The sequence below is a fragment of the Adiantum capillus-veneris genome, chromosome 17 (genome assembly GCF_014529385.1).
Source record: "Adiantum capillus-veneris isolate H3 chromosome 17, ASM1452938v2, whole genome shotgun sequence".
NCBI lineage: Eukaryota > Viridiplantae > Streptophyta > Polypodiopsida > Polypodiales > Pteridaceae > Adiantum > Adiantum capillus-veneris.
In genome coordinates, this window is record NC_140947.1 from 37,235,178 (window position 1) to 37,307,266 (window position 72,089).

The 72,089-nt window shown below is 43.1% G+C and overlaps 1 protein-coding gene across 1 annotated transcript; it reads right to left on the bottom strand.

Moving 5' to 3' along the window:
- Positions 1-13,369: 13,369 nt before the first annotated feature.
- Positions 13,370-43,322, bottom strand: LOC147437077 (Fumarylacetoacetate (FAA) hydrolase family). The gene is made up of 7 exons (XM_086486514.1): positions 43,148-43,322; positions 35,462-35,627; positions 32,173-32,225; positions 32,007-32,069; positions 31,883-31,933; positions 31,615-31,732; positions 13,370-13,814 (listed from the first exon to the last, which is right to left on the bottom strand). Exons 1-7 carry the CDS (start codon positions 43,256-43,258, stop codon positions 13,702-13,704), a joined length of 675 nt encoding a protein of 224 aa, XP_086342640.1. The 5' UTR covers positions 43,259-43,322; the 3' UTR covers positions 13,370-13,701.
- Between the last annotated feature and the right edge of the window lie 28,767 nt (positions 43,323-72,089).

Sequence of the window (72,089 nt, forward strand, 5' to 3'; positions counted from 1 at the left end):
TACAAGATAACAAGCACCATGGGAAGAATTAGGAGTGAGCACAAGGGTAGAGATCCTTGTCTTTATTGGCATGTGTTGATCCTTGTAAGTCACAAGGGCGAACAACACTGTTATCCAAAGAATGGCACATGTTGATTCTTATCATGACAAGGGTGGATAACATGGTCTATGAACTCATGGAGTTCAGTTTAGCCAACGTGTGAAGCAAGGTTTATGAGGGTCCCCTCTCACTCATCATACAGTGTTATCAACATCCTCCACACACAAGTACTTTTATTACTTGAGAGATGTCTAAATTATTGACATCACTATATGGAATATATTTAACATGTGGACAATATAAATTCTCTTGGACTATGACAATGGCATCATTATTGTAATATGTGTCACAACAAGTCCTCAAATGATGGTTAGTTCCATTCAAACAAAGACCACTTAAAGCACAGAGTATTGGGAACAATTTCAGTGGCCTAAATTGTTGAGCACTAAGTAAGGCTTGTTAGTTTGACCACCCTCTTTGAAAGGGGAAGGAATTCAAGCTGAACGCAATGCCAAAGTATGGCTTGAAGATATGGCAATTCATGCTTACTTTTATTTAAAACACCTTCACATATAGTTGTTTCATGTGAACATTAGGTTGCATATGTGCATACCTATAAGAAAAAAAGCAAGGGCTATTTTATGTTCATGACAAAGTTTCATTACTTGAACCTAAGTCCATCATATTATGGTTCAATGTTTTAGAAAAGCTATTTTTCAGTTATTGCTTAGTTTAAAATCTAATATTACTTTTGACGGGTACACTACCTACTCAGGACACTACGATGATTAAATTAGCAGGCCTATTCATGTAAGATGTTTCCAGGTTTCAAGGCATAACTTGTGACACGTACATGGACATTCAAAAACGAATATTCAAACCAAAAGGGTCTATTCCAAGCTCGAGAAATTCTACAAGCATACATGCTTGAGGAAATGTGAAATGTGAAAATTTTGAGTGAGTGAGGTGGCAAGATAAGCATGCTACCACTTGATAGGTAGATATAGTTAGTAAAGTCAAGGTATTTGTAAACTCTTTGAACCTTAGGACCATGTCATGCAATATAGGACATCCTAGTATGTGTATTGAATCATGTATTGAATCATGTGATGCATTTGTTAAATAATATGATAGATTATTTTGACCAATACAATGATGCTAGAGTGCTAAAACCATTGCAAGTGGATGGTATAGGCATGCAACTGTGACCTAAAAGTAAAACCCTTCTTTGTAGAATGTCATTCACAAAAAACTAAACTTAATGTAAAGTGAATATTAACAGATTGTTTATGCACAACACATAAGTAGGTATTATTTTGCCAAAAGATCCTCTATTTTCATGCTTTTGTGAGCATTGTCACGATCAAGAAAGAGGATCTTGACTTCCTTTTGTCACAATCCCAATGCAGAGAGATGCTCATAACATCAATCCAAATAAGTATGACTATAGTGAAGGAGGTATGCAAACTAAAATGTGTATACAAACATAGTATGTTGTCGCGATCTTGCGAGCAGGTCCTTTTGGAGGGTATCTGCTCAGATATCGGGCAAAAGGTAAAGCAAAACGAGAGTGTCCCTGAGAAAATGGCGGGGACATATGTGCGTGGCACGAGCTGAGTGAGACGACGTGATTTTTTTTTGCATAGAGGGCGGTGCAGGGTCTTTTTTTTTTATTGTGTGTGGCTGCAGTTCAGTTGGCGACACGGACGCGAACTGCGCAGGAGGGACAGTCTCTCTCTCCCTCTCTCTCTCTCTCTCATTTGGAGGGTGGTGCAGGCGGGGTGGCCTTGCGTTCGCGAGCCAGGCGGGGAGGGACACTCTCTCTCTCTCTCTCTCTCTCTCTCTCTCTCTCTGGTGTAGTCTCGCTGGTTGCGCGCAGGCAGGAGCTATTGGTGCGCTACCGGCTCACGCGGTAGACGTGGGGAGATGACGGAGCATCTCGCCCCAATGCATGCCTGTTTGTCTTTTTGCCCGGGATGCAGGTCGCGGCAGGGATGGTCGAGGCGGGCAGACAATAGCAAGAGGAAAGCGGGGGGCGGGCGCCGGGGGGGGGGGGGGGGGGGGGGGGGGGGGAATGGGGCAGAGAGTGAGGTCGCGATGTTGCAGAGGGTGAGGTTGCTGGCAGGAATCGGCGTCAATGACTTTTTATTTAACCTGGAAGATTCCCTTAAGGAATCGAATCAAGAAAATTAATGTGTTTAGTGACATTCGACCCAGTATGTCACCAATATGTAAGCCATGAGACTCTTAAAGTAAAAAGTTGCTTAGACAATGAGACTAGTTAGCGCAAACATGGTCTAATGCCATCTTGCAGCTTAGGGTTGAGGTGAAGGTGACACAACCATGGCTAAAAATACAAAAATTAATTTTAAAGAAGATGAAGACTAGTCAAGGAGGCAAGATTCGGAGGTTATGCTCACATTGAAGTGGAGCATTGGTTAGTGTGTGTGCACCAAAGGGGGAGGATATTTTGATCAATCATCCTGCTTCTCTTGCTCATTTGAAAGGATGCTAATGTCACTAACAGAAGTCTAAAGCTTTAGAAAGCTATTGATGTTGTTCAAATGAGATATTTAAGCATTAATACACAATCTTTGTCATATCAATGAATCATTACCTTCTCTTCGTTGGATTTCATGTTCTTCATAGCTTTAATTGGTCCTTACATAAAACATTAGGTTTACACACACTACTTCATATGCTGAGAATCAAATGTTTATAACACATTCCCAATAGTATGCTCATTGAACACACATGCTGGTACACGTCAGCAATGTAAGAGAACCTTACACTCCAACAAATATCAGGCTACTTCTCTCCAAAATCTCAAATTGAGTCCCCTCCTCTCTAACCACTCTATACTTTCACCAAATCTCAACGAACAACTTTTCAATGTTGACAAGTACAGTCCTCTATAGCAACTCTTACTTAAGACCATTTCTCATAAGTTTTCATAAGTTCATTTACAATCTACTTCATATACAAGAAGCCCACTTCGCTCTAAAGACATGAGATAAAAAAGATAACAAAAATGAATAATTATGTGAAAATAATTGAAGTAATCTATGTGTTGCTTTCATATGGTGAAAAATACACTGCAATTGAATGGGGGTGGAGTGTTTAAGAGAGACATTAACTAAGGGGCCACACTCTTCTTCTCATCATATGGTTTTAGTGTCTAAGGGGAGGCGTATGTAGGCCCTTGTGACTATTCACCTTTACATGAATGATGTTCCTTAGGTAATTTCATTTAACTGGGTCCGCAAGAAAAGGGTGGAATGGTAGCATCAAAGCTCTAGCAAAAAGAATGCAGCACTGCTAGTGTTGAAATTTCAGGACTTTTCATAATCAATGCAAGCCTTTCGCCCGTTGTAATTTTTCCCTTTTTACTTCGTTAGCATAGTGGAGATTTTCACATCTCTCCCCTCCCATTCACCCACGTGGCAGCTATTTCCAGCGCTAAAAAAAAAGCTGCGCCGTCAAAAGCTAACGATCAAAAGCTAACGAAGTATAAATAAAAATAGCTACATCGACTACACTCTCCACAGTGCGCAGGGTATTGAATAGAAATTTGCCACCACGATTGACGACGCGCAGGATTGACGACGTGCAGGTTGCTTCAGAGTTCTAGCAGCCAGGCTCACATTCTCTCTCAGCTTCAGGTTCTCTCTCTCTCTCTCTCTCTCTCTCTCTCTCTCTCTCTCTCTCTCTCTCTCTCTCTCCTCTCCCTTATCCACAGTTTTTTCCTTGTTTTCAATCGGTTCAAAAGGCCTAAGGTTCTCTCTCTCTCTCTCTCTCTCTCTCTCTCTCTCTCTCTCTCTCTCTCTCTCTCTCTCTCTCTCTCTCTCTCTATACTTGCCTTCCAACTTTGTGTTGGCTGCGCAAATCATCTTTCATGCGTGCTGCAGAGAAAATAGCAGCAGCAAACGTGCAAGTAGAGGCATATTGGCCTGCGCACTTTGCTAAGTTATTGGAAAAGCGCACTGTCGAAGACCTGATCACCAATGTTGGCTCTGGTGGAGGTGGTGCTCATGTTGCTGTTGCGGGTGCAGCCGTGTCTGTTCCACCTGTTGAAGAGAAAAAGGAGGAACCCAAGGAAGAAAGCGATGACGATATGGGTTTCAGTTAATTTGTTTGATTAGTATGATTGCTTTTGTGCCCGATAGCCCAATTTTGTAGGGATGATAGTATGGTGCTTGTCAAAATTTAAGATGCCGCTGAACCTTGTAATTGCCTTGCTATTAGTCAAAAACCATGATCGCTTCTTACCGACAAAAAAAGAGAGGCATGTACCTACGTGTGCATCTTGCAGGCATGTGCCTCTATGCAAGATGTTGATAAGGGCACAAAAAATTATTCAGAGGCTGTTGAAAAGATATGTCGTACTTAGCATTGCCTTTGTTGACACGTATGCCAAACGAGCCTGCTAAAACCTAGACATCTACTTGAAGAAGTTTTGGGTTACTTCGCCTTCGGTGACTTATCCCATTAAGAGACACTGATAGAGTAGGCCCAACGATTTTGCTATGGATGACTTAAAATTCTATGCTCTATGATAGTACAAAGTGTGCACCATGTCTGTGTCCTAAAAAGATTGCTTAGAATACCCATCACATGCTAACAAGAAAGGCAGATGGGTCTGACAAGATGGAGAAGCATCACTTCAGATGCAAGGATCACAAGGAGGAGAAAAAACCTTTAGCCTGGTTCTTTCCTACACTTTTGGGGCTATGTGTATGAGTTTAAGTCTGGCAGCGAAATTGACTGCCTACAAGTCTGTTGTAAAATCTCTTGAGCAATTTTGCATTGGATACATCTAATTCATCACGAGACGTCGTCGTTTTTGACAAGTTTGGATATGGGTGGATGCTTGTGATTCTTTGTGCATACAATAATGTATATGTATGCAAGTTCCAAAGTATGTATGTGTGTTGCTTTTCTGAGATTTAATGTTGGTCTCTGTTGCTCAAATGTGGAAAGTTAAGCCACACCACTTCACTTATGCTCGTGGGTGACTCTGATCAGCTCCCAGTGTGCTGCTATGTATTTGCGAATTCGATTTTCTCAGCAGCTATGGGTAATTTGTTTATCTGAGGCAATCATCATATACCAAATGCAAGATGTTTGCTGATCTCGTTGCCACGTACATGGAAAATACCTCTATTGATACAATGCAGTCAGAGGGGAATCGCCTCTTTTTTGAGTGCACGTGGCTCTGCAGATATGGTGCTTGAATGTTAGAACCTGAGAATTTCCCCTCAGTGAGACTCAGCATGTCCACTGTACTCGTCGCTCATGATGTGATTATGATGCAAATATGGAGTGATGGCAAAAGAGTTGAAAATCTTGCAGGAAGCAGATCTTCCAAATCTTGTGCTCTCCAGACATTGTCGATGGCGATGCATACAGATGATCCTGATGTTTGTAGAGTTTCCAGCCTTTCTTTCAATTTTCCTTTCCCCGCCAGCACACTTTGGAAGTATATGGCTTGACCTCCTAATTGCCACAACAGGGATGATTGTGTCTCTCTGATCCCCATACTATCAGGGCTTTCATTCACAAATTCCACATGTGCCACATGATTGAATGCACATTGCGATTGTTGCATCTCTTCTGAAATGTGAGCCAAGAGCGTCACTTTGCCGAGCCCACCTTGGCCCACTATACCCACTAGACAGAGTCGTGGTGCCCTAAAACTCAATGCTCCAAGGTTTGTGGCAATGATGCAGGGTGTGGTAGTAGCGTTGGGGCAATACGATCTACTGCATGTTGTCAGTAAGAGTAGTTGGAGGACCTTGAGGGCCATGGAGAACAAGCAAATCCCTCTTATCAACTCTAATTGTTTGGTTGGTGATTCCTCATTTCACAATGCTGCCAATTGTCCTGTAGATCTTCATTACTTGCTAGTGCATCTTGCATGGATAACTAATTTGATGTTTTGAGACCATGTCCACCTTCTGCAACGTCTAGGAGGGGAGAGTTATTATGCACGGGTAGGGGGTGTCCATGCTGAGGATAAAGGGGTCTCACTAGCAATTATAGCAGCTATGTGTGTATGTCCACCTTCAACTACCTTACTCGTCTCATTTCTGTAGGCGCAACTACTTATGGCCTAACTCTACCGTGTTTCATTGCAGACAGATCAAGAGAAACTTGGACGCAACTCCTCTACATTTGCAACGGCGACATATTCCAACGTGCGATGAGTACAAAGTGCCACATTTTAATCTTGAACGCTGAGGACACAGTAAAAAAGAACACACCGAAAATTGCATGATGCCGTGGGAATGGCACATTCCCTAGTATTATAAAAATTGGGGAGGACTATGCAAACTCCCCCGTGCAGGGACACCGGCACGTTTTCTTTTTTTTTCTATAACATAAGAGATAAAGAACATATACAAATAATGAGATTACTCTCAGAACCTTAAACATTGTGCTATTACTTTTCTAACGCTTCGTACTTATTCTTTGCAAGGGACATTCAAGAAATCAGCTACCGCTTGCCTCTTCTCAGTCCGAAACCCCACAACAGCGCAATCCAGCACCAGGTACATAGTTGTTTCAAACGCTTGAACTATTCGTTGCTTAGCCGTGACTAGTAACTAAATATCACAAGGTTCTGATCGCATTGAACCATTAAGATTGAGTCCGACCGAAAGCGTAAGATACACCTCAGCAGATCGAAAGCGAGACATCGCACTTCAATCAAGAAGAAGGCTAGATTTCTACCATGCTCACAATCATGGATTGATATCGTCAATTTAGTACATTGATGGAGTTCAGAAATAGCAACGACATTCAGACCTTTAAGCATATGCTTTGTTTGTGGTGTAGTTTTCATCCAAAGAAGTGCCTCCAAGCTCCATATGAGACGTCGTTGAGTTTGCTAGCAGTCTACTGGTATCCAGCTTAGAAGCTACACAAATAGAAACACAATGGGTGCAGTGCTCCGCTTGTGAGAACTCAACTGCACGTCGCAGATATTGTGTGCCGTTACTTCCAGACTACACAAGAAGAATATTGAACGGAAATCAGCTTCACATACAGCTACTGAGCGTCATTGACATATCTATCAACGCCATCTCAACAGTGACAACAATTGCACGTGGTACACTAGACAGACGTTCAATATTAGATAACCCTCTGCTGTCATGGAGTAAAGAGCATAGAACAACCTTCACAGAGCAAGACCTAGCTACATCACAAGTGGCAGACATACTTGCATTCAATCTTGAGAACAACTTCGTACTACAGAAGTACATGTCGATGGCTGAACGACCGAATAAGAAGCTTGGCCTCTGCATACTAAGTCAAGATAGTGTGAGCAAGATCATTCAGCACCAACAAGACAACGCACCGTTTGCACTGATGGCGCAGCTTGACACGAGTTTGATGTTTGGTATCATCGAAAACATTGTTGAACAAGCCAGGATAAGAGCATTCACTGCTAGCGATACTTACAAATTCGCTTCTCTGCAGCTCCGTGGCCATCAACAATTGCTTGAGAGAACAGTTACTTCAAGCCCAACGGCATGCCTGCCGCATCAAGCTCCGTGAACGACATCACAATAGAGACGGCAGCGTTTCCATTCCTGTTTCCTTTCGGGAAAGGCCAATATGATGGTACAATCAACTTCAGTATATATGTAAAGATACGTGCATCGACTTTGTTCTCCGTTTACACCCTGTACAAGCCATACCTGCTCATAATGTACCAAGTAAAGCAGGCTCTTATGTTGGCTAACAATACACACACGCGCTTGTTGCAAAGGGACATTGACAACTACAAGAAGGCCAATCGTACAGCAACTGACGAGGACACTGTGAGACATGTGCTTCGGTACATCACCCCTTCCAGCATGCCAGGCTCTTGCTCGTGGCATCGCAAGAACCTAAAGGACTTGATAGCAATGGTGGACGAATGGGGAATGCCTGATTTCTTCTTGACTTTCACTGCCGATGAGGTCACAGACACAAGATGGCCTGAGATTGACACGATCGAGCTAATTGCACGTCATTTGAACGCCTCCTTCACTTGGACAGACTGCTCGGTCGAATGCGCCCTCACCTTCCACACTAAATTCCAAATGCTTATGTCCTAATATATACTTGTGAAAGGTGTGTTGGGCCGTGTGCAACACCACTTGGTTAGATATGAGCTCCAAAATAGAGGATCATTGCATGCTCATGTCATACTGTGGATGCATGAAGAAGACAAAGAGCAACTATCTGCTGAGATAACTGCATACATCCCGCAAGAAACCAGCACTGTGGTTTTGCCAGAAGTGAGCCGCCTCCGACAACTCGTGCTCAGGAAACAACTTCACAAGTGTTGTACAAGTTGTTACCACGGTCAAAGAGATGGAGTATGTAAACACGGTTTTCCATTTCATGCGCAGCCAAATCCAAACCCAGTCTTCAACGAACAAAATCACAGATGGCAATACTTCAGGCCCCGGCATGAAGACAGAAATGTCGTACCATACCACCCTACACTGCTTCTGCTATGGGGTGCACATATGAATATACAGCAGGTCACCAATTCATCATTGTCCTATTACCTCCTGAAGTATGCACTCAAAACTGAACCAATGGGCCATCTCAACATCCGCTCAGAAGATGCAGAGCGCTTAGGCCTAGGTGGCCTTGACACTGTGAAATTGAAGCTGATCTTAACATCTTTACTGTCGAAGCCTATCTCAGCAACAGAAGTGGCATTAAATTGTTTGCAAATCCCAATAATTTCAAAGAGTGACACCGTCCAATACGTCGACTCATCACCCCCGGCACTACGACAACGAATCATTTCTCACAACAATGATGTCGTGCTGCACCCTGTCAATCTGTACTGCATACGACCACAAAGTCTAGAGAATCTTACGTTCTACGACTTCCACAAGAATTACACAGTGACGAAGGGAAAAAAAGGAAAAAAAAGTATTTCAGAGCAAACACCTACGGCCAATCGCTGGAGCGGCAACAGCGACTGGTCCGTTTCACAGACTTCCACCCAGGGCATCATCCGGAGGCTTTCTTTTACAACGTGCTGCTAAAGAGGATCACCTTCAGAAACGAATCCCAACTGCTCTCACCGGAGAACACGTCCAGGTCATACTATCTTGAGTGCAAACTTAGAAATTTGATACTGACAGATGAGGACCTTGAGATGTACATCACAGAGTATACACAACGAAATATGCTCACGACAGATCAAACACACCAATTTTAGAATATGATACTACAGAAGACATCCTCAACAAAGGCTACCTCCTTTCAATCTCTAGATGTGCAAACAGACTACGAGCAACAGGACACGACTTCTCGTATCTCTACCCTTCTAAACGAGCTTCAAAATGTCCAGAACGCGTCACTGACATCTGAACAAGCAGAGATCTACAAGAAGCTCACAGCAGCAAAGGGTGGTCTGCATGTGATCACAGGCACTCCTGGAAGTGGCAAAAGCTTCCTCATAAGATATATCACAAGCCAACTTATAATGCAAGGGAAAACTGTCACACTCGCTGCTTCGACTGGTGCAGCGGCCACGAGGTTAAGCAACATCGCAACAACTGTCCATTACCAATTCAAGATACCGGTGCACACACAACAGTATCCCCTGTCAATCTCCGAAACTGATGATAGATACGTCAGTATCAAAGAAGCAGACACGATTATCAGAGACGAGATTTCTATGTTGACAAAGCAAACTTTTGATCTCATAGTACGACAAATTGTGAATGTCACCAACGGCACACTGCTAGACCCATTCAAAGATAAAAAGCTCTTCTTGTTTGGTGATTTGGCACAGTTGCCGCCGGTATGCAGGCATCAAAGTGATCATTGCTACTCATGCCACATCACAAGCTCCACTTATTGGTCCACTGCTACTACGTACATTATGTCTTGCTCAGTGCGCCATGCAAAAGATATCTCTTTCATAGAGTTCCTCAATACAATAAGAGTCAGGCTCCCCACAAAGAAAGAGATCCACGATGCGCTCGGTGACCACATCATAACGCAGGATCAAATAGAGCAACACATGGATAGGAATATGACAATCATTTGCACACACAAGAGTGACGCTCGATATTATAATAACCTTCTCTTCGAACGCTTCCATCGGCATAGTCACATCATCCAAATCGGCCTCAAGACAAACGCACACAACGTCCCTGAGCTCCAAGCATGGCTTGAAGATCCCGACTTCCACGCAATTGACAGAATAGCAGAAGGAGCAAAGGCGCTGATAACAAAGAACATAGACTTAACAATTGGAGCAGCCAATGGATCACTATGTCGCATAGACGAAATCCTCAAAGATGAAGAAGGAGGCGTCAAAGCAATCAAAGTCACACTCGACACATCCAAACAGGAACTTACGCTTCGACGGTCCAAGCATAGCAGACGGACATTCAATGGGCACTGGTACCATAAATCCACATTCCCACTAGCTCTCGCCTACGCTATGACTGGACACAAGTCCCAAGGCGCAACAATTAACTCCAACGTCTTGCTCATTGTAAAAGAAGTTTTTGCCCCTGGCCTTCTATACGTGATGCTATCACGCGTCACTGAGCGAACCCGGCTACACTTACTAGAGCTACCTATGCCAGAGATGTTCACACCATCTAGATTTTTGAACTTCTAGCCGAGAATGTTTCCTACACCCTCTTCAGTATCAATTCCTGTTTCTATGAAACAGATGAAATCGCCTTGTAACTGCCTTCTATATAAAGGAGGAAGTTTTGTTTAACTGCTTGTCTTCTCTTCTGTGGACTTCTCATGTTCAATATGTTGCACTGCTGAGACACCTTCCCTATCACCCCTGCTCACTCTGATCCACCTTCTGTAAATTTACTGCTCTTCCCTTTTTCACTTCATTCATTTGTGTTTAAACGTTTGTTAGATCTTATGCTTCAGAAATACTGCAAGATGTCATCAAAATAAATTTTTTTAGCATGGAAACTGAATCAAACAATGGATCACAACACGGTACATTTTGCACGCTTCTTTGATCTTGCATCTGCCTGTGTATACACATGCAAATCAATCACTCGTTTTGTTGTACAGCTCTTCAAGCAATACACGAACAACGCAAAGGAAACGCAACCAGCGACACAAACTAAGAGATTTTACCTCACGACTAAGCAAATGATATTGGCAAACTCAGCAGGCGAGAAACCCCATGCGTATATTGAGGGGTTCCATACTTTTCAAGAACGTCTCAACTTCATGAATAAGTGTGACGCAAGATATAAAGCTCTAGACCAAACGATGGCGACACCAAACACAGAAAGGATGACAACAGGTACTATTAGAAAAGGAAAATATAATGCCTTCTATCTGTCGTGCTAACAAGCTTGCTCCTACATCCTGCAGGTCTCATGAAGCAAATACTTGAAGAGCTTGATATCCAGTACGAGGATGATGAGAGTATGTTGCGTAATGTTGAAGCACAACAACTCCTCGACACAAAAACTGAAGGAATTACATTGTACGCGATGGAGCAGCTGCGGTTTGGTTACAACATTGACTTGGCTGAACTTTCAAAAGCTACTCCTCACATACAATCTTCCGTTCATAATTCCTCAACTTTTTGGCATACTATTTTCATCAAATCGTTTCAGTCACTTACACTCACTTGGCGTAAGAAGATTTGTGCAAAACAAATAATACGTGCGCTCTCTCTCTCTCTCTCTCTCTCTCTCTCTCTCCTTTCATTTCGACAATCTTCTTTACGGATCTATACTCTTGTTCAGTGCTTGCTCTCTCTAATTGCAATCGCCTTGAAGACTTGTACCTGTATACAGGCTGACGAAGCACTCTAGTTTGCCTTTCTTTGGATGTGGATGATTAGAAGGGAAAAAGGTACTCCATGAGGACTGCACATATCCTCTACAAGAGCAAGGGTCGATTACAATGTATGTACATTGTATATAATGGTATGTCAGTTTGGTTGCGGACGAATAAAAGGGAAAAAAAATACTCCATGAGGAGTGTACATATCCTCTACAAGAGCAAGGTTCAATTACAGCGTATGTACAACGTATGCAATGGTATGTCATTCAGTTGCAACAACGAGGGGTTGAGATCATGACCCCCCCCCCCCCCCCCCCAACCCCAAAAAAAAAAGCTATAACCAATTGAACAAACGCGGATGGCATTCACCCTTACTTCGACAAATACAAGGCTTCACAATTTCTAACTACACCTCGAGCCTTGTCACACGTGATGGGGAAGGCAAGTTTAGAGAGAGAGGTGGCAAGCAAGATATTGTCATGCTTTAGCCTGCTTTTGTTTGAATGAACATTTTTTAGGTAAGGTGGGTGCACTCATTTCTATCATTTGGCATGAGAATGACATCTAGAAGCGGGGTGACAATACCTCATGAGGGGAAAAGTGAGCTTGAACCCAACTAAATCCACTCACGATCGAAGTTTGATATCCACCCTTCAAATTTTCAACAACATAATCAAGGAATGACCATCAAGGTGGTAATCAAAATGGTAGAAAGCCACAATTTACAAGCCATGTAAGCTTTTCCAAGTGAATGAAGATCTCAATTTGGATTTTAAAATATTCAAAACTACTCTTGATCTAGCGATCTAGCATCAAGAATGATGGGGTAGTGCTTCTTTAGAGAATCTTTCTAAGGGCAAGTTGCCATCCCAACTTTCTTGGGACCCCCACGAGTGTTGTCCAAAATAGACCTTTGAGCACGCCCCAAATTGATAGGCACACTTTAGCCACTCCATCAATGGCCAACAACTTGAGCTACATGAGGCTATACCCCATTCCTTTCTCTTCACTTCAATGGCATATCTAGAAGTCATAGAACCCTTAAGATGATGCAAATTAAGTAAATACTCACTATTTCCCCAACAACTTGAGCTACATGAGGCTATACCCCATCCCTTTCTCTTCACTTCATACTCCATCAATGGTGGATCGCATGTACGTTGTGCAAAGGTCATAATGCACTTGCTCTCAAGCTGACATGGTATGCAAAGCCACCCTCCTCCTATGTCCAATTCAAGCTAGTATCATGGATGTCACCCATCTCTGGGATCCACTCATCTATTGCAGCTACTAATGAAGCTTGGAGTCAATGAGATAATCAACAACCTTTTTCGACGTAGTAGAAGAGCACCGTCATTTGTTTATGTGGCAGTAGTCTCCTACTTCCGTCTTCTTGTGTTTCACACAAAGAAGAATCTCTTGGCATTACTAGTGCTTCATCTTGTGCTCCTTTTGCGTGCCACCAATTTATTGAAATTTGGTTTGAAAGCCAACTTATTTGCGCAAGAGCAAGAGGGAGACTTTCACTTTAGAAGAAGAAGATAATTTCCATGGAGGAATAAATAGGCTGTTGTCCTGTCTTCTTGAGCATTAAGATTATTGCAACAGAAAGTAAGAAAATCGAGAATGGCAGGCAGATTGGTGACAAACAAAAGGTGTGACAAAAGGGTAGTCTAGACGCACATGAAACTTACAACGAAAGTGGGGTAATGCAAGAGAGTGGTTCAATTTTGATATTAGAAAGGGAAGGAATCCCAGGATCATGATATGAGGAAGACCTTAGCCTTGTTTTTAATTGATGTTCCTTGAAGATGACCACGCCAATCAGCATATTTTGCGTGGATCCAGATTCTGTAAGCTCAAGCCTTTGTCTTCTGTCGATTTACTACAGGAAAGGTCATGTCAATCAAGCCTGTAATCCCAGCTGTAATTTTCTGCCCAGCTGTTACAGGACCAACGCCTGACGGAGTTCCTGCAAAAATGGGTTGTGGACAATGTTATGCGACAAGTGCTAGTTTACTGGCCGAAAAATGACACAAGCCGCACATTATCATAAAACAACAAAACAGACCCAAAGAAGGAAGAACAAGACCAAAGCACTATTGCATGGCTCAAAGGAGCATATTGACAATAATAGACCTCAAAATTTTACTAATGGCACTGAAGGAACGTGCTTGAATGATTGACGACTCCTCAAAACAGTCTGTTTCATACACTAGCATAAAGACCAAGAATAACCATAAGTGAGGCCACAGTAACAGGTTCTTTCACAAGTCTGCAGTAGCTTAAATATACGTAGAGGATATGTGCCTCTGTAGAGCCCTCTCTTGCTCCTAGAAAAGAGTTCGAGATATCACTAGTCTAGATACTCCAATATCATGCCACATCAGAAACTTGTGACATTCCCCCCACTTGAAAGAATTGTACCCACCCCCTCGATTACGCCTACGAAACAGCCAAAGGACAGAAACTTTCTTCTATAGACACTGACTCAATGTACCCATGCACTAGACTGCACACATCAGTACTTGTACAAAGACATCAGTCTCACTGATCAATCACATTTCTGTCGAGGGTCTCAGATACAAATCATGATCATTGTAACATATTTAGCAATCACATCCAGACCGCACTGATCTTTTCTTCAAGGATGTCTCCGTCTACTAAATCTCGTTACTATCAGATTCATATCCTTTCTTTTCACAATTCAAGCAAACCATGCCCTTGACCATCCCCACAAGAAAGTACATTCACACAGTATGCATCCCCACAAGAGAGTACATTCACACAATATGCAATTCGCAAAATCACACACTGCTTCAATCATTCAGTCTAGCCATCTCACTCGTTCAGAACTCTTGATGCAACTAGATTTCTGTGGGGCCATCTCATCCTTCCAGAACTCTTGATGCACTCACAATAGTAGTATCTAATCATCTCATCCAAGTAGAAATCTTGATGCATTAGAATCCCATTCACTTCTCATTCACTTAGCCATCACATCCAAATCTCGCCGGTCTCTAACATGTCTAGATGCAAGAAGTTCAAATCATTCATCAGCCAAAATACTGCAGATATTTCATATGTCCAAACACATTCATAACAATAAGAGCAAGTTCAATCTAAGAAATTTCCAATTCAATGTACCTATTTTCATAAAGTCATTCCGCAAAATACTATTAGCTTGTCAATATCCCTAAAATCTAGGCAATCTCTGACAAAGGAATGGAATGGCTCCCCTCGTGTGCAATCACCACTGCACCATATTCAACCTGCTTATTCATCAGTAACTTTAGGAATGCGCACTGCTAATAATCCAAAAGCCTCAAGGTACAACTCAAAACTGAAGAGAATCTGCGAGGTTCTCTTCACCCATCCACTTTGCATCGTGACCAAGAAAATCCTACCCTTGACCAAATTGACAGTGAACCTACCTTACCTTTCTATTTTTCTATTGTGCCTTGTGACCTATTGATAGCCCCACTACCAATCCTGTCCGCTGGCACCTCAATCTAAATCTTCCAAATTCTCTTATAACTATCAGCTAATTCCCTTTCTTCTTCGGGACTCTCTGAATTATTAGTTGATTCCCTTGCTTCTTCGGAACTCTCTGATAAACTATCAGCTAGTTCCCTTGGTTCTTTCTTGTCCTTGGAAGACTCTTGTCCCGTTGAGGTGGACATTGGCTTGTCGATAGGATAGGTCAGTAAGCCGGTATGCATACCAAAACGTTGCTTGGCATGTCCCATAAGTCTCTAAATGGAGTCAGACTTCTTTTGTAGACGAAAGCGCCGTATTTCTTTAGGTAGACCTCAACAAAAGCGCTCAATCTAATCCTTCAAAGTGATCCTCCGAAACGAGGATACTGGCAAAAAGGTATCACAAAACCTCTAGCAATGGTCATCGAAAGTGTCTTCCTTCTTCATTCTCGGATAATGCCAAGCGATGATGACATGTTCTTCATATTCTTCCGTCAACCATGCAAAGTTGAAAATTCTTTTGAATTTTATCCACTTCTTAGATGCTTCTCTATGCAACAACAAAGTAGACCACCATGTCTATGTGTTTCCTAAGATATCACCTTTGTACCTTGGAGCGTTCCAAGAAACGACCTCCCAAAAAGGCGATGTCAAACTGCTTTATGAATTCAAGGGCTCAATGGGTGTCCTTGTAGCCTGAAAACATGTCAAACTTGATTGCTTGACCCCCATCCTTGAACTCTTTCCTCTTCTTGTTCTTGTTCTCATTGTCAGAACTAGTCGAACTATCGGAACTTTCTAAAGATGAAGGAAAATCTAGCTCATCCTTGAAACAAACACGCTTCTTGGATCTGCTTACCACCTCGAAAATCAATTTCCAGCCCAAATAACCCAAAAAATCCACTAATTTCCTCTCCTTTTGAGGGTGCTTTAGGCTTTTCATCAAATGGTTTGTCTTCTTTTCAAGAGCTTTGTCAAACTCTTTTTGTGAGTACAATTTCTGCTTTTCTACACTCAGCTTTGCTTTCTGGTTCATTGCCGACTTGAGAGGAGAATGGACGGCATCTTCCCATCCTAAATGAACCTCGTCAAGCGGGTACTCCTTCATGTGATTCACATAATTTGGGTCCTTGGAGTACTTGATCGATCTTTTCATGCACGTGTCAACTTGCAGTTAAAGTTTGTACTCCGTTCTGTCAAGATTCCCCGTCGGAAATTTGCCAAAATCTCCTGAGAGAGAGAGAGAGAGAGTCGACTCGAAACGGCAGAATTTCGTCCCAAGATGCACTCGTCCCAAAGGCCGGTGCCCCTTCAGGTTTTCTTTGTTATTGCTCCACAAAGATACAACTACCCGAGAGTTCAGTTTTCTCTGAGACTCTGCGTCTAGATGCTCTCCAAAGAGAGGCCCTCTTGGCACCTATAAACGTACAAGGGATGCCCAAAAGCAGCGCCCCAAAAGCTTCTGAACCAAAAACACTTGGTACCAAAAGAAACTGCTCCCGAAATCTCACGCAAAAAGCTGTCAAAACCAGCCAATGCAATTTGCGGAAATCCGTAGTCTACCACTTCAGCATGTCAGTGCAATTTACGAAAATCACCAAAAGCTTTTACGCTTTTGACTTTTTAGAGTTTAGGCAGCTACATTTGAAAGGATACATCGTTGATCTTTTGAAAAATTTTGAAGGGCCTATTGTATATCATACTTAGCTTTGGAAAAAGCTTTTCCTTACCCTTTATTTTCTAAGGCGTGCTTTCTCAAACCTAAAAGCACCCAATCACCCTCCTTCAACTGCCAGCTGTAGAAGTGCTTGTCTGATGCTTTCTTGTGCTATTCTTGAGACTTTTACAAAGCCTTCTTAGCCTTAGCACAAGCAATCTCCAGATCCTATACAAAGTGATCTGCTTGGCTCACTCAATTTTATTGAGTTTTGTCCAGGTTCACATTTTTTTAGAAGTGACTGGCCACCCACTTAAAATAATAATAAAGCTTCTTCAAAAAAAGTCAGCAGGTCAGCGAGTGCTAGCTCACTTGATAGAGCAAGAGACTCTTGTGTCTAAGGTCTTGGGTTTAAACCCCCTTGACAGCTCATGTGACATGTAGCCCTTAGGGGCTGTTCCCATAGTCCATATGATGGGATGGCCAACCTTATCCAGCTGGGATGCTCCACCTCAAGGAGTCGGGTGTGTGAGTTGTAATTTCAAGTTCCTACTCTCAAAAAAAAAAAAAAAAGCCAGCATTGATTCTACACGGCTGAAAATAAAGCCCAGCGATCTCTCTCTCTGCGCATAAAAAGAGCCGCCAACCCTCTGCCACTTCAAGCGCTACCCCTTTCCCCTATTTCAGCCGACTCCGCACCAGCTATTCCTGCCATGTGCGGGAGCCTATAAAAGCAACCCGCTCTCTCTCTCAATTTCACAGAAGGACCAGTGCTAGCAGCAAGAAGTACGCCGTCAAGAATTTGCAAGTGATCGAGAGAGGCCGGTACTTGGAATTCGCTTTCGTGTACTCGGAGCTTGTTATTATTCATGTGCGCTCCCATTTGTGACATGTGGTGCATCAATTAGGTGGCCATGGTGATGTCTATGTGTGGCTCTTGCCCGACGGTACGCGGCCCTTGCCTTGCCTAACTGTGTTTCATGGATAATATTTGGAAGGGATAAGGGCCTCCCCTGTGGGGCCTCTGGTGTGTTGTTAAAAAATAAATTAATCTTTCGATTTGTTGTTGTTTGACTCCGCCGTTTTGTGTCGCGACTTGTCACAAACTGGTGAGTGACGTGCCACAACACACACTGCCGAACAGAAAATGCTGACGTGGCCATGACACCCGCATGCTGACGTGGCTGGCTGCTGACACGTGGCAGTACTGTACGAACACCGGCGGATTTTCCGGCAGATTCTCTACACAAAAAGCTGGCAGCTTTTGGGCTACACAAAGCTGGAGATTTTACGCTGAAGCTTTTTGGGGCAGTTGCTTTAATTCCCTAAGGGAGCTTGTGAGAGAAAATCTTTTAACTTGCTTTATTTTACAAAAGCATAGGAGAAAAAGAGAGAAGAGCCTTTGCTTTATTTTTCAAAGCTTTTAATGCTTTTGATTTTCAGCTTTTGGGTTCTGCTTTTGGCATCCCTTGTACTTTTAAATACGTGGGCAGGGCCTCATAACTCAGAGCATATGGACGCAGAGTCTGAGTGTGAGCGTCTGCCCTCACTCTTGGTCGTTGAACACAAATTAATAGAAAAAGACATACCGAAAAGGGCGCCAGTCTTTGGGGCCAATATCTCTAGGCACGGAACTCCGCCGGGCCAGTGTCGAATCGATTGTGCACTGTTCACTATTAGAAGTAATTATTTGGGGTGTCGTGGTAGATTCTCGACTTGGAGTGTCCAAGTCTGTTACAGTAATATCAGAGCACGGCCGATCTCTCTTCTACGGGAAATCCGATCCTTTTTTTTTCCGCGACACCTATGGCTTCAAGGAAAGATCAGTCGACTCCCTCTGTATCCGGAGATAAGGAAGTGATCACAATGAAGATTCAGGCAAGGAGTACAGCCCGCCTCGGCCTACTCCGGCGGAGCATCAAGCAATGGAGCGTCAACGATTGATCGGCGACACAACAAAGATGATGCTCAATTTTGCGAAGGATCCAAAATTTGCAAAATATATGAGCGAGACCTCTTTCAATGAGGTGCACACGCAATGGCAGAAGACCACAAAACCACCCCCCAAACCCGCTCTCAAGAAACCTTCTACTCCCAGGAAGTACACAGAGAGAGAATTGTTAGGGAATAAAGGCCTAAGTGCCTTGTACTTATAACTTATAAGTTAAAAAGACTTATAAGTGAGGGGGCCCAAGTGTGAATGGCCCCCTAGTCACTTACTCATATACTCAAATATGAAGCCCCAAAATGCATAGCGTGGCTTTTTTCCCAGTTTTCAACGAGCTCTCTCTCTCTCACGTTCTTCTCTGCGTGTGCTTCTACAGCGCCTCTCTCCTCTTCTCCTTCACTCTCATTGCATAGGACAGTAAGTGGGCTCTCTCTCCTGCTCCCCCACACATGGTATCAGAGCTTTAGGGTTTCCAAGAGAGCCATCTTCGCAACACAGATCAGAATTCTGTTTTTGCTCGCTGCGGGAAGGATATTCAACCGTTTTCGATCAACTCTGTCGCGAAGGGATCCTCTCACCGTGTAGAATCGACCTCCGGTGACAGTTTCCCCAAAATTAGGGTTTCAAAAACTGGCGAACAGCAGCCTATTTCTGCTGAAATTGACCAATTTCGGGGTCAATTTGATGCAATTTCATTAGGGCAAGTCTCACAGGTCAATCTTACAGGTGTTTCCACCAACGAGGTTCTGAAAATTCAGCAAAACAGGTGTTTACAGGTCTGATTTTTGCCCTAAAACAGGGAATTTCAGCAAGCAAATGATGTATACACCTTGTGGAAACCTTTGGTAAGGGTTTGGCAGTGAATGTGCGCTGTTTTGGGGTGATTTCGCGTGAAATTTGCTCGCTGTTTTTCTGTAACAGCAAGCTGTTTTTTGCCCGATTGCGCACATTTGGGCGTGTTTAGGTCGGCAAAACAGGGTTTCAGTGTTTGCAATCACTCAGAATGGCTTCTAGCAGTGAAAGTGGCAATTTGTTGCACATTCGCAAGCTTGAAGGTGCCCATAACTTTGCTATATGGAAGAAGCAATGTTATAATGTGATGCTGCAGAAGAAACAGGCGAAACCTATTAAGTTACAGGGTGTGAAACCGGTTGATATGGAGGTTGAAGAATGGGAAGAAGTGGACGAGTTGGCTCGCTCCACGATCATGCTTTCGGTGTCTGACAATTTACTCTTCAATGTAGAGAATGAGCAGACAGCATGGGGCATGTGGAAGCGTTTAGACGAGTTGTATGCACAGCAGAGTGCTGCCAGTAAAGTGTATTGGCTCAAGAAGCTTATGGATCTCCGCATGAAGGAGGGCACGCACATGTCGGTGCACCTCAATGAATTCAATTCTATTTTCAGCCAACTAACAGAGCTGAAATTCACTATTGATGAGGAGTTCAAAGCTACTTTTCTGCTATGCACATTGCCCGAGAGTTGGGATGTATTCCGGACAGCTCTTAGTAACTCAAGTGCGTCACTTAAGTATGCAGATGTAGAGAGTTCTCTCCTGATGGAAGAGATGAACAGGAAGAACACCACAGGTGGGTCTTCTAATGCATTGCACTTGAGAGGCAGGTCTCAACAGAGGGAGAAATCTGACAGTAAGGACAGGGCACGCAGCAAATCTCGTAGGAAAGATGTTGTGTGTCATCATTGTGGAAAGAAAGGACATTATAAACGGGAATGCTATGAGTGGAAGAAAGAGAAGAACAAGGGTGCTGAAACTGATGCAAAGGACAAGGGAAATGCCAAGAAGAGCACTGTGTTGATTGAGGAAATCAATGTTGCTAGTAGTTGTGACAGTGACAGCAGCACTGATGTACTCAATGCCTCTTCTGTGGATGCACATACCCTTGCTATGGGTTCTGATGTGGACATGCATACTTGGATTCTTGATTCAGGTGCCTCCTTTCATGTAACACCTCATAGGGATTGGTTTACACAGTACTCAGGTGAGGTGCAGGGCACTGTTTATTTGGGAGACAACTATGCATGTGACATTGCAGGTATTGGCAGTGTCCAGTTTTCCTTTGCTGATGGTATGACTTTTGTTTTGCACAAAGTGCGTCATGTGCCACAACTCAAGAAGAGTTTGATTAGTACAAGGCAGCTAGATGATGCAGGCTATCACACCACTTTTGGTGATAGCAAGTGGAAAATTTGTAAAGGGGCCCGGATTGTAGCCAAGGGTTGTAAATCGGACACTTTGTATCCTTTGCATGTATCTAGTGTGCGTGACCATGTTGTCGCCGTAACCGAGCAGCCAAGTGTTTCTTTGTGGCATGGCCGGTTGGGACACATGAGTAAAAGAGGAATGCAAACTCTGTCTCGTTGTGGTTATTTGCCGTGTTTGAGGTATGCTGATTTTTCTCATTGTGAGCACTGTATTTATGGTAAGCACAGTCAAACACCGCACAAAAGGTCTATTTCTTTGAAGTCTGACAGGTTAGACTTAGTGCATTCCGATGTATGTGAAATGCCACAGTTGTCCTTAGGGGGAAAGAAATATTTTGTCTCGTTTATCAATGATGCTACACGTAAGGTGTGGGTGTATCCAATACGTGCTAAAAGCGATGTTTTGGATACTTTCAAGAAGTTTCTTGCGTTTGTTGAGAATCAAACTGACAAGAAGCTTAGGTCTTTGCGCTCAGACAATGGGGGGGAGTATGTATCAAAAGCATTTATTGACTTTTGTGCTACTAAAGGTATTAAAAGAGAGCTCACGGCTCCTTTTAATCCCTCTCAGAATGGAGTTGCAGAGAGGTTGAACCGGACTATCCAAGAGAAAGTTCGGAGTATGTTGTCACATGCTGCATTACCTCATGGTTTTTGGGCAGAAGCTGTACAAACAGCTATTCACTTGATTAATCGCTCACCTAGCAAGGCTTTGGGTGGAAAGGTGCCTGAGGAGGTGTGGTCTGGCAAGCCACCCTCATATGCACATTTAAGAGTGTTTGGTTGTGAGGCCTATGTTCACATCCGGAGTGAACTGCGCACCAAACTAGAACCAAAGTCTCATAAATGCATTTTCCTAGGATATGGTGAGGATGGTGAAATGGGGTATAGATTATGGGATCCCGCATTACGGAAAATCATACGCAGCAATGATATCATCTTCAATGAGAATTGCATGCACAAACAGCCCACAAAGGTCGAGGAAGTGCGCCGGGTTGTTTTTCGTGAAGATGTTACATATGGACAGCCAAGAAGGCCCAATGTTCAGCAGCCTTTACATGCTGAAAATGGTGCTGAAAATCAGCCATTAGCTGCTGAAAATCAGCCCCAACAAGTTGCCATTGATGCACCACAGGTAGGGGAACAGGTTGATGCTCCTAGACCGCCCGTTGTTGCGATGCAACCGGCTGAACAGCCTGCTGTTTTTGATGGTTTACAGGCTGAAAATCCACCTGTTATGGATCATTGGGTGCGTAGGTCTACTCGGGTGACAAGGCCCCCCGATAGATATGAACCGTCTTTGGACTATGTCATGCTTACTGATTGTGGTGAGCCGTCTTGCTATAAAGAGGCTATGCAACAGGAAGACAGTAAGAAATGGTTCAAAGCAATGGTTTCGGAAATGCAATCTTTGGAGAAAAACCATACATGGGACTTGGTTGATTTGCCTAAAGGGCATAAGGCTCTGCCATGTAAATGGGTTTACAAGACCAAGGTCACATCTGATGCTTCTTCTAAGTACAAGGCACGTTTGGTTGCTAAAGGGTACAAGCAAAAGCATGGTGTTGATTTTGATGAGATTTTTTCTCCTGTTGTAAAGCTTGCCACATTACGTTTTGTTTTAGGCCTGGTTGCTTCTGAAGATATGGAGTTAAAGCAAATGGATGTCAAAACAGCGTTTTTGCATGGCGATTTGCTTGAGATGATCTATATGATGCAGCCAGAAGGTTTTGTGTCAAAGGGGCAAGAGAAGAAAGTATGTAGACTCTTGAAGAGCTTGTATGGTTTGAAACAGTCTAGGGACAAGAGAAGAAAGTATGTAGACTCTTGAAGAGCTTGTATGGTTTGAAACAGTCTCCCCGTGCATGGTATCACAAGTTTGATACATTCATGAGGTCTCAAGGATACAAAAGAAGTAATTCTGATCACTGTTTGTATATCAAAACGGCAAGTGATGGATCTCTTCTATTGCTGATTTTGTATGTTGATGACATGCTTATTGCGGGTAACAATGTCACGGAGTTGGATGCACTACAGCAAAGCTTAAAGAATCGCTTTGACATGAAGGATCTTGGTAATGCTAATCATATTTTGGGCATGCGTATCTCTCGAGATAGGATCAACAGGCGTCTGTATCTATCTCAACGAGATTATGTCAATAAGGTGCTACATCGTTTTCATATGGATGGGGGAAAGGCACTTGGTACTCCGCTGCCTCCATATGTAAAACTGACTGCACATGACTGCCCAAACACAGATGATATGCGGGCTGAAATGGCCAAGATTCCTTATGCATCAACCGTTGGCAGTTTGATGTATGCTATGGTTGCTACACGTCCGGACATTGCATTTGCGGTGGGAGTGGTAAGCAGGTACATGAGCAATCCTGGCAAAAAGCATTGGGAAGCAGTGAAGTGTATCTTGAGATACTTGAAAGGCACTAAAGACTTGTGCATTTGTTTTGGGAAGAGTGAGACATCTGTGCATGGCTTTACAGATGCAGATTTTGCTGGACATCCAGATTGCAGGAAGTCTACCTCTGGATATGTGTTTACATTCACAGGTTTCTTGGATTTCTAGACTGCAAAAATGTGTTGCTTTGTCTACCACTGAGGCTGAGTATGTGGCTGCCACTGAGGCATGCAAAGAAGCTTTGTGGCTCATGCGTTTGGTAGAAGAGCTTGGCATTAAGTCACCGGTTCCTGTGCTACACTGTGATAGTCAGAGTGCTATTATGCTTGCAAGGAATCCTGTTTTTCATGCCAAGACAAAGCACATAGAGGTGAAGTATCATTTTATCAGGAGTGTGCTTGATGACAAGAGCATTACACTTGTCAAGGTGCACACAGATGACAACCCTGCAGATCTTTTGACCAAGAGTCTTCCAGCAGAGCGGTTTGCATATTGCCGACAGATGATGGGTGTTGGATGAGTAAGTGCATGATCAGCTGTTGTATCATAGTTAGCTGATTCTTTGATCTCCCAAGGTACATTGCCTTTAGGTGGGAGGTTGTTAGGGAATAAAGGCCTAAGTGCCTTGTACTTATAACTTATAAGTTAAAAAGACTTATAAGTGAGGGGGCCCAAGTGTGAATGGGCCCCCTAGTCACTTACTCATATACTCAAATATGAAGCCCAAAATGCATAGCGTGGCTTTTTTCCCAGTTTTCAACGAGCTCTCTCTCTCTCTCACGTTCTTCTCTGCGTGTGCTTCTACAGCGCCTCTCTCCTCTTCTCCTTCACTCTCATTGCATAGGACAGCAAGTGGGCTCTCTCTCCTGCTCCCCCACAAGAATTAGAAGAGGTGGTTGATGCACGAATTGCTCAGCTTTTTGACGCACAGAACAAAGTTAAAAAGTACGACAAAAAGCAGAAACTGACTTCCCGGGTTATTTGGGTTGTCAATCTACTTTTGAAAAGGCAAAGAAACAGAAGAAGCGTGTTCAATTTGAAGGAGTACCCAGTTCTTCTTCTTCTTCTTCTGACAGTTCTTCTAGCTCATCTGACTCGAGCGAAGAAGACACAAAAGGCAAAAAGCGAAGCAAAAAGCAACGCTTTGGAAAGGGCAAGAAAAAGGCAAAGAAGCCTAAATCTCGCCCTGTGAGTGACAGTTCTACAGAGGACTTGTCTTCAGACAGTTCAGACTCTGATGACAGCAACTTTTATTCAAAGAAGAAGAATTTTTATAAAGCCAACCAGTATGACTTTCTGGAAGACAAAAGCAAGAAAGTCCAAGAGTGTAAGGAAGGTGGACAGTCAATTAAATTTGACATGTTTTCTAGTTATAGAGATGCTTCGAAGGCTTTGTCTTTTGTACAGCAGTTTGACATCGCTTTCGCGGGAGGGCGTTACTTAGAGGACTCTAAGATTTGGAGAGCTGCCTCTTACTTTAAGGGGAATGCTCGAACTTGGTGGTCCACGCTTCTATTAAACAAGACTGCGCCAAGAGGCTTTTTATTTCTTCTTGGCTGACTCGAGAGTATGAACGCTATATACGAACTGCTTGGAACCATCTTCAGATGACCAAGAAAATACAGTGGACGCTTATTGCAAGAGATTCTCGAGCTCTTTTCTACCCGCCTCTTCATTTAAGAAGATCTCGTTCAAGGAACAGATTGAGCGGTTTACCTTGGGTCTACCTACAAAGATCCGAGATCATTGCTTGGAACAAAAGTCAGCTTCCATTCAGGAGTTGATGAGTCATGCGAAACGGGGTTTTGCCATTCACTCTGGCAGTTTGACCTACCCCACCGATGAGATCATGACACAAAGAGCCGAACAGACTTCGACAAATGAAAGTACAAAGAGGAAGAGCAATCCAGAAAAGAAAGATGCACGACCCAAACTCACTCATCAGGAGAGAGCTCGCTACATCAGGGAAGGGAAGTGCTTTGGATGCGGGGAAACTGGACATCTCTCCGCGAAGTGCCCTAAAAAGGCACAGAACGACAAGGACGACGAAAGGCCTCAGAGTTCGAGAGCAGCTGAGGAACGTGGACGGAAAGGCAAGATGAAAACAGGACTGGTTCCAGATTGCGTGGGTACCGATCCCAGCACGACGAACGAGAGTACAGAACTTAGCCGAACTTGGGGCAAAGTGAAAGACCAAGAAGCCCTGATCTTCTTTGATGGAGGAGCCAAGGCCAACTTCATTTCACCAGAATTGGCGGCACGGCTCTAGATCACTCCCGATCGGATGGGACCACTTGCGGAGGCAGTTCTAGCGGCACCTGACAGGGACATAGCCATTACACCTGTCATTGGCAAACTTCGGTTGCATTGTCAGGGGTATTTGGGGCATGAGGACTTTTACATAATGCCTTTGGATGGTTGTGATGTCCTCTTGGGAATTCCCTGGTACCACAAGAACAACACCGTGGTCGACTATCGGACGAGGAAAGCGACATCGACCACAGAGAAGGACAGAACCATTGTACTTGATATTAAACTTAAGGGCGAGTCTGTCCCTATTGTATCAGCTTCGGCCATTTCAAAGTTAATGAAATCCAGTCTGTTTGTTTACTCGACCTTTTAGAAAGAGTTGAGTGATGAGGATAGGACAAATATGTTTGAACTTGATAAAGAACGCCAAGATTTTCTCCAGGCTCATGCCGATTGCTTCTCAAAGGGCCTACCAGGCGAGTTACCACCCGCTCGTCCTGAAGATCATACTATTGATCTGATACATGGAAGCACGCCACCGAACCAGCCACCTTACCGTGTGAGCCGAGCCCAGAACGAAGAGATTATGAACCAAGTGAAAGACCTCTTGGAAAAGGGTCTTGTCAAGCCTAGTACTTCACTGTATTGCTCTCTAGTGTTGTTGGTTTTGAAGAAAGACGGATCTTGGAGAATGTGCATCGATTATAGAGCTCTCAACAAAATCACCATCAAAAATAGATTTCCAATTCCTAGAATCGATGATATACTTGACCGACTTCAGGGATCCTCGTGCTTTAGCAGGATCGACTTGAAAAGTGGATACCATCATATCCGAATCACGCTGGGAGATGTCTACAAGACAGCTTTTCGGACGACTTTTGGGTTATTTGAGTTTTTGGTGATGCCTTTTGGCCTAACCAATGCTCCGGTGACATTTAACCGGATGATGGACAGGGATTTTCGAGAGTACAAGCTATTTCTTGGCACTTTCTTTGACGATATCATTGTTTTCTCCAAGGATGAGGCAGAACATAGAGATCATCTGCTTCAAGTTTTTCAAGCATTACGAGATTACAAGTTAGTGATTAATGCGAAGAAAAGTGGATTTTTTTCCTACCAGAGATACACTTTTTGGGACACATTGTCACAGCAGCAAGAGTGCAGATGGATCCGGCCAAGATAGAGACTATCTGTGATTGGCCCGATTTGAAGAATGTCCATGAAGTTGGAAGCTTCTTGGGATTGTGTTCGTACTACAAGCGGTTCATTCGAAAGTTTGCAGAGGTTGCTTCCTCTTTGCATATCTTGACATAGAAAGGAGTCCCTTTCTCGTGGGGACCCACAAAGGTGACTGCCTTTCAGACATTGAAAGAGAAATTGACTACGGGACCAATTTTAACTTTGTCGGACTTGCAAAAGTCATTTGAAGTATATTGTGATGCTTGTGGTCGTAGTCTCATTGCTTAAGAGATCCGATTAATCTCAAGGCCGGAATTGACAGCACAAAGAGCTTTTGGCAGTTATCCATGCTCTTACTCAGAGGCGGCACTACCTACTCGGAGCGGATTTTACTGTCTTTACAGACCATCAGAGTTTCAGAAGCAGCTATCGGAAAAGCAGATGCGGTGGGCGAACATCTTGTCACAGTTTCACTTTCAGATTGTCCATGTTCAGGGACAGAAGAATTTGGTGGCAGATGCTTTGTCTCGAAAGCCGTTGGTTCTGGCTATTTCCACGATACATCATAGGAGCTTCGAGGATATGGTCGACCAGCATGCCACAGATACTGGTTTTGCAGATATCTTTACATGGATATGGGATGGGGAGACAGTAGCGGGATATTCCATTCGAGATGGCTACTTGATGAGGAAAACCATGTTGTGCGTTACACAGCCGTTGAGGGAAAAGGTTATTACCGAATGCCATTGTCCACCTTTTACGGGTCACCGCGGCATTGCTACCACCATGAAAGGGGTAGAGAGATACTTCTTTTGGCCGAGACTCAAGAAGGATGTGGACGAGTTTGTGCACAGTTGCTTGGTATGCCAGAAGGTCAAGTTTGACAGGCATAAAGCACAAGGATTGTTACAGCCTTTGCACATACCCACCCGCCCCTGGGAAAGTATTGCAATGGATTTCATTTTTGATCTCCCGAGAACACAGAGTGGTCACAATGGTATCTGGACTATTATTGACAGATTTAGCAAGCAGGCTCATTTCATTCCAGTGAAGAAAACAATCAAGCCGGATCACTTAGCGAGACTGTTTGTGGCCCAGATTTTCAGATTACATGGCATGCCTGAGACGATTGTCTCCAACAGGGACCCCAGATTTACAAGTTTGTTTTGGAAGGAAATTTGGGAGAACATTGGCACGCGGTTGCAGTTCTCGTCATCTTTCCACCCGCACACTGACAAGCAATCTGAGATTGCCAATTCAATGGTTTTAGATTTATTGAAGTCTTATATCTCGGATCTCAATGGGAAAAGTATCTACCTTTGGTGGAATTTGCCTACAATAACACGATACACTCTTCGACGGGAAGGCGCCATTTGAGATTATTGAAGGTGCTACGAAGGTTCCACCCTTCCTAAGCACCAAAGATAAGATTTTTGAAGCCGATGAGTACACGCGCAACTTGGACATGGCTTTTGCCAAGGTCCGCGAGGCTTTGCAAAAATCTCAGGAAAGATAAAAAAAGGCAGCAAATCGTCATCATCACGATTTGAAATTGAAGGAGGATGATTGGGTGCTCTTACATTTTGAGAAGGCAAGCCTGAGAAAGAAGAAGGGAAAGGAGAGGCTTTTTCCGAAGCTTAGTATGCGATACTACGGACCTTTCCAGATCTCCGAAAAGATCAACGATGTCTCCTTCCGATTGAAACTGCCTGACACTTGGAATATTCACAATGCATTTCATGTGAGTCGCTTGAAACCTTTTAAAGGTGATATGCCCGAAGATGGGGAGCCCGATGAGCAACCCAAAGTGGAGGAAAACGAGGAGATCCTTGTTCCTGAATAGATTTTGGCACATAAGGACAAAAAGATTAAGGGTAAAGTAAGAAGGCGGTTCTTGGTTAAATTCAAGAACTATCCTGCATTGGATGCGAAGTGGATGGAGCAGGAGGACCTAGCAGGTACTCCTCAGATTGTGAAACTTTACCTTGAAGCTTTTGGTTTAGCATAGTCTATTCCAAATGGAACCCTGAATTCAGCTTGGTCGGAGATCTGGTGCAGTGGGTTGCACAAGAGGGGAGTTACTCCGCTCCTTTGTCAACACATGCCTTGATTTTTGAAAACTAGAGTCACTAATGTCTCTTTGAGCTTCAGGGATACTGAGAGCTAACAGTATTTTGTTGCATGACTTTATGAAATGGAATTCCGAAATATGAAACTGAGTTGTTATTGACTTGTTTTTAAGTGCAGGAACTGATACACGAAATGACTGCAGCATTTTGGTCTGAATGATCTCGAATAGACATGGTTGCATTTAGGAGTTAGTCAATCGGGTATCTATGAGGTCCTGAGTGGATCTAGATGCGATTGCTAACTGCATTGCCGATAAATCATGGTCTAAGATCCGAATGAATGTTGAATGTGATTTGTCCTGTGATGTCGTGTGATGTGACTGTTGATTGGTACATGTGCTAGATGTGTGTTCCTAGTACGTCGGTACTAACAGTCAGTGTCTACTAAGGCAGTTTATGGCCTCTGTCACAAACTGGTGATTTGCCGTGCCACAACACACACTGCCGGACAAAAAATGCTGGCGTGGCCATGACACCCGCATGCTGACGTGGCTGGCTGCTGACACGTGGCAGTACTGTACGAACACCGGCGGATTTTCTGGCAGATTCTCTACGCAAAAAGCTGGCAGCTTTTGGGCTACGCAAAGCTGGAGATTTTACGCTGAAGCTTTTTGGGGGAGTTGCTTTAATTCCCTAAGGGAGCTTGTGAGAGAAAATCTTTTAACTTGCTTTATTTTACAAAAGCATAGGAGCAAAAGAGAGAAGAGCCTTTGCTTTATTTTTCAAAGCTTTTAATGCTTTTGATTTTCAGCTTTTGGGTTCTGCTTTTGGCATCCCTTGTACTTTTATATACATGGGCAGGGCCTCATAACTCAGAGCATATGGACGCAGAGTCTGAGTGTGGGCACCTGCCCGCACTCTTGTACTTTGAACACAGATTAATAGAAAAAGACATACCGAAAGGGGCACCAGTCTTTGGGGCCAATATCTCTAGGCACGGAACTCCGCCGGGCCAGTGTCGAATCGATTGTGCACTGTTCACTATTAGAAGTAATTATTTGGGGTGTCGTGGTAGATTCTCGACTTGGAGTGTCCAAGTCTGTTACACGACTACTTTGAGTTTTGAAGTGTTGAAGTTTTCCAGTCCTGTTCGTGTGTTGTTGTGACATTACCGTCCTGTCTCAGTACCAAGCCGGTTTTAGTGGTATCATCGCTTCTGTCGATACTTCTTCTATGGAGGATCCGGTCCGACTTTTTGTAACACGCACCATGGATTCTGACAGAGAATCAGATGAAGAACGGGGGCATGCCCCCCCTAAAGTTTTGCGAGCAAACGACTCTAATTGCAATAGAGATTTCCGCTTCCAGATGCAATGGCCCCAAAGTCTAGCACCCCTTTCAATACTTCTTTTTATATTAGCAATCACAGAGTACAATTGTCGAGGAGTCATTCTGCAACTGTGCAACCATGCATTGATCTGCCAGAGTCGACCCCCAAGGCTCATATTTAAAGGCTCTTAGCTCAAAAGCAGCTACTTACAAAATCTGGCGCAAGGCGCAAAAGCAACTAAGTAAAAACTAGTGCCCAAAAGCTTTCACACTGCCACGTGGCACGCCCGTAATTTGCGCCTCGTTTTATGGGCTGCCATGTCAACACCGTACAGGCACTACCACGTCATCACTTTTATATCTCTGACTCTCTCTGTTCTGCCTCAAACCAGGGGGGGGTTTGCCACATGATCACTTTTGTGACAAAGCGTGCATTTTTAAAGGCTTTTCTTGGACCTTTCCAAAGTAAGAAAACAAGGTCTCATTATAAAGTTTCCCAGTCACGGGGAGACTTTCCCTCGTTGGGGCTCAAACCACCTCACACTCTACCCACTATACTGCATATAAGGCATATATGCCCCATTACATTACCTCTGGGATTCATGGAATCTCCTGGCATGTAAACGCTATCAATGGCTTTGTAGAGTCGATAATAAACCAATAAATCAAGCTCACCCTTCCTTAATGAGGGCTGAATATCATGAAGAGCTCTCATGTCATGTTTCCAGTAACCGTATCCAAACACTTTGACGGTAAGTTCTAACCAATTAATAAGACAAACCACAACAAAGAGTGGCTCGAGCAAAAAAAAAGAATTGCTTAAAACGCCCCCAAGTTAAGTTCACCTTTTATTGCTCTTTGACATGAAAAAGCAGTGCTCTCACACTAGAAAACCTTATAGCGATGGAGGCCTAAGGCTTTGCACAGCATGCACATCATTGGGCCTTGCATGAAGGGTTGTTTATAAACCTTTGAATCACTGTTCCATCCCCCTTTGTTAGCAATAAAGCAGACTCTTGAAATTAACGTGTCAGTCATCAGCTTCAGAAGTTAATTTACTTAGCCATTTCATGTCACACCATATTACACAAACTACTAAGGACACAAAGGGAAAGGACCAAGGAGCAGAAAGACAAAGCACTTGACAAGAGATTCTTTCAACTTTGAGAAACAAAGCTGTAATTGCCATATAAGCATCATGTTTGAAGAAACCTCCTGTGGCATACCTGTTAAAATGACATCTCCTTCAAACAAGGTCATCACAGAGCTTATGTGACTGATCAAGAAAGGGATACTAAATATCATGTCCTTTGAAGAACCTTTTTGTCTCAGTTCTCCATCAACCTGAAACCAATCGATGTCAATCTTAAAAACCTGAATAAATGTAGTTTTAATCCAACGTACATCTTGTCTAGTCAGTTTGATCTTGAAAAAGTCTAATATGGAACAACCATTGAGGCAGCATTGGTGATCCCTATATATAATCAAATCTACCTTTAGCCATAATTCAAGATCACCAAGTGCAGGCATTTGCTTTTTTGGTATCTGCAAAAAAACAATGCTATGAGCATAAAACAGAAAGACCTAAAGCCCTAATTGATAAGGGTGTAAAGCATACAAAGTCGCTGATAGGGGTGAACGTGTCATATCCTTTTGAGACCGTCCATGGTAAACCTGCAGCCTTAAATAAGGAAAAACCCAACTGATTCAAATGAGCATTGAAGATGGCAAAAAGAAAGAAACGGCCTGGCTGTTTACTAGCATGAAAACTGAAGGAATTCTACCTTTGCAGCACTTTGAAGGTCTCGTGCGGTCACATCAATTGCTAGTGCGTAACCTGGTTAGATGCAGGAATTGAGCACATAAGAACAATAATCTGGTGGTTATGAGGCTCCTGCAGTAGTCCAGGTATTACACCAGAATCAAGTAAGCATTTCCTTTGGTGGGCATACCCCTGACTGAACTCGTAATTTAAAAAAAAAATTGCAAGCAGTATATTAAGCATCTAGACCCAGTGTACAAAAGTTTTGATCATCACAATGGAAAAAGGTGGGAGTTATCCTTAACATCTCCTACTGAAAATTTACATATGCTGATTTGTGATTTGTGTCGAGAGAAGAGAGATCTCTGTTTATTTTAAAATCTGGTCTAATTTCTTTTGACAACAAACACATCCAGTGTACTACAACACACGTCCAATACAGACATGCAAGAGCTCAGACGTACAAAAAAGAATGAGAGATTAGATCGTTCTCTTGTGAGAACAAGAAGAAGACTGAGATCTGATACTATTTTAATCACCCACTAGACGGATGACTCACCAAACACACAAGATCACAACAACCAAAAAAACTTGAGAGCCCCAAGACGATCACACTGCACTTTGTAGACGATGTGAGAGCGACAGAGCTCTGCTCTAGAGAGTGTTGGCCCTCAAGTCAAGCGCCCCTAGCGGTATTTCTTTATTTATTGATCAATGATTTTACAACAGTCCGGCCAAACACTCTTAGATTCTGTCTTACAATGACTCTATGGCCTTTTATTTATAGGCACTTATCCTCTCAGAAAAGCAACTTAAAATCATTCTAAAAACAAGGCCTGTTTTTACACCCAAAAGCTCCAAAAACAATGGCTGAAAAATTAACACCCAAAAAACAGTCGGGCCCGAATTTGCCAAGTCATCAGCTGTCTGTACAGCCCGCGTTTTGTGCCGTAGATCGATTATACACCAAGTACTTCTCTTTTCTCCTTCGGAAGCTACTCTATGTGAGAAGCTACTCTATGTCAAGGCCATGTGCACTCAAACCATTTTGTTACCTATGCATATCAAGATCTACTCCCTCTTGCCTGTGCTAGCTGTCCAAAGTCTAGATGCCTGAAAAGCTCAATATGATAGTCTATCAGTTAGTAACTCTCTTATCTGCTGAATGAAGCATACTGTCTGGAAAAGGGCCGCCACTAGCATGGGAGGTGTAGTCAGCCTTTCTGTCACAGTAACATGTAGGATTGAGGGTTTGCTGACGATGATGTGTGATAACATCATAATCTGTTGTCTCTCAATCTAAGCCCACGAAGAGGTTGAGTCAAATGGCTGCTACATGCATCATAGCAGGAGTGACTAGAATGTCACCCCTTTGTGCCGAGCTTCTGAAAGCATACCTGGTGGCAACAATGCTGTAGCATAGACAATGCTGCATACCCTCTGGTAAGTCTCTCTATGGATGTACTTGCCTTGGAAAAGCAGCCCATAGTGCCTATGAAAGTGACCCCTATGTACACATGGGAGTCCACTATATCAACTGCACCTCAAAAATAATCAAATAGACACCATCTTAAAAACTTGACAACAACACCTTAACTTCATTGCTTGTCCAAGCAGGCAGAACACGATCATCAGCTTTACCATGCATAACCTCAACAAAAGCTACGACATCCCTACTTACATTATTAGTGCCCAAGAGTAGGTGCAAGTTTGTACTGTCATGTGTGAAGGAAAGATCCACAGGTCAACTCCGCCAAGAGGTAAAAACACTAGGAGAACAACCTGAGTCACAGCATCCTCCGCAAATGCAAGTCATAAAAGGTCAGGCATGGGTAATCAAACAAAGTAAGAAGCCACCTCAGTGAAATTACAGCTGGAATAAAGGTCACCTCTAACTTTGTGATAGCGAGGTAGAGCCATCTAAGTTCAGCATAGGTGAGAAGATGCACATCCCAGGGCCCACAGTACTTATATATCCTCTCACCGAGTCTTGATTAGGAAGCAGGGAGTATCAGTTTCAATCAGAGCACTACACCAAAGGTTCTACAATAACCAACTTCTGGAGAAGATTAGCTCAAAGAGGGAAAGAGGGCTGAAAAAGTAGCAAGGTGCCGCTGCTATTGAGACCGAAGTGCCATCACATAGGGCTGAATATGCTGCCGTACAACAAAAAATAGTAATTACTCATGCTCCCGGGGTCACCCAAGTGAAGGGCCAGTGGCAGATAGACAATGCAACTGATTAACATCATAGAACCTGCCAAACACAGTCAAATATAGCACCATCAGGTGTAGAGTCACACAGGTAGGCTATTTCTTGGAATGAAGGTATGTTAAAATGCTAAGAGCTGATGAAGGAGATTTAGATCCATTGCGGTCCAGCCAAAAACACAAGGGAATAGAGAAGAGACCACTTCAGATCAGCAAAACACTTGTGACGAGGAAGGGGTCCAGGAGCACTACAAAGGAGGGAGAAGGCACCAGCAGAGGGATCCAGCAATGTTACTAAACCCTGACGTTGGTACCCATAATCCAGGTATGGGGGGCTAAGGATGAAGGTGCCAACCTGGCTACCATGTCACATACATAGATAAAGTCGAAAAGCAAGACAATGGAGCAGAAACAGAAAGAGACACAGAGACAATAGATCCAAAAACAAAGCCTTAATAATAAACCAACACCATGCAAGAGCTTTGGATGTATGACAGCAGGAGTACAGACTCTATAGATGCTTTAGGCTGTTCAGGGAAGATGCAAAACAGATGGTAAGCACCATGTGGGCTTTCCAATTATGTGAGGAAGGGCTTGTCACATGCAAATTGGAGATAACCAGGTTAACTTTTTTTGATGCACTATTAAAAAAAGAAGAACCCCAAAATAATTCCCAAAATTTCGTAGTGGACAATCAAAGGGCGGTCAACAAGAGCGAGGTGGCAGGGCATCAAAGTATGGCTGGGTCATTGCTAACCTGCGACCAATGGCCGTGCTTGAGAAAAAAAGCAGCACTTCAGGCATCTGCAGGGTGGACCTCGAACAAAAACAAACCATTCTCCCATTCAACTTCACCTTGATTAACCAAACTAAATTCTTTGTACAACCTGCCACTCATTTCTAGTCTGCATGAAAGGTAATTTTTCTTTCTATGTTTAAGGAAACTATGTGCCCTTGTTAAATTGCAGCAATTTAATAGAAGGTACATACTTTCCATGCAATCAAATTTCCAGACCCTTGTTTATTGCATCATTTTTAAAAAGTATTATGCTCCTCATAACACTTTTCTTCTGTGGTAATAAAAAAGGGTTAAAAGTTTACCTTCCACATGATCCAATGCACTTTCCTCAGAGATATCTCGACCTTTTGTTCCGATGACAACTGCGAGCTCAACTTCATGATGGACTGATTGCAAAGGAGGCGGTATTTCAATGGCCCCACCCTCACGCACGTAGGATGATGTAGGCTTAAGAAAAAGAACCGGTTCCTGGTAACAGTACAAAAAACATGACAAAATCGTAACAAACTCAGAAGATTGGCTTTTTCTCTCACTGTCCTGAACACTTCAGGAATGGTATGCTTCTCAACCTGTTAATCGTCGTCTAATGTGAAGTCTAATCTAAAACTTCATTGCCTTCACAACTCAATGCATTACCACAAAGTTTGTTACTGGAAATCGTTCTTTAGCTACTTACAAAACAATGGTAACATTCCACACAACCCATACCAAGGATCCATACAGCCAAGTGGAACATTAGAGCTGGCTTTACTCATGGGCCTCTAGTGACAGAATCTAGCTAACAGAGTAAAGTTTACTATTCCTTTTTGAGCACTGTTATCCCTATGCTGAGCTTCTTCCATACCCCACACAACTGCTCCATTCTCTTTACTAGCTGGCCATACATCAAAAGTTCATTTGGGCTTTAGATTGGCTGATACAAGATATTTATCTTCAATCAGGTGATGGCATAAAAAATAATATATAATACTCCCAAATAATTTTCTCATGTTAAACTGATCATTTAAAATGGGGAAGTACCAGGGGAGTAAAAGCTAGAATATTGGCAAGGCTGCCAGACCGGTCTCTGTCAGGGATCCAAAGGAGGGAAAATAGGGATCCAAAGAGGGACAGTCTGCAAAAGAGCAATGTGCTTCAATGGGGCTTAAAAGACCTAAGGTTCAACTCCATTAAGACTTCCATAGGCTAAGGTTCCGAAAATCAACTCATTTATCCAATGGCCAAAGCAAGGGGAAAATTGGATGGTCATGCGAAGACTAAAAAGTCTTCCCACATCCGTAGGAAGGAGGGGGCGAGCCCTTATTGTAGGGGATGAGAGAGAAACACACACACACACACTCCAAGGCTTCCCCTTGGAATATTGGACACATGTCAAGCTCCTAAGCCAGTTGCCCCCAATCTCCCCTCAAATCCTATTGGATAGCCATAGAGGTGGACCAATGAGAATTAGGCTAAGGTAAATTTAGCCTGATCAATTTAAAAATGCTTGATAAAAGAATCAATAGAATTTAAGCTCCCTAGAAGACTATTGGACAGTCTACCAAGGGGTCCAAGGAGCATTCCGGCTTGCCTGATTCCTATTGGCCAGAAGACTAAGAGGTCCAATGAGAGTTTAGTTGAATTATTTAATTACCTAAAGCTCTCACAAAAGGGGAAAGGGGGACACTTGTCAAAAGGCTATCAACTATGCTTTTAATTTGTGATTGGCTAAGCTTTACAGGAGCCAATGGGAGGCCAGCATGAGCAATTAGCAAGAGGGGTCAACCAAGATGAGAGAGAGGGCTACATTTTACTCTTAACACAATGCTATACACACACACACAACTCATGTGTGCAAGAAGAACTCCATCTCCTTCTCCAAGCATTAAGAAGTAGAGGCCTACACCAACAACTCTTGGCTATGGAATGCAAATCCAACCAAGAGCCAAGCTTCAATGGCATGCTCATCTCCTCTACCATGCTGATTACTAAGCTAAGCTATGCTATTAGAGTGAATACTTCTTTCTCGTAAGATGCACCTTCTTCCTCTCAATCTTTCCTCATTCCCTGCTAGCTCTCACCATTTTTAAGATGTGTGAGGTCTTGGGACTGAGGCTAGGGACACTAGGTGTATTTTTCAAGCATAATCTGGTGCATGAAGCTTCCAACTTCATTGTACCAACGAGTTTATCAAGGAGCACAAGAATTGTATTGTACAAAAGTCTCCTTTGATGGGAGAAGCTATAACACAAAGCCTTTGTGGAGGGGGAACCAGCTCCATGTAAATCCGGTCCTCAACTGTTGTTAATTGTTCTATTTCTCTCTCTTTTCAAGTATTGTCAATGCCAAATTAGCTAGGTGTAAATTGCTAGGTTGCTTTCTCAAATTAAGTACTCTCTCTATGCTCATTAATAACTTGTTCTTAATGAGATGCTCACTATGTTATCAATTTCCGCTACACATAAGTTACTAGTGCATTAAATGTTACAGGTGAGCTCATATCTAAATCACGGACTGAGAGACAACTTCCTTTGTTACAAAACTAGAACACGACGGATAAGAAAGTGTGTTCAATGATTTATCAGGAAGCTTCTGACCACCCATTAGTAGGGTGTAGGCAATGTAGCAACAAATGTGTCATGTGTTTCGTTGTTTCATCGTTTCGAGGCCTTTCGTTTCGAAAATGTCAAAACGAAACGTAATACGAAACGCATATATATATATATATGAAACCTTATATTTAGGAGTCTAGTAGGTGGATACATCCAATATAGGTGGTAATACCAGTGGTAAAATATGTTGACATTATACACTGTATGGCTAATTTTGGATTTTGAAAATTAGACCCTTTTTCTTTTCAACCTGAAAAACACGTTTCGTCCCCCTATTTTGGGTTTGTTTTGAAACGTTTCGAGCATTCCGGGTTTTGTTTCGTTTTGAAGGGACGAAACACATTTTCATGTGACTATGGGTGCAGGTGCCCATAGTAAGGTTGCCTTGGCGTTTTGCTCCATCCATGCAGATCAGCCTAGAATTCAGCCAGTGTTTTCAGTTTTCATCCCTTATCCTTGCCGGTCGCGGCCAGGATCTACTAACGCTACCCTCTCCGTTGCAGCTTGGTACTTCAGCAACCCATTGAGCCTCTTCTCGGACATTCCCTCGCCGCATCGAGTGCTCCCATTGCTGTCCATTATCGGATCCATCATCACCAGCATTTTCAGCCCTGCTTTGCGCATCGGATTGGCTGCATTTTTGCAGCCAGCTTTCAACCCTCACATCGGGAGAGCAAATCAGCCCCAAATCTACCCCTTGGTGGCCATCAACAACCCCTCATTGAGACAAACCCAAAGGAGCATCAAATCAGCCCAGAGGTGCTTCATCTTGAAGAGTTACGACAGCAACATTTCCATTCAAGTCCACAGTCTCTCTCTCTCTCTCCCTCTGCACATCCCTCTCTCATTTTCTCTCAAGGAAATAAAAGCAACCATCTCTCGTGCTAAGAAGCACACCTTAACGCAAGGAAAGGAGTAGAGATTTGTGGAAGTGTAAAGTCTAGATCTTCACCATTTCAATTCCGCTGCACTTGACATCGGTATCAAAGCTATGTGATTTTGCGCTAATCCGCTAATCTTTAATTTTTTCTTTTTTCTCTCGAGTGTTTGAGTGTGTGTTGTTGTCACGTGCACATGGCTTTGTGTGCCACGTGGACATGCTTCATCGACTTCCAAAGCCAATTTTCCAATTATTCCTAGATAGGAGTGTGTAGAATCCTGGGAGAATTAGTACCGGCAATTTTGTGAGCCTGTTCACAGGACTTGCATGTCCGGACGAATTCATTAGATTAGGTCTTCTAGTTTTGGAACCCTCTTGCATAAATGGATTGTACAAGCGTGTTGATAGATGTTATTACACTACGGTGGGCATCTGGCATGACTTGCATGTAGTTTTGGGTTAGAGGAATCCAACGAGCCATTCCCCGCGTTGACCGTGTTCTTGGGTAGAAACCTAGCCAAAGTCAAGTTTATTTTGTCACAAACTGTTGACGTGTCAAGCCACTAAAGAACGGAGCCAACTTGCAGATTTAAATGTACTGTAGAACCAGATATACCGACTAAACGGTTGTCTTGGGTGGTCCCTTTCATCAAGATGGGAGAACCAATGCATGTGGAAGTCGAAAGAAAACAGGCAAAGGTCTTATACTATGATATGAGAGAAAAGATAGAGATCGTGAAGCAGACAAACAAAGTCCTTAAAAGGTACATCGGTGTGGATATCAGATGAGCTAGCACCTACCCAACTAAAGATAAGATCAACAGAACTAGATAAAGTAAGAGAAGCAAGAAAGAAGGAAAGTGGGCAGCCTACAGAGGAGGAAAAGCCATCATTAGAGACTTTGTCGACAAATCACCTCCAAAACATGATACATGATGAGAGAAACATGGTTGTACATCTTTTTTCTTTTTATGAAAAGCATGGATGAAACATGTTTGTAACGAGAAGCTCATGACCATGGAGCTCTGAGCTACCGAGGTTGTTTTATTCTATTTTCCTTTTTGCTGAGCTGGAAGACAATGTAAAAGGTGTACTTTGATATGTCCCATAGGTCGGTTTCGACCTCCAGAGGAGGTTAATCTCTCTCTCTCTCTCTCTCTCTCTCTCTCTCTCTCTCTCTCTCTCTCTCTCTCTCTCTCTCTCTCTCTCTCTCTCTCTCTCTGTGTGTGTGTGTGTGTGCGCGTGTGTGTGTTAGTTAACCTGGGGAAAACCAAGGTTATATTGTATTAACACCACACCACAGTGAGTCAAGAGGTCAACACCTACTTTTACATATGGCCAGGAGACGGTGGAGTATACAGATGCATAAACCTATCTTGGGGTAGTCTTCAGTGGACCGGCGTTTTCATCGAGGAGAGCAGCAGAGACTAGATTGACAAGAGCTTATGTAGCCTTGGGAGTTTTGGAGAAGATATGTTTGCAGGTTCAGTTTCAAGAACCTGACACTCTAGTGGCTTCAGCTATGCTCTATGGGGTTCAGATTTGGGGCCCTCAATGGACCACCATGGCAGATCTGGTACCACTGATGGATGCAGATGTATGGAGAGGCCTCTAGTTTCTATGATCTCTCGGATGTTTTGGGCTAAGGCCTCAATGCAACATGAGATTATTCGGGCTGAGCTAGCTGCCCCTCCTCTCGTAGTTAAGGCCCTTGCTAAATTACTTTCCTTCATGCATAATTTATGGGACCTTCCTAGAGACAGATATGCTCGGCTAGCACTCGAGTCATCCCAACAGCTAGCGCTACAAGGGGACACAACATGTTGGTATGGGCAGATGACATCATGGCTTCAATCACATGGCTTCAGCATGGATAGACTACCTCCATTCTAGTACTCCTTGGATGCACCCTCCCTTTCTCTCACACAGACAAAGACCACTAGACTTATACGTCAGGATTTGATTCAAATGGATACCAGAAGCACATGGATACAACCGGTACAAGAGTTGGGCACGAAGATGGCTTTCTATAGAGAGCATCTCCTCCAACTAACAGAGGATGGATATGTGATCAGACCAGCCTATATGGACACTCATTTATCCTATGGGATGAGATGTGTTGTTGGTCAGATGCGCACATCATCGCATCAGCTAGAGATTGAGAAAGGCAGATTTAGAAGAGTACCAGCAGAAGCCAGGATATATCAATTATGTCATATAGAGCCAGAGACAGAGTTACATCACATTTGTCATTGTCCGATATACTATGAGATACGAGGACGCTTTCACTGCCTATTCAAAGAGGGCTTTGGACCGTTGGCTAGAGTCATGAGAATCAAGATCAGAGATGCCTGGGCCCTCGGGTTGTTTTTGATAGAGCTGTGCAGACACAGGGAAAGTCGCTTGAGGAGACAAGGTAGTGGACTGTGGGAGACATTCACAGAGGGAGATCACTATCTTCTTTAGAGCAGGGACTCAGTAGCTGATGAGCATGCTTCACATCAGACTTCAGAGCCCACTTCTACCAGAGGTATATTAGTGGACAGAGCCATTGAGCTCGTGAGAGCTAGATGCCCACGTCTACGGGGGCTACCACCACATCGACGAAGGCTCCACTAGAGAATCAAGACCACTCTAGCACAACATGGGAGACACGCAGTACGACTATTTACAAAGGCGAACATTGACAAAGCTCTTTTCTCAGACAACGCCCAATGCCGCGCATCCTCGAGCATGGATGATGATGATTTTCATACTGACAATTTTAGTCTTTTAGTTTTAGTTTTTCACTTTACTTCTATTTATTTTTGTACCCAGACATTGGATTAGATCCACAAGGATTGTATCAGTTTGGACTCGTAAGTCATTTTGACCTTTTGAAGACGTTTAATACAACATTTCATTTCATTTCTCTATTCCCTCTCTTCAGGGAAGTAAAAGGAACCATCATTCAAGTTAAAAGCAATCATTAACGCAAGGAAAGAAGTAAGGATTTGTGGAAGTGAAAAACCAGTTCAATTCCGCTGCACCTAAAATAGGTATCAAAGCTTTGTGATTTTGCACAAATCCACTAATCTTTGAGATTTTTTTCTCTCTAGTGTTTGAGTGTGTTGGAGCATTTTGCCCAAGGACACTTCTCTCGCTCCAGTTTGCGGTTTTTGGTTCACACCATCCGAGTTGAGACAACAAAGGCTGGCCGGTAACCAACAAGGGAATCGTTCTAAGAGGCAATCCATTAGTTGCGAGTAGATGTATCATCACAATCCGAGTCTTTTGGACTTTTCCACAATTCTAGGGGAGCCTCTCTCAAAAGTAGCCGTGGAGGGCATCATCTAAAAGACCATTCATTTGAGACCATCTTATGGCATGCATAGAGTTTTGGTACTAGTATCTCACCTTAGCAAGAGGGAATGTCATGTGCACATGGCTCTATGTGCCACATGCACATGCTTCATTACCTTCCAGAGCCAATTCTGTACCTATCTCTAGATACGAGTGTCTAGAATCCTAGGAGGAATACTACCGGCAATATTGTGAGCCTGTTCGTCACAGGACTTGCATGTTCGGACGAGTCCAATACATTAGGTTTTACAATTTTGTAACCCTTTTGCATAAATGAATTGTACAAGCGTTTTGACATACGTCGGTGAGCATCTGAGTTAGAGGAGCATGTAGGTCATGGTTAGATGACGAGCATGTAGGTCTAGGTTAGAGGAACGTGCCAGTCCCTTAGTCCAGTCTGTTCGTCAAATGGATCACAGAATAGTGAGTTATCGTCAGAAACTCACATGTGCGCACATTCGCACATTTTCCCGACAGGGACCAATCCGATAATTAAGGCAAGGATCATGGAAATCAGTCCCGAGGGGGTCAGACAGGGTTCTCCCTCCCTACGTAGGGATCCAAACTGCCTACCCAACTCCCAGAAATAGGGTACCCGCTAAAAATAGTCCAATGGTGAGCACAAACAGAAAATTTGTGAATCCTCAAGATACCTGGACTCTAGCAGAACCCCACACATCAGAGCCCTCACTCCCTCGATCTAGACAGAACCTAGAAGATGACCCGACTACATACTGGTTTATTGAGTCTACTAAAATTGTTTGTTGCAAACTTTTTACATAAAGCCTCTAAAAAGAGAGAAAATGCTGCAACTCATCCCTAGCAGAACTATAGAGAATTACTGGATTAGATATTGTCTGATGAATCTACAATGAGGTACCTTCTTCCTACCCAACCCAACTTCTTCCATCTCCCCTTTTCTACCACCTCTCCACAACAAGAAATCTCTATCAGGTATTGTTGGTAGGTGAAGAATCACCCTAATTGCTGGACACTCTCTCTCTCTCTCTCTCTCTCAACCTCAACTGAGCCTCAAGAGATAGAGCTCCATCCATCCATATGATATTCAAGTCAGTTCTGTACTTCGTCCTTGTTTTTCGGTGAATGGTTCTGGCATTTGATCCCTCTCTCTCTCTCTCTCTCTCTCTCTCTCTCTCTCTCTCTCAGAAAGAAACCTTGGGCACGGCGTTGCCAAGCTCCTTGGCATGAGCAGCATAATTTCGGCCAACGGCAATGATCTTGGTGCCCACCTCCACAAGCTTGTTGCCCACCATCGCCGCAGCCATCAACTCTCTCTCTCTCTCTCTCTCTCTCTCTCTCTCGTGTCAAAGTATGCATGAAACAGTCCTTAGAAACGAGTCCCACATGTATTAGGGTAAAGGGGCCAATAAGGAACCACCCCCCAAAAGGAAGATGGCTCCACTCCCAAAAGAGAGACAAAAGAAAGGAATATGTTTGGAATCTTGCTTAGGTGTCTACATCTGATTTGCTAAAAAGTGTACTACTATTGGGGCTTGAGTGTCTCTGTTTTCTAAAACGCCCTCAGAATTACGCTTTTTCAAATAGAGTGCTGAGGCAAAATCAAAAAAATATCAATCTTGATATCATCTAATGCGTCTTTTCATGAGGAATTGAATGCACTCTTCAAATTTCAAATCTAGCCGGATATGAAAAATCCCCCCAAAAATACTATTTTTTTCTTACATGGCCTTATATTGGCCCCTTTACCCTAGTGAAATCGCCTCTGTATCATGGTGGGGAGCATTCTCCACGTGGACTCGAATCAAGGACCCCATCCTTGGGAGACAATGGCTGGGTTCACACGAAGGCACTCTGCAAGCCTGTTGTTGCCGTCCCCGGTTCACCCTCGTCACTAATTGACACGTCCCTCGGGCGGTGGGATCAATGGCCCACATTAGGCATCATGAGGCTGGTGCAATGTGGGCAGTCCAATAGTTTTTTGAACTAGGTGTGAACTAAGAGTGAACTTGGGAGGTATGTGCACCACACCAAATTTGGTGTGAACTTGAGGTGAAGTAAGTGTGAGCTTGGTGTGAACTTGGGAGGGTATGCACACCACACCAAATTTGATGTGAATTCAATTGAACAAGGTGTAAACTTATCTGCGACAACGTGATATAAACTTAACGCACACGCACCTTTTAACGAATGCGCGATAGCTTAGCAGTTAGAGTCAACTCCAAGGGGGAGAGAGAGAATGGGTTCAAGCCCCGGATCCGAAAACATGGGAATCTTTTGCATTCCCTAGGCAATCCAACAATCATGAGCAATTGGCGATCGTGAGCCGTTGATCCCACCTCTCAAAAGGAGGTGTCAATTAGTAATGAGGCATGTAAACCTTTCATGCCAAGGGGCAGCTTCTCATAGGCTCACCATGTCTTTCTGTTGTTGTTGTTGTCGCGCCATTTGAACCCACCCAATGTCCTAACCACTTCATATGTGCAGGCATTTTCAAATATATGAGAGGCACTTGATATGTATGATACATAATATTGTAATTTTGGAAAATAAGCTAAAGGTAGCCATCTTTAGACATTCAAGACAACATTGTATAAATTCAAGGCACTAGATCTACTGCCCTGAACTTGTCAACCGCCCTTGAACACATGCGTGCCCCTGATGCCCTCCAACCATGCCCGTGTGATAGAGGGGAGATCACACCTCACACTCATCAATTTGGATACAGCTTCCATCATCCCAGCAATCTGACGAAGGCCATGTACTGCATGAGTATTGTTTGCTTGGAGGAGAAATAAATTGATGTCCTCTTGAAGAGATAATACAAATTGAGAGTTGTTATCATAAAATGGAAGTCCGCATCTTGCAGCCTCTCTACTTTCAAGTACTAGTATGAGTCCAAAGGTTAATTTTTTACAAGCATTTTACTTGGTTTTTGGATATTTTGACATGAACCAACCTTCCAAAAAGACACTAAATCCCCCCAAAATATGTAAAATCCTTGAAATTTGATGGGCAAGAGTACCAAATGAAAATCAACCCTTATGTGATATTTGATAGCAAGATTACATATTTAATCTCATAGAAGTTCCTCGTTGTTAGGGTAAACCCAACTTGTGGCTCCATGTGGGAAAGCCCTCTAGCCACCTATGAAGAGATAATTGATGGCATGGTCCAATAGTAAGAGGATGTAACCCATCTAGCCAATGATTGTAAAGCACCAAGCCTATATAGAAGCTACTTTCTAATCAATCAATAGCACTTTGAGTCCTATCATTACGTCTATACTCTCTCTCTCTCTCTCTCTCTCTCTCTCTCTCTCTCTCTCTCTCTCTCTCTCTCTCTCTCTCTTTGTGTGTGTGTGTGTGTGTGTGTGTGCGCGCGCTCTTGGCTTTGGCATAACCTAACCCTAATCACCATCTCTCTAACCCTAACCCTAACACCATGGTTAAGCTAAGGCTTCACCTCCATACCCTAACACTAATCATTAGTGATTAGGGGTACGCACCCGCATCAACTAACCCATCAAGTGGTATTAGAGCCGACGGTTTTGCACCTAGGTCTGTCGCTTCCCTAATCTCCATTTGCTAGTGCTTAATAATCCCAATCCCCAATCACCACTTGGGCACGAGCATGCTCCACTACCCTTTGGTGATTAGGTAGGGAGGAATTTTGCATTTAGTGTTGTGTGTGCGCATAATTTCTCAATTTTTGTGCTCGTTTTCAACCTACTTCATAGCAAAATTGCTCTTATTGGAGGCATTGTTGGCTTTTGCAATTTATGTGTGTGCAAAGTGCCCATCGACATCATTTTGAAAAGCCATTGGATGTCAACATGCCTTGTGATTCGACACTCCAATTGTGTGCCCCACATCCCTTTGTTTTCAACTTCATTTGAGCCCTTAAACTCTGAATTCTGAGCCCATTGACACCTCCTAATTACATTTATATCTTTAGGTATGTGTATGTGTATGTGTGTGAGCTCCTACTAGCTTGTATATAAGTGCTTAATTTTGGAAGAAAGCCCACGTGCAAAAGATGGAGCTCAAGTGGTTAAGGCACCTTAAAATTGGGCATTCACTCGCAAGGTTTGGGGGTCAATCCATCCTTGCCTATTTTAGGCAACACAGGCAGACCCCAAGACAAACTGAAGTTCACATATGAGTGTCGGGTCAAGTCTGCAGGAGACCAGCTCAACCAAGCATGGGTCACACCCTTGTATCCACCCTACTTTTTCGCTTTGTATGCCCTATTGGGCCCTCGAGGAGCCCAACACAACATCCATATTGACATTATGAGTGGTCTTTGGCCAAGAAACACCCCCCCCCCCCCCCCCCCCCCCCCCCCCCCCCCTTCCCCCCCCTTCCTCGTGGTATCGCACCAAGACAAGGAAAAAAAAATGAATGCTTAAATCATTGAAACATTTAGAAACGTTAAAGAATTGTTTAAATGTGCACAATAAAGACAAAACTTTGATTTCATTGCAATAATCATCTACATAATGTCGAGAAACAAAAATTCAGGGGCTATTACAAACACCATGCAAAGCGCAATGGGCCCATTGCTACAAAAATCATGCTTCTATCAGCATGCAAGTTGCTTGTTCTTAGGCGGGTTACTCACTCTCTTCACATGAATGACACACAAATTGGTATCTTCCAGCACAGAGATCCGGGTATACCTCTACAGCTTCTTGTATGGCCACTAGCACCGTGATCTAAGTGCACCTCTACATCTTCTTGTATGGCCACTAGCACCGTGGCTTGCATGCGATACTCAAGCCCATAGCTTTACAGCACCTCCTTCACTATACGGGCAAAGGGCACTTGAAGAATAAGCAACTCAGTTGTCTTTTGGTAGTGATGTATCCATGCAAATGCCCTTGCAAGTGAAAGTGCACTCATGTGCACGGAATGCGTGCGGTGCATGCGTGCGGAGAAGGGGAGAAGCAAGAGAACGTGTGTGGGTGGAGCTTCTCCTCAAGTCAAAGAAGAAGAGCTCCTTATTCTTTTTGGGTATATGAAGAATAAGGAATGTGGAAAGACGGCCGCCCGCCCCAACGTACATAAGCAACTGTTAGCCATGGGAGAGGCATAGCACCTTACCCCAACATATTCCCACTTAAAGATGACGTGCCAATAAGTGGGACCTACTAGCTAAACTACTAGTATGTACAAGAAAACATGTGAGATACTCTCTTAACCTACGCCCACAAGTCCCTCAGTTGATCTACATGAAGTCGTATCTTCTCTAGTGATAGGCGAGCATGCGGATCCATGCTAGAGCCTGCATGTACATCCCACATGTTGGGGTATAAAGCCCAATGTGGTCACCCAGGTAAGTGGGCGGGCCGCCAGGTATGTACACATATTCTTTTGTGAAAACCTAATAAGAACTCACTATGCTCTACACATTACAGTAGAGCGAGTTCATCATATCGTCGTGCTCTTCTTCTCGCACTCTCTCTCGCGTCGCACTTCCGCTCGTACTCCTTCAACTGGTATCAGAGCTCAGATCGAGGCTCGGGGCAGCACTGCAGGAGGCTAGAGTCACCAGCTCAGATTGGAGTGAAATTCGACAGCCAAAGACACGGCCCCAAATCCTGTGGGAGAGCTTGAAGGGCTTGGTGTTCTCAGAATTTCATTCTGAGGTCATCTCGGCCACCGTTCGGCTTCGACAAAGTTCTGCGCAGGCCATTTTTGACTACGTGGTCTCAGCGGGTGCAGATCAGACTCTGCAAATTTGGGGTTTTCGGCCTACGACTGCAGGTGTTGAGGATATCGACACTCCCAGAGTGTTGATTTGTGGCTGTCTACACATCGAAGGACGGCTCACAGTTCTTGGAGGCGTGTCACATACGACACGGACGCATCTACACAGACTGTAGGCGACATCCACTAGTTCATCAGGTAGCTTGTGTTTGTTGCTTGATATTCCAGATTTCATCCTGACATTGCAGGTACTTCCACATGGGATGTATTGTTAGAGATGATGTATGTCTGTTGAGGGTTTGCTGGCTATGAGTCACGCAGCAAACAACCGACGCAGCGGTTACAGCATACAGTGGGAAATTTGTGGATGTATGACTTTGTGGGAAGTCTACGTACTGTCAGATTTACTGTAGCCTTTGTTGAGGGTCGAGTGAGGTTTTATTGAGCTGGGGGATTCTCGAATGTTGAGATCCTTTCGGTGATACAGGTCTTGGAGCGATCCCTCGAGCACCCTTAGATAGGCAGCTAGGATGTATTGACTGTGAGTTAGACAGTTGGGATTGCATCTTTGCTTTACTGCCGTTGAGGCATTGTCGCAGTCTATACTTACAGGACAGTGACAGGACAGTGAGAGACAGTACAGGTGCAGGACAGGTTTACCCACAGCTTACAGTGTTACAGAGACAGTGGTTTTTTGAGTTGTTTTTGGTCTGTTTTTTAGTACACCAGAGCCATTTTACAAAGGAGACTCTACCGAAATTTCTGCAGAATCTGAAGCTTTCTTGGTTCATTTGACAAGTTGATATTGGTTCAAAGGTCAGTTTACAGGGGAAACTCTGCCGAATTTTTCCCAGGAAAGTAAACTACTGTGAAGCGTAGCTATGGCTGGATCACAGGACACTGCTCTTTACAATATCAAGAAGCTGGATGGAACCAATTTCCCATTGTGGAAGAAGCAAATTTGGCACGTGTTGGTACAAAAGAAGCAGATAAAACCTATAAAGCTCAAGGGGATAAAACCACAAGATATGGACGAAGATGAATGGAGCAAAATGGATGAATTGGCACTTTCTACCATTATGCTGACTTTGGCAGAAAGCGTTTAGTTCAATGTAGCAGACGAGATGTCGGCTTATCAAGCATGGTTAAAGCTGAGTGATCTTTATGAGAAGCAGAGTGCAGCTTCACAGGTATACTGGCTTAAGAAGCTTGTTGACTTGAAGATGAAAGAAGGGACACCTATGTCCAATCATCTGAATGAATTCAACACAATCTATAGTCAGTTGTCAGCTCAAGGTGTCAAGTTTGATGAACCTGTTAGAGCTATGTTCCTGTTGATCACATTGTTGGAAAGTTGGAACACTTTTCGCACAACTTTGAGTAATTCTGCACCTCCAGATGGTTTGAACATAGCAGGTGTAGAAGGAAGTTTGCTTACTGAAGAAACCAATAGAAAGACAATGGACAAAGGCAAAGGAACATCCTTATTTGTCACGGGAAGGACAAAAGAAAAGTACAAAGGTGGAAAGAGGAATCAGTCTCGTAGCAAGTCCCGTAGTGCTAAAGGCAAGAGTGACATAGAATGCTACAATTGTGGCAAGAAGGGTCACATGAAAAGAGACTGCAGAGAATGGAAAGCAAAAAAAGGCAAAGAGAAAGCTGAAGACCATGGTGAGAAGAACAATTCCTCAGTGAAGATTCAAGAAATAAATGTGACAAACACTGTTGCAGAGGATGACAGTCTAGTGTCAGGAGACATCTACTTTTTGAAGAATACAATGGACTCAGCTCTTCTTACAGCATCTGATGGAAATGCAATGAGTGACTGGATTATAGACTCAGGGGCATCACTTCATGTGTCTCCAAACAAGGAGTGGTTTACCTCTTATGTGACCACTAAAGATCATGTTCGGCTAGGCAATGGGCAGACATGTGCGATCTTATGTGTTGGAGATGTTCAATTGAAGTTTCAGAATGGCTCTTCTTTCACGCTGAAGAATGTGAGACATGTTCCCACAATTACAAAGAGCTTGATCAGCACAGGTTTACTTGATGCTGCTGGCTAAGTCACCACTTTTGGATAGAACATGTGGAAGATATCCAAGGGTTCTATGACAGTAGCACATGGAGTAAAGTCTGGAGGACTTTACATGATTTATGTATCAAATGTCTCTAAAAATGTAATCAATGTAACCGAGCATCCGAACGTTTCTTTGTGGCATAGCCGGTTAGGACATATGTCCAAGAAGGGAATGGAAATCTTGTCTCGTTCTGGTTATTTGCCTGGCTTTTCATTTAATGATTTTGAATTCTGTGAACATTGTCTGTATGGTAAGCAAACACAGCAGCCACATAAGCATAGAAGAGTGGGAAGAGATACACAGTTGGCACATGTTCATAGTGATTTGTGTGGACCTATGCCTAACCTATCTCTAGGGGGAGCTTCTTACTTTATGACATTTATAGATGATTACTCGAGGAAAGTATGGGTTTACTTTCTCAAGCACAAGGATGAAGCGTTTAGTGTTTTCAAAACGTTTGTGACACTTGTGGAGAATCAAAGTGGCAAGAAGCTTGAATGCTTGCGCACTGACAATGGTGGAGAGTATGTTTCAAATGCCTTTCAGGTTTGTGAGTCAAAAGGTATAAAACGTGAACTTATTGCTCCTTACAATCCTCCTCAAAATGGTGTTGCTGAGAGGATGAATAGGACCATACAAGAGAAGGTCAGAAGTATGTTGTCTAATGCACAGCTGCCAAATGGGTTTTGGGCTGAAGCTGTATCAACAGCTGTTCAACTTGTAAATAGATCTCCTAGCAAGGTTTTGCAGAAGTATTCAGTGCCAAAGATGGTATGGTCAGGCAAAATGCCCTCATACAAGCATCTCAGAGTCTTTGGCTGTGAGGCATATACTCACGTTCCAAAGGAATTTAGGAACAAACTTGAGCCAAAGAGTAGAAAGTGCATCTTTCTAGGCTATGGTAATTCTGGTGAGATGGGGTACAGACTTTGGGATCCCGAATCCAGAAAGGTTGTCCGCAGCAATGATGTTCACTTTAATGAATCCAAATATCATTCTAAACTAGAGAGGGTTGAGGAGATTAGAAGAGTTGTCTTCCAAGAAGATGGACCTGCACGTGCAAGACAAAATGTCAGGGCTCAAGAGGAGCAAGGACAGGTTAGAGTGGAACCACAGGTTGTGGCTGAGCTTGAGCCACCTATTGTGCGTAGATCTGGACGTGTCACGCGACCTCCTGATAGGTTTGTTCCATCTATGAATTATGTCATGTTGACTGATTGCAATGAGCCTTCATGTTACAAGGAAGCAGTGCAAATGAAGGACTCCGGGAATTGGCAATTGGCCATGCAGTCAGAGATGAAAGCTCTGCATAAAAACCAAACATGGAAGCTAGTTAAATTACCACGGGGCAAAAAGGCTCTACCCTGTAAATGGGTTTACAGGTATAAGATCACCGCTCATGATAGTCAGCCAAAGTACAAAGCAATGCTTGTTGCCAAGGGCTTTAAGCAAGAACAAGGCATTGACTTTGATGAAGTCTTCTCTCCGGTGGTCAAGATGACTACATTGAGATGCTTTCTTGCATTGGTTGCCATATTAGATTTGGTGTTGCACCAAATGGATGTCAAGACAGCGTTCTTGCATGGTGATTTAGATGTGGAAATTTACATGCAGCAGCCAGAAGGGTTTGTTGAGAAAGGCAAGGAAGATTGGGTATGCCAGTTGTTAAAGAGTCTTTATGGCTTAAAACAATCACCGAGGGCATGGTACCATAAGTTCCACAAGTTTATGCTTTCTCAAGGCTACAAACGTAGTGAGTTCGATCATTGTCTATGTACAAAGAGAGCTAAGGATGGCAGTTGGCTGATCCTTATTTTGTATGTGGATGACATGTTGATTGCTGGCAAGCACTTGGAAGAAATTTCAGCTTTGAAGTCAAAGATGGCAAAATCGTTTGACATGAAAGACATGGGTGAGGCAAGTCATATACTTGGTATGCGCATTGAGAGAGACAGATCAAAGAAGTTGATTTGGTTATCTCAAACAGAGTATATTGACAAGGTTTTGCAACGTTTCAATATGGAGAAGGGAAAGGCACTGAGTGTTCCATTGCCACCATATGTGAAACTTAGCAAACAAGATTGTCCTGTGTCTGAGGAAGAAACATGCTGAAATGGATAAGATTCCATATGCTTCTGCAGTGGGTAGTTTAATGTATGCAATGATTGCTACTCGCCCAGACATTGCATTTGCAGTGGGAGTAGTAAGTCGATACATGTCAAACCCAAGCAAGAAACATTGGGAGGCAGTGAAAGGAATATTGAGATACCTGAAAGCTACAAAGTGTATGCGTATATGCTATGGGAGTCACGATCTAAGTGTAAAGGGTTTTACAGACTCAGATTATGTAGGTGACTTAGACAACCGAAGGTCTACGTCAGGGTATGTCTTTACATTGGCTGGTGGAGCAGTATCATGGCGTTCTAGATTACAAGATTGTGTTACTCAATCTACTACAGAGGCTGAATATGTTGCAGCATCAGAGGCATGCAAAGAATCAATTTGGCTTAATCGACTAGTAACAGATTTGGGAATCAAAGAAGAGATGCCTGTGTTATATTGTGATGGTCGAAGTGCTATACAATTGGCTCGCAATCCAGTTTATCACTCAAAGACAAAGCATGTGGATGTGAAGTATCATTTCATTAGGGAAATGCTCGAGGATAAGCAACTTCAGCTTGTCAAAGTTCACACCACAGAAAATCCTGCTGATCTACTTACAAAAGGACTTCCCTTAGAGAGCTTTGCACATTTTCGCAAGCAGTTACGTGTAGGGTAGTACATCACTTCCGTACATCTCTTGTATATTAGCTTGTATAGTAGCTTCTCTCACACTTAAAGTACCACATTGGACTTTAAGTGGGAGGTTGTTGGGGTATAAAGCCCAATGTGGGCGCCCAGGTAAGTGGGCGGGCCGCCAGGTATGTACACATATTCTTTTGTGAAAACCTAATAAGAACTCACTATGCTCTACACATTACAGTAGAGCGAGTTCACCATATCGTCGTGCTCTTCTTCTCGTACTCTCTCTGGCGTCGCACTTCCGCTCGTACTCCTTCACCACAGACAAATATCTATGGTTTGCATAGCTCCACATAAAACTGACAATTTGTGTTGCAAATGCTCCTACTATAGCTATTGACACTAGTAGGTTTTACATGAGATTCCAGAAATGGTGATAAAATTTGTGTAAACTTGGTTTTACTAGCCTCCCCTGCCCTATTTGCATGCACTACATCATTAGGACTACCCATCACATAGGGATGTGTCATCATCAACATAGGGATGGCTACATCTCTTTAACCCATAGGCGGAATTGTATGGCCTTACATCGACTCATCAGCCTCTAGCATGAGCATATCAAAGAACTCCATGTCTATCAGCACTGCCCGTGTCTCTAGGGAAGAGACCCGCTCTACCTTTGACTACACACTCTGACAACACCCATTGTGTCTCACTAGAGCAGCGCCGCTCTACCTCCATCTCTAGAGAGTCTACTGGCATGTCCTGCACATCTAAATGCTCTATTTTGTGAGGATGGTGGAGCTCACCCACAAAGGAGACACATCCCATCTCTCGCTCAACGCATGCTAGCAACAAAAGCGAGACTATTCTATCTCATACCTCATATACATACATAGGATATACCAAGCTACTACGGGCTCTGCTAACAATCACTAATGATCTGCAATGCATTTGAAAAGACTGCTCTCTAAGCGATACTTGAAAGCCACAATCTGTTAGTTGTCTCATTGAGATCAAACTCTATTTGTGCATTTCTAATCAATGAGCAAATAAAACCAAACGAAGCCAATTTTTGAGCTAATATAAGCAACAATCTTGACAATCTCATGGTCAAAAACACAAAAAAAGGTTAGATCTTCAGAAACTTTATGAGGCCACTCAGGTACCTACCAAGGCTTGAAACAACTCCACCTTTGTGATTGCAGCGTGATGCACAAACTCATGGGCAACTTTAATGTACATGTCGTACATGCAAGTGCACCATTAGAGACTACAGAGACAAAGGAGGTTGTTGCCTAATTAGAAAGGAAGTTAAGGAGTTTGTCTATGCCTTGTGTGTGATAAATGGGGGGAGGGAAAAGAGAAATGACACAAGTGCCACAAAGAGAGAGAGAGAGAGAGAGAGAGAGAGAGAGAGAGAGACAGAGAGAGAGAGAGAGAGAGAGAGAGAGAGAGAGAGAGAGAACTACACCTTCTGCAAACCTTTTTTTCAAGGCTTGCTGCATAAGGTTAAGAAACCACTTAATGTCACCAAGTACATAACCATGACGTTCAATCTCCAATAGTTCTACATGCAATCTACCACGCATTGATGTAGCATTTGGAGTTGAGCTTTTCCTGGAGACATTAAAGCAATTGTTGGATACCAACCGATGAGGCTAGTTTGAGCTAATGGGAAGTTACCCCATGCCACACCCCATATCTTTGTTATGAATGCAACTTGAATGAGCATTTATTGTTTACCATGTGAAGATGCACGACAACAATAGCACCTTTTTTGGCAAAGATATTGACATAACCAACTGAATTCTTTTTACCACAACTGTACAAGAAAATCCATCATCACCGAATTCCCAACTCCATCTTGTATCTCTCAACACACACATTTTAATTTCAGAATATGTGGATGGAGATTTACACATTTAAAACCCAATTCGAAGCTGATCACATGGTTCATGAATAGTTAGTAAACAACTCTTTCTTAGTGTTCAAACATGCATTGCATCTTGCAAAGTAGTGCAATTAGAAGGCAATCATACTGGGCTTAGAGCCTCGTATAGCGTAATGCATACCATGAGCATGGCACATGAATCGCTTTTTGTAAGATGCAAGCAACATTGAAGGAGAGACCATGCCCATCTATTCAATCAATTTGTACAATATTTGTGAAGGCATATTCGCAAAGTCGAGAGGAGTTGATGTGAGACAATTAGCAAGGGGACCAGCTAGACGCGCGCGTATACAACGATTCTATCATGCCAGAGGTAAGAGGCATGCTTTGCGGAAGAGGGGACCTAGTGATAGTGAGAATCTGGCATGCCTGACAATGGTTAAGTATTGGGGTGGATGCCCCCATGTAGGTGAGGCTCACTTGATGTGCCGGTCAAGTACTTTTTTGGGGGCCCTGTGCTTTAATTACCTTTATGTAGAGCTGCTCACCATCTGAGTGCGTGTTCGGGCTTGCAAGAAGAGAGGTACAATCGCGTTTCCCGAGTGCCCTAGTGATGGGTTCTACTCCATGTGATCTCCGCATTGACTACCATTTTGGAAGCCCGATAATAGCCCACTCACAATGACTGGAAACCAAATGGTGCTTTGCCAGATATCTAACCAATGTGCTAGTCTCCCCCTATTCTTCTTCCCTTATACAGACAAAGACCATCGCCTTGCATAACACGCTATGTGAAAAATCGCTTAGAAAGCTAATTCAAGGGCATCTCCAACAGCTTTGTCTCATGTGAAACCCCTCCAAACTAGTCCGCGTCAGCACGGACTGGTTCCAAGCTCTTTCAGCGCGCTATATAATATTTGGCAACACGCTATCCAAAGTAGTTTTTTTTTCTTTTATTTATAATATGGGCTACAACAAACTGTCTAAACCAATCCGCGCCGACGCGGACTGGTTCCAGCAGAATTATTGTGAGTTGTTGAGACTACGTTGATCATGCCTGGAGGCCCATAAGGGCTTGGATATTGTGACCATGGTTGCCATCGTGCACACTGCAAGGACTATCGCGCCTATTGCATCCTGGTGGGACCCTTGGTAGGTGACTCGATGATGCTCCAAGAGCTCGACGTCTGCCACTCCATGTATTTTTCACGAGCAAGTTGTCAGAGCCTGCACCTGCTAACAAGGGCAGCTTGGCCACGTGTGTGGTTAGAGACGTGCAGAAGAAAACATACACCTTGATGCTGACAAGGCACGAATCCCCACTTTCTTCATGCACATTTACGCTTGTTGCAGGCAATCTCAATGATAGAAGATATGGCCAAGGGACAATTTGACGTGCATCCTCGTGGTTTTGTGGAAGAATCAACAAAATTGGTCGCCACTTTCCTGCTACACCACTGAAACTCATCAGTTGTCATGCACACAAGTTGGCTAGCAAAGGGAGGCAGAGCTACAGATGATCGCCTCCTTAGACTTCAGCCTTCAGCAACTTATCGATGTAGAGCTGACGATGGCGGTATCTGTACATTAATTACTCTCCTACTGCCCACTTGCAGGGCTCACTATGGGTGTCCCTGGGAGACATATTTTCTCAAAATCAGATGCCAATGGTGTAATCGGGCTAGGCACCAGTGGAGGTAACCAATCACGACGGGCCGCCAGTTGGCAAGACGGAGCGCTAGAACCATAACCTGACGAGAGAGAGAGAGAGAGAGAGAGAGAGAGAGAGAGAGAGAGAGAGAGAGAGAGAGAGAGAGAGAGAGAGAGAGAGAGAGAGAGAGAGAGAGAGGTTGACGCGCTTTGTCATGGAGCCCTGGAGGGAATTCATTGAGGTGCTCATTATTACACCAACACTCGTAATTTATCGAGGCGCTCATTGTTATAAGTAATAAGCAGCTAGTCCAATTGCTAGCTAGCATAGTCCAGAGAGAGAGAGAGAGAGAGAGAGAGAGAGAGAGAGAGAGAGAGAGAGAGAGAGAGAGAGAGAGAGAGAGAGAGAGAGGTTGTTGGGCGAGAGGCCGTTTCAAAGTTTTCTGGTTTACTTGCTAGCCCTCTGCAATTTTGTGTGGTTAAGTGAAGAGACATGTGCGTTGAATAATAAATTTAACCAACCTGGAAGGAAAAGATGACAGGTGTTGTCATCTATGTTGGTCACCTCAACCTCTTTATGGAGGGTTCAGGCTTGATTGCTCAAAAAACATACAGACCCACCATCCTCCATGACTGCAGTGTTTGAGCACTACAAGAGGTCACTTGAATTCTGGTGCCACATTACCGGCGTCACTGGCGGGTGTCGGTATATGTGTGTGTATTTATGGAGGGAGCTAAGTTTTTTTAAAAAAAATTGATTTTCAAATTTCCGACGTTTCTTCCGGCGTCTATTCCGACGACAACGCGAATTGACATACCGACGCCTATTCCGACAGCTGTACCGACAGTTGTACTGACGACGCCTGCAAAAATCGAAACCGCGGGCTTTCTCTTGTTCTTGTGCGTTTTCTCAAGCTCTCCTCTTCCCCATCTCTCACAGATCTGGTGCAAAACAAGCCGTCGGAAGTGCTAATCTTGCTTGTGGGTTAGCGCATAACACTAAGGTGAGATTGTTTTCATGTTTACTTGTAGATTTAGGGTTTAGGGTTTAACTTTGTGTTTGTGTGTGTGTTTTTGCAAGTTCCAAGAGTTTTACAACAACTTTCATTGCTCAAATAGGACGAATGTGAGTGCTCAAACCTTTAAATGCATATTAAATTTATTTAAATTACTTTGTATATTAAGAAAAGAAAATTTCATGCTTTAAACTTTGAATGCTTTAAAAGAAATTATGGTTTGTTATGTGAAATTTCATTTTAAATTATGAAACAAAATTGTTTAAGTTCATGAAAAAATCTTGTTTTGAAGAAATTTTGTATTGAATTATGTCGTTTTTGAAATTATGCAATTGATGGGGTTTATGTTTAGGTTAAGTTTAGGTTATAAGTTAAGTTAGATTAGGTTAGGTTAGGTTATCTTATACGTTAGGTTATGTTAAGTTAAGCTACGTTATTAGGTTATCTTATACGTTAGGTTAGATTAAGTTAAGCTATGTTATGTTAAGTTATATTAGGTTAAGTTACGTTAAGTTAGGTTAGGCTATCTTATATGTTATGTTAGGTTAAGTTAACCTACGTTAAGTTTAGCTACGTTAGATAAGGTTAGGTTAGGTTAAGCTACATTAAGTTAAGTTAGGTTAAGCTACGTTTGACAATACGGCAAGCCATAGAGCTTACCTACAACGCATATTAAAAACAACACAATGGTAATCCGTTCGTCAATACGGCAAACCGTAAAGCTTACCCACAACACCTATGCATTGTGGGAAAGCTTTATGGCTTTCCATATTGCCAACGGCTCGCCATTGTGTTGTTTATGTGTCTGCGAGCGGTTTTCAAGTCCTAAAATAGCTAAGCAGCCCTGAAAATAACACCATGGCGAGCCGTTTGGCAATACGGCAAGCCATAGATCTTGCTTACAATGCATATGCATTGTGGGCAAGCTTTATGGTTTTCCGTATTGCCAAATGGCTCGCCATGGTGTTGTCTATATGTTTGCGAGCGATTTTTAAGCGCTAAAATTGCCTCGTGTCCCTAAAAACAACACAATGATGATCCATTTGGCAATATAGCAAGACATAAAGCTTACCCACAAGGCATATGCATTGAGGGCAAGCTCTATGGCTTTCCATATTGCCAAAAGGCTTGCCATTGTGTTGTTTTTAGGACCGCAAGCGATTTTCAAGCCCTAAAATAGCTAAGCAGCCCTAAAAACAACACAATGGAGATCCGTTTGACAAAACGGAAAGCCATAGAGCTTGCCCACAATGCATATGCATTGTGGGAAAGCTCTATGGCTTGCCGTATTGCCAACGGCTGGCCATTGTGTTGTCTATATATTGCGAGCGATTTTCAAGCGCGAAATTGCCTCGTGCCCCTAAAAACAACACAATGGCGATCCGTTTGGCAATACGACAAGCTATAAAGCTTGCCCACAAGGCATATGCATTGTGGGCAAGCTCTATGGCTTGCCATATTGCCAACGGCTCGCCATTGTGTTGTCTATATGTCTGCGAGCGATTTTCAGGCCATAAAATCGCTTCGCAACTCTAAAAATAACACAATGGTGAGCCGTTTGCCAAATTGGCAAGCCATAGAGCTTGCCCACATCGCATATGCATTGTGGGCAAGCTGTATGGCTTGTCGTTTTGCTAAAATCCTCACCATTGTGTTGTTTTTATGTTAGGTTAGGTTATGTTAGGTTTTGGTTATAGGTTAGGTGAGATTATAGGTTATGTTAGAGCTATTGATGGCATAATAGTCAAAAAGATACAAACGGACTTCGAAGATGACTCGTGTACTTCTAAAAATACAAACGAACTTCGGTTAGGTTAGGTTATAGGTTAGGTTTAGGTTATAAGTTAGGTTACATTAAGTTAGGTTATGTATAGGTTTTAGATTAGGTTAGGTTATAGATTAGGCATAACGATTATAGGCTAGGTTAGAGCTAGCGTCAAATTAATAGTAGAAAAAACGCAATCGGACTTCGAAGATGTCTCGTGTACTTCTAAAAACACAAACGGACTTCGATTAGGTTAGGTTTAGGTTATAAGTTAAGTTAGGTTTATGTTATAGGTTAGGTTAGACTATAGGTTAGGTTAGAGCTAGGTCAAATTAATAGTAGAAAAAATACAATCGGACTTCAAAAGTGCACACAAACTTCAAGAACCTTAATAAATAGTCATTTACCAATAAAGACGAGATTATTACCCTGTGGTCCTAATCTTCGTGCACCTTTAGATCAAGGTGTGCGGGGATCGGGCCTGGCTAGAGAATGTGAGGTTGTTAGAGCTAGCAGAAAATAGTTGAAAAACGCAATTGGACTTCAAAAGTGCACACAAACTTCAAGAACTTTAATATATAGTCATTGACCAATAAATGAGATCATTACCCTGTGGTCCTAATCTCCATGCACCTCTGGACAGAGGTGTGCGGGGATCGGGCCTGGCTAGAGAATGTGAGGTTGTTAAAGCTTGTCATGTACTTAGTAGTGTGTAGTTATAACAACTAGAGTGTTTTAATTATTTGTTGCATCATTGGTAGATAAAGTATGACGATAGGATGGCGTGTCCTTGTGCGCATTGCAAGCATCAAATCTTTCAAAAACGAAAAATCTGCGACCAACACATGCGCAATCACGGTCTTTTTTCGATAGAGCAAGTACAAGACCTGCGTTATCAATCTCATGGTCTAGAGATTGAAGGTCAAAGTCCGCAAGTAGATATTGCTCCAACCTCATCCCAGAGAAGACGATTTTCAAACGAGCAGCTATCGATCGAGTCCTCCCAACTAATACATGAAGCGGCATTTCAAGAAGTAGAGATGGAGCAGATATTGGACGCGTTCTTTGACATGGATTTCAACATAGAAGGCGACAACATTGAACGCAGTACTCTGGACCAATCTCAGCCATCCCATTCATATCGACGGCATGATAGCAACGATGAAGAGGGCGAGATGATGAAAAGTCTTGCACGCATGCCACTCTATACTGGTGCAAAAATCTCAATTCTCCGTACCGCATTGGCAATGCTTAATTTGCAGTCTGTTGGTCTGATGCCTCAGTCACATAGCTTTTCAGGTAAACATATTTTATCCTAAGCATGGTAAAGTGCAAATTAAAGTGATCAAAGGGCTGACTTGTTCATGTAACGTCAGGTTGCTAAATGAGCAAATCTTGCCAGAAGAGAATCACATGCCCCCTACCCGTACAACCGCTAAAAAGCTTCTTACTAATTTGGGCTTGGATTATGAATAAATAAATTCATGTGCTAATGATTGTATACTTTTTTGCAACGAGCATGCAAACCTGGAACAATGTCCCAATTGTGGATCAAAGAGGTACAGGGAGGACACACAAGGAAAATTTATCCCTGCAAAGGTCCTTCAACACTTTCCTATCACTCCAAGAATAAAGAGCATGTTCAAGTGCAAGTCCATAGCCGCTTTGATGACATGGCACTCAAATACTAGATCAACAGATGATGTTATGTGGGTACCTGCTGACTCTCATGCATGGAAGCACATAGAGCAAAGTTGGCCTACATTTAAGAACAAGCCTCGATGTATCTACTTTGGTCTGGCAATGGACGGAGTAAACCCATTCGGATTACGAAGTTCGTCATGGAGTACGTGGCCTATTTGTCTAGTTAATTATAATCTTCCATCATGGCTCGCTATCAAGAAGGGCCATCAGTTGTTGTCATTGATCATCCCAGGAAAGTACAAAGCAAAGAACATGGACGTCTATCTTGCACCACTTATAGAAGAGCTCGAAATCTTTGGACAGGAATCCATGCGGTTGATATGTCCCAACCAATCGGACGATGGAATGTACATGTGCAAGGCATTCTCATGTGGACCATGCACGATTGGCCAGGCTTTAGTGAGTGCTCAGGTAAGTGCCTTTAAAACCCTCACACACATGTGATTCATGGCTATGTCAACGCTTTTATATTTTAATTTTGTGATGTTTCAGGCTTGAGTTACTCGAGAAATCATGCATGTCTGAAATGTGGTTATCAACTAGGCTTCCGCCGCTCTGAGAATTTGAGCAAGACAGTTTACGAGGATCATGATAGATTTTTGCCTGAAGGACATGAGCTACATGGACCAAACATATGCAAACATGACATGCATCCACTGAAAGCGAGCGATTGGAAAAACATGTGGCTGGAGAGGGGAGATTGGATGCCACCTAGAATGAAAAGACTTTCTATTTTCCATGATCTCCCATACTGGAGTGACCTGCTGATTAATCATTTGCTCAACCCAATGCACATCTTCAAGAATGTGGGGGAGATCATCTGGAAGACCATCACTCGAAAAAGGGAGAGGAAGGCCCAAAGAGATGACCTGCAGGCTGTGGATCGAATGCCACAGATGTGGCCTCGACTTAAACCCAATGGAAAGTGGTCTATACCAAAAGGTCCATGGGTTCTGATTCACACAGAAGAGCAACAAGTGAAGAAGACTATATCTTCATTCAAGACTCCCACAAGGTGCATGCGATGTTTGAAAACAGATTTTACGAGAGATGACAATCTCAGTGGTCTTAAATCCCACGATTGGCACAAATTTTTACAGTTCATCTTACCAATTGTCATAAAGGGTTGTTGGACAGATGACATTAGAAGAACAATCTACAAAATCTGAGTTGGTACACTGGATCGGTTCAAAAGAGATAACAGAAGACAACATCAATGCAGCACGCTTAAATGCTATTGAAGCAGTGTGCATGGTGGAGAAGTACTTATTAACAAACATTCTTACCATCCAAATGCATGTACTTGTGCATGTGGTTGATGAAGTTGCAGTTGCTGGGGTGGTCCATAGCAAGTGGATGTTCTTCTTGGAGAGATTTATGAAGACTTTAAAGGGGTTTGCTCGTCAAAGGGCTCACTTGAGGGTAGCATGGCCGAAGGATGGCTTGTACAAGAGTCTCTTGTCCTCATTAGTGAATTTTTTGTCTCAATTTATCCAGAGATGCCCCGAATGTGGACTAGTGAGGTCAACGTCAAGGTGACAGGGGACGAGCCGCAGGGACAAGGCATCGTTACGAAGATGGACATCACAAAGCGAGAAAAGGTTATGAGATTTTTTCTTCATCATGCAAAAGTGGCTAGAGAGGTACGAAGGGGAAAAGCAACAACATTTGACAGATTGCCTTCAATTCAAGCGCAATCGTGCAACTAGAAACCTTCCTTTTCCAGATCATCTTCAAAAATTACTTGACTTTCCAACTGGGCGGTGGTTAGATGTGACATTCTCAGAGCCAAAGAGGAGTGGAGTGTTGATTACTGAAGAGGAAGAGGAGATGTCAAGGGGTTGCGATTGGCATGTATATTTCACAACTTCCTTTTCGAGCTCTACATGAAGATTAGTTTGCTTTAATAACTTTTAGTCTGTTTCAATTTTGTGGCTGTAGTATCACTAATATGGAGCTTTGTGGTTGCATGGAAAGCACTTCAGAGTGCAACGGATCGACGAACAAAGGGTCACTTTCGACAGTGGTGTTAGGGCAAGCTTCATCCAAGAAAGTAGGAGTAATGCCAGGGATGAGAATACAGAGACTAGCCAACTTGAATACTTTGGCTACATCCAAGACATCTTGAAGATTAGCTTTAGAAAGTTTGATATGTTTATCTTTGATGTCAAGTGGTTCAAAGTTATTACCAGCGGCCCTAATGCAACCGTGCGTAAAGACAAGAGTGGATTGATTCAAGTGAACTCTAGGCGGGTGTGGACAAATCTGCGGGTTACATTCGTACTTTCGCAGCATTGTGAACAAGTTGTGTTCATACATGATCCACTATGGACAAAAAATGATGAGAATGATCTGTCTAAACCCTGTTGGCTCTATGTCATTCAAGTTGCTCCACGTAGCAAGAAAGTGTGTGAAGGATTGGATGTTGAGCTCAAAGAGGTGATTCATGAACAAAGCGCAGGACTGACTCCAACTTTAAGTTTAGATTTTGAGGTGGATGTCAGCATTGAGCAATTGTCTGAACCTAGAGATGAGGTGTCAAATAGTGAAGCTGATGCGGAGAGCGACGAAGAAGTAGAGTTCAATGACAAAAATGCAGAAGTAGAGATTGAGATAGACATCTTTGGTGCATCAGATCTCATAGAGGATGAGAGATTAACTAATGACTTTTTCTAGGAAACCTTTTGTAAATCTCTTTTTATTAGTCTACAATACACTTTAGATGTCGTCATTTGTGTAGCAGTTTCGTTGATTTGTTTTTGTATTGATTAATGATTTCTTACGTAAACTAATGTATATTGTGGGTGTTGTTTGTGTATGATTAGCCATGGCCGATGACGATGAGCCATACTCTCCTAGTTTTAGTTTTTCTGTCACTCCGATCGGCATGTCACCCGAGCAGATGGGCTCGTTTTTGTCTCAATTCACACCAAAGCAGATCGTGATGGCACACCACCTTTGGGGTGCGGGTCCCTCTAGACCTACTACGACTGACCCTATGCCCGGGACTAGTGTGGTCCCTACACCGAGGGACCCCACACCTCAGTCGCGTGTGCTCCCTATGCCTAGGACTCATGTGCCCCCTACACCGACGGGTGGTTCATCCTCGAGACGAGGTAGGCGTCATTCTGGAGGCGGTGGTTGATGTGGTAGCGGTTCTACTGATGTGTCCACACCACCAAGAGAGCGTCCACCACTCTCTTCAGTAGATAGTTCACCGATGGGCACACCACGTACACCTTGGGGATCACATGAGCATGATCTTAGCAAGGTGTACAAGAGCAGGGATGGGGCTGTTGTGGTAGATAGGAGACCTACTACGACTGACCTTATGCCCGGGACTAGTGTGGTCCCTACACCGAGGGACCCCACACCTCAGTCTCGTGTGCTCCCTACGCCTAGGACTCATGTGCCCCCTACACCGACGGGTGGTTCATCCTCTAGACGAGGTAGGCGTCATTCTGGAGGCGGTGGTTGCTGTGGTAGCGGTTCTACTGATGCGTCCACACCACCAAGAGAGCGTCCACCACTCTCTTCAGTAGATAGTTCACCGATGGGCACACCACGTACACCTTGGGGATCACATGAGCATGATCTTAGCAAGGTGTACAAGAGCAGGGATGGGACTGTTGTGGTAGATAGGGTGGAAAGGCCATGCGAGAGAGGATTTGACAGCTCTGTACGATTTAGTTTGGTCACTCTGTGATGGAGATTTGGGATAACCTCGATGCTGAGAGAAAGAATTACATCGTCGATGCCATTTAGAGAGAGTACATGCCGGCAGAGGGGTACGATCAAGTCTCGAACTACTGGATTTTGAGTGTGGCAAAGTCCACGATGTCACACCGTTGGTCAAAGGCGAGAGATAGATACAATGATGGCAGTCCCAAGCCAGCATGGTTGGACGCAAAGGAGTGGACAAGAATTGCACTAGAGACACAAGACAATCCTGATAGATTTCAGCAGCAGAGAGATGCAGTCAGAGTACGTTTGGAGTCTGCTAGAGCGTCACATCTTGGGAGTGGAGGCTACGATACGCTTCGACATGAGTTTGTAAGTATTATACGTATGCTTTAAATTATTGATAATATATATGTTACTTGAAGATTTATCTAATGATTAAATCATAATTTTGGAGGAAGTTGCCGTGAAGCACCTTCCGACATGCCAAGAGGAGAAGTATGGGTACACGCATGGACTTGTGGCACTTTTGACCCAGCTGCTCTGTAGGAGGAGGGAGAGACGTCAATTTGGAGGCATTACCATGAGGGTCTTCTCACTCAGTATTGTTTGCATATGTACAATTTTGTAGTGCTTATGTTTATGTTTACGGTATGGCACAGATGTTATGGTTAAGGTTTGACAGTCAACTTAAGATTATGGTTTTGCTATGATGGTATGACAATCATCTGATGGTTATGGTTGTGCAATGATGGTATGGCAATCAGGTGATGGTTATGGTTTTGCTATGATGGTATAGCAATCATGTGATGGTTATGGTTGTGTAATGATGGTATGGATGTTATGGTTATGGTATGACAAGCAAGTTATGGTAATGGTTATGGTATGGCAATAGGTTATGTTTATGGTTTTACAATTTTTGACTTATGTTTTAATTATGTTAACAAGTTATGTTATTCTTACAATTTTGCTAATTGCCATACACTCGCTCTTTAGCGTCAGTTTCTAGGTGGAGTGCAGTTGCTTGTGCACTCTTCCTTAGGGCAGAGAGGGTTGTTTTCTTTTGCTGCAGTACATGCAACATTAGTTCCGAGCCCTCTCTACCCAAAAACATTTGCAGGTTTGGTCGTCGGTACAGGTAACGATATGAGCGTCGGTAGGGGCAATGGTATGAGCGTCGAAATACACTATACAAATACCGGTGTGTATTACGTTGTCTATTCCGATGCATATTTGAAGGTTTATTCCGACTAAGCTATACCGATGATCATACCGATGCTACGATATCGGCGTCTCTTCCGAGGCCTATTTCAGTGCTTTTTAGTTTAAAAAGTAACTTCATTTCATCGGTACCTGCACCGATTTCTGTGCGATGTCTTGTAGTGGAGAACTTGAGCCAATTAAAAACCAAACAATTGGTTGAAGAGAGTAGGAGAAGGAGAAAATCCGTTTGAAAATTCACAAAAAAATAGACTTAAGTTGCAAAAAATGCCAATTATTCTGTAAAATTTTCCTCTTTGAATCTATAATAAGAGATAGTTTTGTATGTCCATGAAATTCATTTTTCTCAAACACTGCATGACTATGTAGCCATGAGATGTAACCAGAAGGCATCTATTCTGCAAAAATTTCCTCTTTGAATCTATCCTAAAGAGAATTTTGTATGCCCATGGAATTGAATTTTCTCAAACACATTGTGTAGCCATGAGATGTAACCAAAAGGCAAACACCCACTGGATGTAGAGAATTATGTCAAGCTTTTGAACTATGAAGTTTTTTGTAAACCATTTCTGCCTCTTGGGCAATTTGAACGAGACCTTATACTTCATATTTTTTATTTGTTCAAGTGTTTTGGAGCCAAGCTCTGTGGTAGATTTATAGATTTAGTGAATTTTTTTTGAATAAGAGTCGCACTGCTCTTTCGAGTTCCACTTTGGAATTTTCAGCTAGAAGAAAAAAGCCATATGTGCTTAGCAAAAATCACAAGCTTAGCTCTTACTATGCTCAACAATCTTTCACATTTTAGCTCCTACTTAGCTTAGCTGAATTTAAATATGCAGTCAATGTATCTCCCCAATTCTTATTGTTTATTTGGTCATATCTTATTCATATAATGCTACTCTTATATTATTGTAACAAAAGAACATCAATATAAGTGTACGCAATTGAACATGCTACATCTCCTTGTTGGGTATTAACTAAGGGTTATTGTATGGTATTACATGAGCTTACAATAGGTGGGTTTTATAAGGCAACAATGATAGATGTAACAAAGGAGGGACTTGTATGGTTGGGGTCAAAAAGGAAAAAAAATTGCACGTAGGTCACACCTCCCTAGTACTAGTAGTTAATCTGCCTCACCATCACATGGCTACCCTCAAGGAAAGAAACTTTATTTGAGGGATTCACTAATTTTTTTCTCACTCAAAAAAACTTGCTCGTCATTTTGTAAGACTCCTGTATTTCAGTTGAGGAACATAGCGCACATGTTGTAGAATATAGGATTCACCACTACGTAATGACAACAAACATCTCCTGCACCTGCAATGTGAAACGCCAAACATTGGTCAAGTGCACAATACCAAAGCTCCCGCTAGAGAATGTGTTGAACCTCTCATGATGTGGTGTGACGTGGAAAACTACACCCTCATCTAGCACCTGCAATGTGAAACGCCAAACATTGGTCAAGTGCACAATACCAAAGCTCCCGCTAGAGAATGTGTTGAACCTCTCATGATGTGGTGTGACGTGGAAAACTACACCCTCATCTAGCAACCAACGGGGAAAAGTGTCACCTCTGGAAGACATGTAAGGGGAAGAAACACTAAAGAGAAACGTGACATCACCATCACTGGCATATAAATCCACCGTTGTAGCATGTGTCAAAACCTCATTTTCATCACACATACATCTCCATTACTATCTCATACATTTGAAACATCAACACCTTATAAGCCTTGTGTGATCACAATGCCAACATCCCATATACGGGCAACTACGAGACCGTCGTCTCTCACGAGTCATCACTGTCTACTTTGAACTACCACACATCTGCTGCCATAAGTGAATGTCAAAGTGGGAGATCAACTTGACCATTACACAATCCTGAAAACCATGATCAATTGCATCAAATTTGATACTTGCATATGCATAAAACAGGTCCACAATTTGTTATTTGTAGCATACAATCTAGAACAAACAACTCAATTGAGCATAAAGCGCATAACCATATATGCAAGTAGTAAGAAAACACGCTCAAAATGCATCCCACAAGAAAAGTGTTTGCAAAGACGGAAGGGTGTCCCTTGAAACTTGAGTAAAAACTCAAAAATCTCACCAAAACCGCACAGAGCATGAACTGACACACGGTGTCTCATTAGAGAAATCCACAAATGGTATACATAAACTACCAAAACCCTGGAAAACTACCAAAAAAATTGGATGGCTGTCACTCTAATGAATGAAATCCTCTTGCAAATAAGGCAAAGGAATGCACCTGAGTAATCTCCAGACACGCATGGGTGCTACTACATGGTAAAACATGGTGAAGAGGTGGACTTTGGTACAGCAAAGGGCAAGGCATTTCGACACCATCTTCAAATTCTTATACATTCAACGTATAAGAACTATTTTGTAAAGTTTCGAAACCAATTGCCCAATCATGCACGCTACATTGAGGACATGCTGCATGCTAGATTTCCAAATGCTCGTTTTTCACAACAATGGCTGGAGGGCTACATAAAAACATTTTTGAAAAACAAGCAGTCCAGTATACGGCGTGCAGCAGCCAACCAGGTTAGAGATCCAGACAGGAGCTATCGCGGTGGCAAAATGGCAGATGCGAAGTGGGACTAGGCAATGTAAGAAAAGAGCGATCAAGCTGCGAGACGGGCTCATCCTACAGACAACAACGCAAAGCTCGTACTACCAGGCAAACTCCCACGCACTATGGATCAAGAGGCAAAGCAGCTTGGAAGGACAAATATGTAAGATTGATTAAATTATAACCTAAATCGGTGATTATAAAGATTGTAGTTGATGATTTGTTACTGTTATTGCTAACTTAGAAAAATATCACTCTTCCTTGATCAACCAGAGAGATGGTCAAGTATCGGGAGCGACATATTTGATACTTGGCGATGGTTGTTTGAGAACAACCACATCTCTTGCCAGCAATTCGACGTAGCGGTTGGATCACTAGAAGCGGTAAGTTTAAACAAGTAATTTTGTATCAATTGTTTTGAGCTGTTAATAATTATTTAATTTGGTTTGGTTTTATGTAAAGTCAAGGTGACCAAACGTACATGCCTCTGGACAACAACGAGAACGAGGAGGATTAGATAGAAAAATATTTATCCAAACTTTCGTAAAGTCCCAATGTGACACAATGTATATACAACTATTTACATTTTATTTGTAACCTTTTTAAATAGTTGATCTTTTGCACATTACATTGTCAAGGTAAAGTAAATTCAATTTAATTCTTTTGTTTTTTGGTATACTCTTTTAAAAAACAATTGATGCTCATTGTTTTATGCAGGTCAAAAATAAAGGTGCTCATTTGGGCCACCCAAAATGAGCACCTTTGTTTTTGAATGGCCGATTAGCGGTAATTAGTGCGGTAATAACAGCAGCAACAATCACGATAATATCTGCGGTAATATACCTGCTGCTATTACCGCGCTTATTGCTTTCAAACCACTACCGCATTATGAGCCGCGGTTATTGCCACGCACATAATTTTTTCTCTCTCCATTTTCCTTTGTTTTTCCTCGGCAATGTTAGCGGTTATAAACTACTCCTCTTATAGTGAGACCTTCCTCATGAGGCATCACATTATGCACACATACGTATGTGTACTTTGCACTATTAGCAAAGAAGGACACATCCTCAACACACCGGACCAACGACATGCAAATGAAGACGACAACATCAAATGAAGCCAACGACATGAAGATGAAAAAGGCGATAACAAACGATGACGATGACAAAATGAAAACAATTTTTGAATAGGACACACATGACGACCTCTTCACACAAAATGAATGAGTGAATGGACATTTTTGTGCTATGATATGAGCAACAGTAAAGAACAAGTAGGTATTGATTTGACAGTTCGGTTCTACAAAGGATCGGAGTCAACCTTGTTCATTGAAACTCCATTGAGATATGCACATCAAAGAACATTACAAAATATACATCTTAGCATGGACAAATGCATGCTTATGGAGGTCACTCTACATTTCCAAGTAGAGTTGTCTACTTTCCTTAGGCCTCCCAAAGGGTTCCTAGCTCATTGTAGTCAAATGACGAGACCAAAGTCTTGTAAAACTTCACATTAGCATCTCTATAGCCACTTATTATGGCCATTGGTGCCTCATTAATGGAACTTCAAAATCAGGCCTTCAATATGAAACTATGTCGGAATACAAAATATGGAACCCTGAGGGGGGGGGGGGGGGGGGGGGAGAGAGAGAGAGAGAGAGAGAGAGAGAGAGAGAGAGGCTGGCTTGGTTAGGAGGCACGAAGCAACCTTCCTAATATGCAGCATCCTCCTCCATGTCCCACTACGTTGTTGCCCTTAGTCTCCTACGTGCCTGTCCATATTGTGTGTCATGATGCCTTCCATTGCTACCTGTAACAGAGGAGAATGTAGACCCCAGAAGCCTTTTTGTGCAAATGCTACATGATCATTTCTTGCATGCCCTAGAATTGTTGATGAGTGTGGTTTACATGCCTAGCACTACTTTTGCAAGTAGGGTTATGTCCCACCATTGGGCCCAACTCCCATTGCTTGACATGTAGCAAAAAGGGTAAGAGCTCTCTCTCTCTCTCTCTCTCTCTCTCTCTCTCTCTCTCTCTCTCTCCACCTCCCATAGAGACGGGTTCACCTCCACCACCATCTTCCTCTTCCTTTGCCCTTACTCTTTATCCTCCTCTCGTGTCACTATAAGAGGAGTTGTTTATAACCGCTAACATTGCCGCGGAAAAACAAAGGAAAAAGGAGAGAGAAAAATTTGCGGGGGCAGCAATAACAGCGGCTATGAACGCGGTAGTGGTTTATCAGCAATAAGCGCAGTAATAGTCACGGTAATATACCCAGTGCTATTACCGCGACCTTTGTCGTTGTTATTACCGCGTATATTACCGCTAAATGCCAATTCAAAAATAAAGGTGCTCATTTGGGCCACCCAAATTTGGGTGGCCCAAATGAGCACCTTTATTTTTGACCTGCATAAAACAATAAGACATCAATTTTTTTTTGGAAGAGTATAAAAAATACCAAAGAACTGAAATTGAATTTACTTTACCTTGACAATTAAAAATGTAGAAGATCAACTATTTAAAAAAGTTACAATAAAAAGTAAGTAGTTGTATATACATTGTGCCACATTGGAACTTTACGAAAGTTTTGACAAAACATTTTTTTATCTAATCCTCGTCGTCGTCCATAGGCACGTATGTTGGATCACTTTGACTCTACATAAACCCAAACCAAATTAAACAACTATCCACAGCTCAAAACAATTGATACAAAATTACTTGTTTAAACTTACCGCTTGTAGTAGTCCAACCGCCGCATCAAATTGCTCGCGAGAGATGTGGTTGTTTTCAAACAACCATCGCCAAGTATCATATTCTGTATGTTGCTCCCGATACTTGACTATCCCTCTAGTTGGTTGAGAGAGAGTGACATTTTCCTAAGTTAGCAATAACATTACCAAATTATCAACTACAATCTTTAAATCAACGATCGACATTATAGTTCAAATAATGCTACATATTTATCCTTCCAAGCTCCCTTGCCTCCTGAGCCATAGTGCGTGGGAGTTTGTCTTGCACGGGCCTCGTGTTGTTGTTTATATGATGACCCCGTCTCGCAGCTTGATCGCTCTTCTCTTGAATTGTCCACTCCCACTCCGCGTCTGCCATGTTGCCACCGTAGTAACTCCTGTCTGGATCTCTGACCTGGTTGGCTGCTGCGCGCCGCACACTGGACTGCTTGTTTTTTAGAAATGTCTTTATGTGGCCCTCCAACCATTGTTGTAAAAAACGTTGATCGGGGGCGTTTGGAAATCTAGCTAACAGAGCGTCCTCAATGTACTGTGCATGATCGGGCAGTTGGTCTCTGAACTTTATAAAACAATTCTTATATGTTGAATGTATAAGAATTTGTAGATGGCATCGAAATACCATGCCTTGTGCTGTGCCGAAATCAACCTCCCTACCATATTTAACCCTGTAGTAGTGCCCATGCGTGTCTGGCACGAGTACGTCAGTATCCTCGTCCTGTGCGTCAGGGACGACACGCTCTAAAAGTGGGGACTCCGTTCCCTTGCCACTACCAAAACATGCAAAACCACAAGATCCACCGCCGCTTCGTCTCTTACGACGCTTGCTGCCCTGAGACGAGCGCTGATGCGCGCTGCCAGAGGAAGTCCGTCGATGATGTTCTAGCGAAGCCGGAGTGGAATGGAGTGGCGTAGGACCCTGTGATGCAAGGGGAGTAGGACCCTGCGATGGAATAGGAGTAGGACGATAGGAAGGGAGAGTAGAGGGAGGTGCCATCGGTGCGAGGCTCTGTAGGTAAGGAGTCCCTCCCTGACTCCCCCATGGTGTAGTCTGCGGAGAAATGCCGTAGGTCGCAAGCTGCTGCGGAGTGTAACGACCAAACAAATCCTCCGTCGAATGGAGGTACTACTCTCGTAAAGAGACAGCCCGCTGACGTCAGGATCTACGATCGGTGGAGGAATCTGAGAAGGGTAGGTGTAGGATGGCCATGCCTGCAAATAACAAAAAAAAACCTATGACACTCATGGTTTATGGTTAACTACATAGAAACATTATTTATTTCTTTGCTTGTTCTCGCCGACTCAAGACTTGGGTCCATTGG

Excerpts from the sequence above, each read along its gene's own strand:
- LOC147437077 (XM_086486514.1), bottom strand. The coding sequence starts at position 43,258 with ATGGCTGCGGCGATGGTGGGCAACAAGCTTGTGGAGGTGGGCACCAAG. Across the intron at positions 32,226-35,461 it reads TGCATTGGATCATGTGGAAG|GTTACGCACTAGCAATTGAT; the intron begins GTAAACTTTTAA and ends GCATCTAACCAG. Across the intron at positions 32,070-32,172 it reads ACCTTCAAAGTGCTGCAAAG|GCTGCAGGTTTACCATGGAC; the intron begins GTAGAATTCCTT and ends TCCTTATTTAAG.